A 67,039-nucleotide genomic window follows, 5' to 3' on the forward strand; every position below is an offset into this window, starting at 1 on the left:
CGTTTATTTCTCTTACAAACACCTTTTTCGTGAAATTTTAAATCTCGGTTATTTTAAAATAGACAACTAACAAATCATCATCATCATCATCATCATCATCGTACTCAGTATATCCCACCAATAGCAAAGCTATGGTAGGGTCTGAGGAGGGCCTTACCTCTACCCCGTAGGAAAAGAGAGGCTGCTTCCGGTGAGACCCCCGGCTCGATAGTAGTTTTGCATCAAGCCTTGGACTAAGGCACATAGCACTCAACCATCGGGACACCGGCTGATTGGTGCATGTACCCTTGTCTTTCGACTATCAACGCCACCATATGATGCCTGATTAACCTTCTGCCACTTTTAACGTTATTTTCACGAGATTAGTAAAATAACGTCAAAATTAGTGCAATTTCACTTTTGCCCATCCGAGGGTTCACACATATATTCATATATTCATATATTTCATAATACGAAGTATAATCAAGTTATGTTTCTCTAAATGAAATTTCATTTAAAATGGGTTATTATCAATACTATTATCATTATATTAATTAACACTACTATTGAAATTATTATTATTAACAATATTATTATTTTTACTTGTTATTATTGTTATTATTAATATTATTACCATTATTATTACTATTATCATTCTTATTAAATATTAATTCCAAAAAGATCTTCAAAATAAAATAAGATCTTTCTCTTTAAACAGGTCATAAGCCGTAAGACTATTATAACAGTTTTATGAACAAGTTATTTTATTTAACGATCCTCAATAATATTTTCATAGGGGGCCACCCAGTAGAAAATCTTTTACACTAAAAGTTTTATAAAGTTTCATAAACTTTAGCGCTAGCTAAGGACCTCTTTGCAAAATAATATTATTTTACTTTGAGCACCACGTTTTTACAATCGATGTCTCACACACTTGAACAACAAAAATTCCTTTTTCCTTCTTTGTCAACTCCAACGAGTTTCGATTAATCATGACGCCACTCCTATAATAACCTTCACACCGCAAAAAAATCATCTTCAAGAAGACAAGCATCGCAAGCCGTCTTTCGTTTTCCTCTCTTTCTTCTTCATACAGATATATTGTTATTCTGTTTGGATATTATCAAAACAATTTTATGTATCGTTTCCCTTCGAAGATTGTTTACGAAGTTAATACCGAGTTTGGTTATTCGTTAATTAGTAAACTATTTTTATTCGTAGTTGCATTTTAAATCAGTTTACTTTGTTATTTTAATGGTCTATGACCGATTTCCCATAAGCATAATGTAAGGCCCCGAACCCGGTAGCCTTACTTTAGCGTCGGATTTACTCATAAACACAGTTCTTACAAATCAGAGTTCATTAAAACTTTCGCGGAATATAAAAACTTCTATGAAACGTTACAGCAATCCAAAACTTTCTTTAATTAAACATTCTTGTCCTTCAAAATAAACGTCAATTACATTAAAACATCTTGAGTCTTCAGATGCCAGTCTCCTATTCGCCCACCATGTGCCCGCTCAAGCTAGCTGTCTCATTCTACTCACCTGCGTGCATACTAAAAGTCAGCTACGCTGAGTGAGTTCTAGTTAATCATACACTATACAATACATACACATACATACATATCCGAAGATACATATCCATACTTAACTAGTTACCCTTCTGTTCTACATACATACTTACTACCATACATACATACATACATATCTACAATCACTAACCTCAGTCTACCGAGAGTACGTTCATAGTCCGCCGTCTATACCTGTACTCAAGGTCGTGAACACGTAAAAGGTCCGCAGTCCTTACCTATGTTCACCATTCATGGTACGTGCAAGGTCCGCGGTCCTTCCCTATACCATCCCACTTCCACAACACGTACAAGGTCCACAGTCCTTCCCTATGTTGCAACCTAATTCATAGCACGTACGAGGTCCGCAGTCCTCCCCTATGCTACCACAGCACGTATAAGGTCCGCAGTCCTTTCCTATGCCATCCTACATCCACAACACGTACAAGGTCCACAGTCCTTCCCTATGTTGCAACCTAAACCATAGCACGTACGAGGTCCGCAGTCCTCCCCTATGCTACCACAATACAAATACAGCACGTATAAGGTCCACAGTCCTTTCCTATGCTGATGCCTATCTATAATACGTATAAGGTCCGCAGTCCTTAACTACGTTGTCGTCTATTATCTATAACACGTATAAGGCCCACAGTCCTTAACTACGCCATCACCAGCCGAGTCTATGTCCGACAGAAGCTAGAGGGATTTGCCATCCTAACTTACTATGTCGAACGTAGAACTCACATACCATTCGTGTACCTGTATACACATACTTCACATATACAATAATTACATTATAGCATAAGAACACTCTAGGCGTTCTTTACATCCTTCATTTAACAACCATACCCCTTGTCGTTACGTGCAATATCCGAAGATCGTTCACGCCCCGACAAGTATTCATTTGTAATATTCATACATCTTCGATATATAATATTCGTAGCTTTATTTTTAACCTGACAGTACGCGCAATATCCGAAGATCGTTCGCGTACCGACAAGCAATCATTCATATCCATCACATATATCACATATGGCATACACTTATCACTTAGGATAAATGTATTAACAACACATCGAGTATGCACACAGCCCCGAAAACATAACAAGGAATGGGGCTAGAAACTCACCTGAACTCTGCTTCTTCCTCCGATAGTTGTAAATCCCTTCTTTAACTGAGCTCGGCTGACTGTATAAGTACACGTATCAATACTCGCCTGATTTAATCTGGTGGCCTAGTATTAGCTTACTTTTACTTATCGTTTTTAATCTATTTTCTAATCGAACTTGACTTTAGGCGAAGTTAAACCTTAGGCGAACTTGGCTTTAGGCGAAGTTGTCATCAGGCGAACTTAGCTTTAGGCGAAGTTATCAGTTAGGCGAACTTGGCCGTAAGCGAAGTTATCAATTAGGCGAACTTGGCCTCAGGCGAAGTTATCGCTTTGAAGGCGAAGTTATCGCTTTGAAGGCGAAGTTGCCCAGTTCAGCCGCTGTTTGGTTTCTATCAAGCATTTTTGGCGATTTTAACACCCTTGTTATGGTTCGACATCACCCACTACGCTCCCCAACCGTTTTCGGTCGTATAAACACTATAAAGCTTGGATCTTTAAACTTCAAAGATCAAGAATCATACCTTTTTGTGCTTGTTTGGATCTCGTTTAACTTGTTTAATCACAACTAATCGCTCACTCTCTCTCGGATCACGCTCGTTCCTCTCCCTCGGCCGCCGGCGGTGTATGTGGTGTGTGTGTTTTGGGTGTGTGTAGAGATATGGATAAATGGATGGAATGGAAAGGATTGGGGTTTAAGGGGGTATTTATACTCCCTCAAGCCCATGGACCGAAGGCCCATATTTCCTTTTGGTCCATATCCAAACCCATCTAATTATCCTACTAAGTCTTCATATTATGCTGTTCCACTAACTCGTTTATTTCACCCGACAAAATAATATATTAAATATTACTTAGAAATTTCGGGATGTTACACATAACCGTTTGGCGGAAATTGGGACCATGCACATGTTGAGTTTATTATTTTTACACGAATCGTTTTGATTGTTTGATTAGTTCTATTTCCGCTCAATGTTTTATTCGAGTTATTTTGTTAGTCTTGATTTCAACGTGTCATCAATTTGATCAATGTTTTATTTTGATCTTGGAGTTTCAATTATTTATTCTTGATTTCAATGTTTAATCAATTTGAGACGAATGTTTCACTTTGATTATTTATTTTGTGATTCTTAATCTCAATGTGGCCTCTATTCATATTGATATTTTATTGGAAATTTTGATTTGTTTAACGAGTCAATTATTGACTCTAAGAAAATACTCTATTATGTTATTAAAATTTTGTTTATTTATCTTATTCTCGAACCCAATGCTTTACCTACATTCGTGTTTGTATTTGTTGGCTCAATGCCATAGTTAATTACTCTGTTATTCTCGAAACCAGTGTTTCGTTTAATTACAATGGTGTTTGTGACCTTGATATTTTAATTCATTATTCTTACTAAGTTACGCTTATTTCGTTTAACAATTCAATAACGTCGTTTATTTTGTTTAAATCACAATGGTTTCACTTATTTATTTGACCTAATGTCTTGCTTATCCTCGACCTCAAGGAGTTGTTTATAGATTTTTTCATGTCACTCCCAACCCTTATAGTTTATTTTTCTTAATTTAAAAGCTTTCAAATAAGAATTTATTTTATCTTAACCCACACAATGGGACGGATTATGTGGACCATCTGACGATAAAGGTAATTATGGGTCGACATGTAATTATCCAAGTCCTCACATGGAAAACATAATAAGTACGTTGTGTGCAATAACTCGAAACCTGGAATAACTTTAAAGGACAGAACAAATGCAGTATGATAAGGGCATGGTGGATATGCCGCTGGTACATTCTATATATAAGTGTCCTTGCCATATTCTCATTTGTGGCGTCTTTCGGGTCATTCAAAGATCGACGCTATTATTTTTTTAGTTAATTATTATTGTATATAAAAATTGTTAAAACTTTTAAACAACTTCATCTAGTAGTTGTTTTCTTTTAAAATTTTATTCTTATTTTAATTTTGGGATGAGATTTCTAAAAATTGTGACTTCTGTAACATTCGTTACTTTTTAAACCCGAAAACCCGACCCGTTTTGAATTTTCGGTTTTGTTTATATATATATACACATTGATAATATTCTCGAGGATTCATGTTTATCGATCGTTCGTTTTTATATTCGTTTGGTTAATTTACGAAATTCTGGGATTAACACTTTTGTTCAAAGTTTTATTAATCAATTCGTAAGCTATCGGGTATAATACGAAAACAATCCAAGAATGATAAATTACCTTAACTTTTATTTTATATGTTAACACTTCCTAAAGTTAAAGGGTTTGAACTGTAATTATACTTTACTTCTCAATTATAAGAACTATAAAACTTGAAGGGCTGATTTTGTAAATTGAGTTAAATTATATTAATATTATAATATAAAATATTAAACCATCTCCCCCCCCCCCGTTTGGAGTTTTTCCAGCCACCAGCAGTCCGGCGAGCGCTGGCGACGGCTCCGGCCTGTCCAACATCCCTTGAAAAGGCTTATTAACTTAATTAATTTATGTAATGGCATCGGACAATAATTGCGAACCCGTATACACCGTCTATAACGTTTAACTCCTCCTAATCTGCCCGTAACAGCCGCAAAAACCGCCGGATTGTATGTTAAATTACCTTAACGAGCTTTAAACGATTTACGCTACAATTACTAGTATAAATAGGTTCCTAATCCAAAACTATACTCGTCCATATCTTCAATTTCATCAAACAAACTTCCTGAAATCCATAATTGTTCGGATTAGTTTCAACTCTGGCGAGTCGCCGTTCGTCGTCAAACAAGATCAATCCAAGGTAATTTTTTTATGCTTTTGAATCGCCATAGACCGTAGAACGAAACCCCTAACGTTAGTTGAACAAACATGGAACGGATTTGTTGATTTGGTTTCTAGGGTTTTCAATGGAGAAGATGAACTTGGGTAATAATATAAATAAATATGTTTCTATTCTTAAACCAACAAACAATCTTGGTCCAATGGTTAAACTGTATGTGTGTTAGGGGTGTGCATGGGCCCGTTTGGGGTGGTTTTGAGCCAAACAAATAACCATAACCATTATGTCGGTTAATGGATAGCTATAACCATAACCGACCCGTTATGGCGGTTTTAGTTAATCGGTTTTGTCGGTTATAGTGAGTCAGTTATGAGTCGTTTAACCGTAACCAAAAAATGTTATTGAGCCTAAAAGTTTGGTACCAATTATTACTAAAAAACAACATGACATAATCTAACATGGTAGATAATCCATAATATTAATACCAAATATTCAAAAAAGAATGACATTATATAATCCAACAATGAAATTCAACTTAATATGATAAAAAACGTTGAACCAAAATCATTAAAATGATATAATCCAACAACATGTTTGGTGTAAGTTAATCCCATAACATATTAAACGTATTGTTGGTTAAATAAATGGGTCGGTTCGGTTATAGCAGTTTTGGAATTATCTTTAACCAAAACCGATCCGTATTTGGCGGTTTTTAAAAATTTATTAAACCGACCCACCGGTTATGTTGGTTATCGGTTAAAATCTGTTCGATTATGTTGTTTATGGTTCGGTTTAACGGTTATGGTGGTTAAGTTGTTCACCCCTAATTTGTGTAACCAGGAGGACCCGGGTTGGAATCCGGGTCACAGCAGTTATGATCTTTTATTTTTGTAAACCATTTTCTAAATCATATTAAATTAGTTAAAATCATTAAAAATCTAATAAAATCATTTTAAATCAAATAAGGTTAAGTATAATTTATTTTTTATCTTTGTAATCCAAAAACCAACTTTTCTTATCCGATAAAGTTTCTTGAAACTCGAAAATATTTTATTATTTAAGCTATTTTCATCCCGTTAATATTATATTTTTTTGGTTAATAATGTTAGTATGCAAAGCTAATGATATGAGTTAAAATTTCGTTAAAACGAACGTTCCATACACGTTAGAATTCTCATAAATAATAGTTAATTAGTATTAAAATAATTTAAAACCGTTAAAGTAAGCTTATGGTTCGTTAGCTTTATAATTCGTTAACATGACCTTTTTCGAGTTAAACAATGTTAAAATCCGTAATTCGTAAATATTATATTCCTCATTATAGTGTTAAATTATTATTCTAATGTAATTAAAATAATATTTAATTAAATTAAAAGTTTAAAATTATGTTAAAGTTTAAATATAATCTTACAATATTAAGATACCATAACATGCTTTATCATATTAAAAGGGACATTAAAATAATGCAATATTCCGTTAACCAAATTATTTAACTCTTATTATCCCGTTAGCTAGCCTTTACATTTTCGTATTTTCTTTTATTTATAGTTCGAGATGTTCGGTTGCTTTGGTTTCGTTATTGTGCTTTCGATTTATATTTCAAGTTATCTTCGATTTCGAGATGAGTTTCTCACAACCCCTGTTTAAACGTTTTCAAATTTTGGGGTGGCAAGTCTTTGTTACAAATTCAAGTATTATGATTTCGATTAAAGACTACAATTCACTATATGGACTTGTGTGTTACTTGATTACTTGCTCGAATTTACTTGCACGTGGTAGCCACAATAAGTATGATCATACGTTCCCTTTTGCACTCAGGTCCATTGTATCGAGTGGAAAAGGGTCTCATTATCAGAGTATGTTGGTTGCTATCAACTGGAAAGGACCTTACTTGCGCGATTGCCCGAGTACGTTGGTTGATACCAACTGGAAAGGACTTTACTTGCTCGTTTATCACTTGTCCATGAATTGTATGATTTTTATGTATTTATATAAAACTGTGGGAACTCACCAATTATGTAGATAGTTGATACTATTTTATACATATGCTACATGTAACGTGATTAGATGATGATACTTGGAGAAGACACTAGATTTAGGTTATTTAAACAAATGGATAAATGTTAGTTGTATTTATATTTCCTTGTATTCTTTGTTTGCAAACTTGTGTATATGATGTTTAAATCAATTAATGATAATATTGCCACTTAATAGTGTCACATGTGTTTTGAACAATCTGTACGTTACACCAGGGCGTTTCCGCTTTAGCCAGGGTGTTACATATCGCTTCCCGGGAGGCAACCTGGTAGTATGATTTGTCTTTACTTTTATTTTTATTATTGGGGGTTCTTGGTTTTTTTTTGTTTGTGCTGCTTGTTTCTTGGTTTGCTTTCAGGTTGCTGCTTCAAGGATGTTATTGGCTGGTTGAGATACATGGTTTGATTCAAGTGTGGGGATGCTGTTGCCGCTCACTTATGAATTACTGTTTTCGTTCGTGAGACATGATTCTATTGATATATGCTTTTGTTCACGATCGAATTGGAGGGCACGAGACATGACTCGCAAGACAATATCGTCATATTTACTAGGGGAGTCTGTTCCACTTTACTTATATTTGAATGTTTGCTTTATTTTTTGTCGTTTTCCTGTCAGATTAAGGACAATTTAACATTTAAATGTGGGGATGGGAAACTGACGTTTTTATCTAAAAGAAAAAAAAAGAAAAAAATTCGAAAATAAAAAAAATTATTTTGAAAAATGTCCCAAAAGTTTACAGAAAATTTTTGTATAAAATGGAAAATGATAGAAAAATTTGAGATTGGTTTTTAATACTACTAAGATTTAAGAGATTAAATAAAAAAGATAGACTACTAAGCTTGGGATGTGTCGGTAGGCCCAACTAGCTTTGAAAGTTTCCCTTGAATATTATTAATATACCTAATAGATCATAAACCTTGTGGGTTCTCATCTTATGGGGGATAGTGAAACTGAAAATTCAATAAGGCATAAGGAGTATTAACGTAATCTGATTACCTTGAGGTGGTGAGAATTAAAAGCACTTAAACTAGCACACCACTCCGTTTTATGAAAGTAAATAACGCGTGATGGCGCCCCGTCATGTCCACTTTTTATACGAGCTTAGAAAATAGTTATATATTTTAGGGTGAAAGATGCCTAAAAGCATAAAATATTGTTTGCACAAAACGTAAAAAAAGAGGGGTGCAGCTGTTAAAAAAATGAAAAAATTATATATAATGCAAAATGCCAAAGAAACATTCTCATTTAAAAAAAACAATAAAAGAAGAAAAAGAAGAAAAAAAAGAAAAAAAAATAGAAAAAGAGCCCAAAGTGCACATACTAGACGGGGCCGAGAGCTTACGTGTTACCAAGGGGATGGTGACTCTGAGGATACACTATTGGGGTTTGAGGTTTTTAGTCAATAAATATTTGTAGGAAATACTAAGGGTGGAGGCCTAGGACCGTCATATACTGGGTTGCAGCTCGGGTGAAACAATGCTGGGCCGAAATCCGATAATAAAGCTTTAGGTTTAGGCATTGCTCGTACGACCTCACATGACCTTTCATCCATTTAAATTCCACCTAAGTGCAAATTCTTCTTACCATTAAAGGGTTCTTAGCTTGCGGTGATAGGTTGAGTCTGTCTGCTTCAACCCGGTTTTAAATTGTCTTGACTATGCTAGAGATGGGGGTAAGTAGATCTGTAACTCTTTAGGTGTGAGACCCATAGGTTTATTGATATAACTTGAACTTAATCGTTAAATATGATGTGGGGCTTGATAGCATGGTGGTTGGGTTTAAGTGGACAATATCGGCAATCGCGATTTTTGCGTTTATCTGTGCTTAAAAGATAACCCATATGTTTTGAATATCAGTTTCGAATTATGATTCCATTGCAAAATGGGTTTTTCATGGACGAAAAAGATTTAAGTGTGGGGATATTTGATGTGGTCCAAATTATATATATCTTTATATAAATATTTCCCATATATTGATTACTTTTGGTTAGTTTTTACTAAGATACAAGTCAAAATTGGTTCACATTTTGATATTAAAGGTTTCGAGAGATGATGAGCTAAAATGATGTATTTTTACTAAACTTGAGACCAACAAATGAAGGGTCAACATATGTTATATAATACTAGTTATAATTATTGTATACATTGATTAAAAAAAGAAAAAGAAAAATATCTTGTATAATAAACGAAGTGTTCTATTTATGAATTTTAATTCTTAAATTATCAATTAAAATTATATAACCTCCATGTTTGTTTTATACAGGACTAGAATTAAAGAAAATGGAAGTTTGATCGGTTGTGGAGTCTTGTTCACAAAGTTCACCAGCAAAAAGAAAATAATAAATAAACAACAATTTATTGGGTTTGGAAACGAGCTGGGAACTACATTGGGTTGATTGATTTCGGTGGGTCGACAATAATGCTATGTTGATTTTGCAATAACAAACCCTACAGCTAGTAAATTATAAAAGGGGGACACCACGATTACGGTGGTGGTTGGCTCCTGTTAGGAGACCACAACAACAAACAAATTCACGAAAGTCAAAGGGTGGTCCACCCTTGTTCCTTTTAGCGTTAACTTGGATAAAAAAGAAAAGAATTAAGCAAGCAGGAAGGCGAGCAGGTCTCAAAAGTCATCGGCCGGAAAAAGAATTAAGAAATCAAGCACGCAGACGGGCAGGTGAATTAATAAGCAGACAGGCAGCCAGATTGCTCAATTAATTTAACCATGCTCACAGGCTAGTAGCTCAAATATATATATTTTCTTTTACGATGAACCGCAATATATACTTTATTTTTGTTTCATCAACTATTATGAGCGGCTAGTCTATTAAACTGCCTGAGTTTGGATGAATACTTTTTAACTCGTATTATTTCAGTTTTCGATTATTATTGATTGGTTTTGTTTTGGTAAAAGTTTTTATTGTCTTTGGTTATGATGTTTATGCGTATTTGGTATTAATTTATTATCAACTTATTGTTCCATATGCGTCTTTGTGAACGTCTCTCATGTATGGATGCGTATTTGGTATTAGTTTATAATCAACTTATTGTTCCCATATCTTCATTGAAGTACAATATCTTATGAAATTATGGATCACCGTATCAGGTAAAGCCTTCAAAATTACACCCATGGCTTTCTCCCCTGCATCAAACATATACCTTTCGAACTTTGCCACACTGAAATTTGATTTCACACGCGTTCTACCATCTACCTCCACTATAGGTGGAATATACCCATCAATCATGCATCTCCACATTTGGGATCTTGATTCTGAACAAAAGCCTGAAATTTTTATCTCCAAACAGCAAAATCTGCACATTTCACCAGCTTTGGTGGCTTATTTGGTGTTCCGGTTTTATTACCCATTTAGAATATGTCATTAATGCATCCCATTGAAGTCAATTTATACGCAGCTAGAAGATTTCAAGTAGATTTTGGTGTACCTGAAACAAAATCCAAGTCTATAGAGCCTTTGAATGCTCAAAAACTAAATAACCTGCTTGTCGAAAATGAACAAAATTTTCAGAAAACTACTGTCACTAAAATTTTCCGTGATGGTTATCCCTGTATTCAAAACACTCAGAAAAATTTCCGGTTAAGAAAATTTCCCGAAATGTACGTCACAAAGTAAGTTTGCCTAGGTTTAAGTTCGCACGTGTTAACTTCGCTCGGCTAACTTCACCAGAGTATAACTTCGTCAAAAATAAGTTCGTCTAAAGGTAACTTCGTCTAGTTAAGTTCTCCTGATCAACTTCTCTTGGTCAACTTCGCCTATCAACTTCACTTGAGCTTAACTTCGTCTGAAGTTAATTCGTTTGGTTACAAGTTCTCCTAACTCGTAACTTCGTCTGGTCTGTGAAAAACCCTAGCGACAACTTCCCCTAGACGGTTGTAACTTTCCAAAATCAGAATTTTTAGGGTTTGTGACAGCTGTTGGTGATGGGTATGAACTGATATGGTCGTTTTTTTGGTGAGTATAGGTTTTTGGACATGAAAACTTGATTAAACAACGCCTAAACACTCGTTAATCAATCCTGAACCAAACAATTTTGAGCTTAACGCTCTAGTACCAATTATAGGTCCCTGGAATGGACTGATACAGGATTGGCACGTACTATTAGAGGTACGGAATCCCTCTGATTTACGCTAACAAGATGTGGATGAGTATAACAAGATCAATTCACTTTAAACAATTCTTCTATTGATAGTAAACTGATTATAATCAACCTAAGAACATGAGACTATGAGCCAGTTGTTCGTTTTCTCTCTAGAACGGCTAGATACGGCTGGAAGTGTATGGAATCTCTCACTAATGTCTAACCCTAAACCTAGACCAAACATGTCCTTATATACTAGACAAGTTCACCTGGCCCATAGAGGCGAACTTAACAACTTCACTTGTGAAGTTCGCTGCCATTCCAAGACCGTTAATATAATATTCAAACACAAACATATTACATACTCAATACAAACATGTCCTATCTATTAAGCTATTGTCACATAGAAAATGCACCAACACTTAACTTTCCTCGCTTTCATAAATAGATAATTTATTTCCATGGAGATACCTTTAGCACTACCTTATCACCAACGTCGAATTTGATTGGCAATTGCCACTTATTGGCATCCGAGGTTATTTTAGTTTCTATTTCGGTTCCAAATCATTTTTTTCTATTTCAATCAGGCACATAGATCAAGAATCCACATTGTGTGTGTGGCTTGTAATCAACCACGAAAATTTACACGAAATTCTTAATACAGATCCCTAAATAATAAAAGTCTATTTTACTATAATAATGATGGTTTGTCCTAAACAATGAATATAATAATAAAGGTTTTTCTCACGTGACGAATATTTTGATGAAAGTTTGTTCACGTAGTAAGTGTAAAAGTGAAGTGTGTCCCACATAATAATTGTTGTTTTGTTTTTCTTTGAATTTACTACAATTTAAACCCACATGCTTTTTTAGTACACCCCCCAGTCTATACCAATCTATATACTACATGATTAAACCCACATGTTTAGGCTAAGCTTAATATCTACTCTCCATCATTTTAAACCATTAATTGCATCGGCGTTACTTTAGTATTTTCTTGTTTTATTATCTGATATGAAACGAAAAAAAATTGGAAACAATTACATTAACTAAAAAAGTGGAAACAGTTACATTAATTAACAAAACAAATCATAACCTAAAAAAAATAAACTAGATAATTAGGCCATATTTTTTTACGAATTTTCCCTTCAACAACAACTCCATTTCGAGGCCCGATCATGTAAAATGGTTTGATATTTCACATCATAATATCAAAATCTTTCCGCTCGGCCTCATCATTGCAATTTTTTTCCTTTAAACGAATCTTTTCCTCGTTCGATCTAGGTCACCTCATTGCTTAGCTTCTTCTTCAATTGCATCTTCTATATTTGCATATCTTGAAATTTGGCAACATATCGTTCGTTTGCTAACTTGTATACATTGGCCTCGCTAATACACTCTTACTTTTGTTGAGGGTGTTGTAAAAATCGTTACACCATGTTATTTTTCTATTCATCTACCTCAATTTTCCTTTTAGTGAATTATTTTTACGCTATGACGTTTTTGTAGAATTTGATGAAATTTTATTGTGATACTCTCTCAAACACATGTTTCGACTGTACGTTACCTTATAATAAGCAATTTTAAAATATAAATAGTTTTTTGTCCTATAACTAGTTTTGAAATATAAACAGTATTTAAGCTTACAAAACCTTTCTTTGTTCTCCGTCCAAGCTTGTGTCAAAGAGTTTTTCTAAATCGTTGTCCAACTTAGACTTTTGTCTTTGCGAGATGTTTGTATGTGTTCCTGATCGGCCCGCTTTGTCATCTTTTTCTTCATTACAGGTTTAGGTTGGGTTTTTGATACCACCTCATGGATATCATCTACCCGTAGAGGGGTTTATTGTGATTGAGAATCCGTTTGTTGTTTTTGTTGTAGGTATTGTTAGCAACGTAGATATTCTTGTTACACTATAATCACACCTTCAGTTACTTCCGGATTTATGAATGATGTATATAAAGTTATACATTATACATCATTTTAGCATCAAATAATCTCTAACTTATTATCTTATATTATTATTTTTAGTTCACATAGCTATTTATTATGCTATTTTCTATTTTAGGTTTATTCCGACCTCAAATGAATAAATGGGTGGATACACGAAGAAGAATGAAGAAAAACTGAATAATTGTGTATTAGAATGCAAAGCACATCCCCTAAGGTCACCTTTTCAAGTAAAGAAAAAATCAAATGAAGAAAACACGGGGTCGCGCTAGAGCATACACGCCCCTGTGGTCACCTTTTCAAGAAAAGAAAAAGTCTAATGAAGAAAACATGAGGGTATGGTTGTCCAAACACGGCCCCGTGGTCACGTTTCTCACATGAGACAAAAATATAAGAAATATGAACTCAATACACGACCGCGTGCCCCATCTACCACGCCCCCGCCCTTAGACCTCGCATGTAAGATATGACATGCATTAATTACGCATGCAAAATGATCCACAGGGCTGTGCTTCACAAAGCACGATCCGTGCCAGATGGCTTTGATTGCCTATAAATAGTATTCATGTCTCATTGCTTTGGGAGAGCTTGAGAAGAGTTCTGAACGGAATCCTTTCACTAAAACGCCCACTTTACAATCAATTTGAAGATTAATCAAAGTGTTTGAAGGCTTGGAAGTTGCTATCATCATCCAAGAGGAGAAGATAATCATCAATTGTGGTTAGATTGTTACAATTTGATCATGAATATTGTATCTTCGTCTTTTCTTGTATTTGCTACTAGGCTCATCATGAGCTAAACTTTCATGTACCATGTTAATTTATGATTAAAGGTAATTCCATTTGAAGATTATAGTGAATATATAATTTATTTTTTGTGAAGTAATGGTTACTTTGCAATTATCTTTTGTAGGTCCCGATACGGATCCAAATACACGATTTGATTCTACGTTATCACCGTAATGTGTGGAAAGGTGTTTACGGTGCTAATTGGTTAACGAAAACGACCAAGTACAAAGAAAAGATGTAAATAATAACATGTTGAAGCTCGTTTAAAATTTTGGTAGAGTAAGATTACAATCGTTGTCTCGTAAAAGTGTTCACTTCTCTATATGCTTACAAATGAAAATACATATAGTGTACACATACCCATACGCCTAAACCATCTACCATTCGCCTCCTAATATCATTTAGGCGTATGGTGTGCATATGGAAGACTTAATAAGCGTATGAGTCACCTATAAGCGTTTGGACCAGTATAACACACATTCTAACTATTACACTCATTATAGGAAACATATAAGACCTACTATAAAGACTAAACAACAAGTCGATTGACCTATCGGCACTTGCCATATTTGGTGTACTAACAAACTCCTCCTTGACAATTTCTCACGTTCATTAAGCTTTAGTCTTTGACACTTTGCTTTCAGTTGGTCTCTCAGTTGATCTTTATAGTTGTCTTATTACAAATAATGATACGTGGAAAGTGCACCAACAAACTCATCCTTGTCATTAGCTGTATGCCTTCAATCTTTTTCAGCTTCAATCTTGAACACATGATCGGAATCTTCACTCTCCCTTATCTCGAACTCTTTTCTCCATCTTCAGTTCACCATCTTGAGAAGATACAAGCATTGTGTAAATGATAAGTCTTTCAAAACTATAGTCAATCATTACATCAATAAACCGTCAAGTTTATAATCTTGATTTAGCTTTTGAATATCATAAATGTATGATTAGAATTGTGTAATGGTGAAACATCTTTTAACACGGCAAATCAATTTGAAAATGTATAGCAATTGTCGGAATATAAAAAATAAATTGGAAAGAAAATCTTTTTGGCTTTTACAAAGTTTAGGCTAAAACACACCCGAAATATTTTTTATTTTTAAAAGTTTATATCGAAATACACCTAAAATCTTTTAGAACTTTTCTAATATCGAAAGAAAATAAAGCAATAAAAGTAAACAACAAAAATAAATTATGTTTTTGGTGAGAAAGATCGTAACATTGGATCATATTGATTGGTAACGTCCTAAGCTACGCTTTCATTTCAACATTAATATGCATATAATCCAAAGATTAGTGCAGATATAAATTATTCACTTTAAACTCAGAAGAAATCATAAATTAGCTTTATGATATGCATTTAGGGTGTATTTAAGCATAAATCATATGTGGACCTGACCTATCATACATAATCTCTATCAAATATCATGCATTCACATGTATTCACTTTTTCATATAAATTGATTAGTTGTGTACCATGCAAAAATAACAAAGCAAAATAAAGTTGAAGGCAAATAAGATAGGTATGTTTGCAGATAACAGTCCATTTTAACAAAATAAGAAAGATAAAATAAGTTGAAATTGTATAAGGCCCTAGTCTTCATATCGATACATGACTTTTTCACGTTAATGCTTTTAGTGTACACAGAGAAGATCCAAGGCTTTATACGGAACACCAAAGCGAAATGGGAAAATAAGGCAAAATACTCAGGGTCTTAACTCTCAGGTCAGATAGTCTTATCACACATAGAGAATACAAGACTTGAACAAAAATAAAAGAAAAGATAAATTTGAATTTCGTAGGAATTTGAAATAAGAAAATAAGCTAAATTTCTTTGCAAAATGAATGCATGTACACACAACAATCTTTAAACTTTTGGAGCTCAAAAACGAATATTAACCATGAATCAAGGTATTGTACCACTAGATTTGGCAACTATTTAAGTTTATATCACACCAGCACTTAATTGATTTGTCAAGCCTATCATGCACATCATGCAAACGAGCTTATGGCACTTTTCAGTCTAATTTGTCTATGTGCTAGGTATGCTTAGTCAATGTACCATTATTTCCCACTTTGGTCGGATCAAATTTCTCAAAATTTATATTTTTCATATTTTTATATTTTTACATTTTTCATAAGAATAAAAACACACTCTTTTTGTACTTTTCTGATTTCTCCCACTAAAAATATAACCAAAAAGAGAAAATCCGTAGAAAAATAACAAAAAACTAAAAAACGATCTTCCAACATGAATAAAGTCTTTTTGAGATATTGTTCACCAAAAATAAATTTTTCATTAAAAAGTATTTATGGTGAACAAGTTTGTCAGTTGAAAATTTTTTTTTATGAATTTTAATCATTGTAATTATCATCATTTCAAAACACCCATCATATACCAAGATACTCCACTATCAATATTTTGATAACACCAATTGATTTGTTATTGATAGATCTTCTTAGAAATACCTCACAAAAGCTATATAATTAATGAGAAACGGGAGCCCAAACAATAGTCTTAGGTTGACTAGTATCCTCAACATGATCAGTATAAGCAAATGGGATTTTTGGTTTCCAAGCTGGCCAACGGTTTATCAGCTTGCTGTCTCAACAAATCAAAATCATAGAAACCATGATACCTTTAAGGAGATTTCAAAAAACTGGTAATATAATCTCTTTATTGTTTAGCTTTTGTTTAAGAGTCTCAAATTGCCCAAAAGTTAACTGTAGGTCCCTGGAATGGATCGATATAGGAATGACACATACTATTAGAGGTGCGGAATCCCTCTGATTAACGCTAACAAGATGTAAATGAATATAACAAGAAAAATTCTCTTTAAACGATTCTTCTATTAATAGTAAATTGATTACAATCAACCTAAGAACACGAGACTACGAAACAATTGTTTGTTTTTTCTCTAGAACGGCTGGATAGGGATGGAAGTGTATGGAATGTCTTACAATGTCTAACCCTAACCGAACATCTCTTTATATATTAGACAAGTTCGTCTGACCCATTAGAGGCGAACTTAACAACTTCGCTTGTTAAGTTTGCTGCCATTCCAAGACCGTTTACAAAACATTCAAACACAAACATATTACAGACTTGATTACAAACTTGTATGCAATTTTTAAGATTAAGAGTGTAACCACTTCCTATTAAAAAAGGAAAATGGTCACGTTTGATAACTTAAAGTAGTGGTTCGTATGACGTTTGGTGTGGTATGCTTTGGCCTAATAAGTTCCATCACCCTTTTCTAACCCTCCAGGTAAGCAACCAGGTCCCGCGGCTGATTAGGATATACGCATTGCTTATCCTTAAGTTTAATACCTTGGTGTCAAGGGTTCGAAAAACAAGTATGTCCGTCTTACAGTTACTACATACCCGTCATGTAAAACTATCTTTAAGGAGATCGAAATATCGAAACACGAGTTATTACATTAAACATCACAAATTCGTTGAAAAATATAAAAGATTACAAAATTGCTTAGGCATAAGCCTTAGAGTTTGTGTGTGAGTATGTGTGCATGCGACGTTATAAAATATTATAAATATAATTGAAGCATATGAACAATCTTAAAAGATGCGGACACATAGCACAAAGGCTATACATGCAGTTGGGCACTAAAAATAAATATAACTATACTAGGTCATTACCTCTAACCACCTATCTTATTGTCACGGCTCTTATACCAATCTATCTGTAACACCCCGGCTTTAAGCGGAATATGCTCGGGTGCAACGTACAGATCATTCATAAGCTCATAACACTATTAATAATGACCATATATTTATTTTATACCGTAAATTCACAAGTACACAAATAGTTTGATAATAAGACAAACAACATTACATCTAAATGAAACAAATATTATTCATTTAAATAATCCTAAGGTATAATTAGTTTTCCTATCCTATCACTTCATCGTATCAACCTGCAGCACGTTTAAAATAATATATTTTGTCAACAACACATGTTGGTGAGTTTTCATAAGTTTTTACGTATATAAGTATATATAAAATGCGCGATTCAATGATCGTCATGCAATAAATATTCAAACATAATGTAAATGAAATCAAATAGTGTCGTCTTTCCGTTAATTTAGCCGAATCAATAGAAGTCGGGGAAATGAGAACCACCTTACGTAAACAACCGAAGTCGTAACGTTAGACGGCGCAGGTACGTCCCGTCGTACCCTCCCACTATGTGTATGTGTTTGCGTTTGCATAACTTCCACCATAAAAATAGTAAACAAGTTGCACATAATTCACGTATAATCATAAACAAGATTTGAGAATAATATTAACATGAACGATATGTGTAAATCGGTTTGTAAACAATTTCATAACTAACGAGATAAAAAATTTGTGACATGATACATCCCAAAAATATTAAAAGCGTTAAAAGGGAGTTATGAAAAACTCACATGTTAAATAAGCAAGAATGAGTAAATAAGCGAAGATGTCTTTAAGTGAGTGAACCGACATGGTTTGGTTCAACAAGTGACCCTAGATAAATAAATAACTATGATCAAAATAACGTCGAGGAAAGATAAGGAATAGATAGCCGACATGTTCGTTTTATAATTCTTAAACGAAAAGTTTGTTAAAAATATATTTTTATTCCATTTTTATAAGTTAAATGAAATAGTTTAGTTACTTGATTTTTAATCAATTTATTAGTTTTAGAAAAAATAAAAAAATAAAGGTTATAATAATTATTAGTTAATTTCAATGAATTCGGTTCGTTTCCAAGCCGAATATTGTTTAATAAAACAAGTTTAACGAGTGGTTCATGTTTTTGGTCGGATATGAACTCGGTTTTGATTCAGATTTATGACATATATGCTTGAAATGATAAGATGGCGTGAAATGTTGGAAAATCTTAGTCTTGTTTATTAGTGTTACAAAAGTTAGTTTTTAACATTAAACTTTTTCTTAACCGAACATTAACGTGCCGACGAGCGATAGTGAAAACACAACCACAGTTGTTAATTTAGAGTGACAACATGATGATGATCACATGATATGTTGTACAGAAATAAGACAAAAATGACCCAAGAATGGAATATCAAAGAAGAAAGAAGAACTTGATCGGTTTGACTTTCTTGGTCAAACTTGGATTTTAGCACCAACTGAAAAGCAAGAAAACAATATAGAGTGTAAATGGTTGTGGTAAATAATTTGTAGAAGACTTCAACTCGTTAATAATAAGGATGAAGTGATTAATTGCATAAGCTAGTCATAAGGCTAGTCTTAAGCAATAGTAATCACCGATTCAATGAGTTTTGACCCAATTTGGTAAGGGTGGAAGTTAATTATCAACAAAAAAATAGTCTAGGTTCATCCAAGACTTGCAAAAACGAGTCAAATGGCGGGAATTTAAAGAGGATGAGAAGAAGGCAGTTGACCCTTTTTGAAGAACACCGATAATTATAAACAATTAAATAACACAATCAAATACTCAACAAATACGGAGATTTTATTAATAACTGATGATTCGAAAAGTATCAAAATTTTAAAATGGGTCTGGTTTTCAGCTTTTTAAAAATGACGAATGTCACAACAACAAGGTACACTACCAAAGAAGGGTGTTTCTATTCCTACTGATGTGGATAACAAATGTAACTGGGACAACAACCAGGGTAAAGGTTCAAGTTCACATCATCACCAGCAACATCAAACCAGGAAGTTTGACAACAATCGTTCATTCAAACAGAAATCTGCAGCGAACCAGAATTCGAGCTCGTATAATGGAAATCTACTGACATGAAACAAGTGTAGTTTTCATCACTGTGGTCAATGTGTGCGAAACGTGTGCCAATGGTGTGGAACGTTGGGACACGTAGCGAAGGATTTCAGAGTTCAACTTCAAAGCAAAGCAGCAAGCCAGCCTCAACAACAATCTCAACAACAAATGGGTTTTACTAAGGGTTGCTACCAGCGTGGTAGGGAGGGTCATATCAAGAGGGATTGCCCTTAGATGAACGATAATAGCAACAATGGTGAGAGCGGTGGCAGTAACAACAACAATGGGAATGCGGCCAAGGCTTACATGATAGGAAAAAGTGAGGTTCAAAATGATTCTAACGTTGTAACTGGTAATTTTCTTTTAAACGACCATTTTAATTATATCATTTTTGGCACCGGTGCCGACTGGACTTTTTTCTCCACCCGTTTTGGAGAACTACTTAATCTAACCCTAACTCGCTTAGAGTTTAAACATGTCGTAGAACTCGCCGATTGCAAGCTTATAAACGGTGTAAAATAAATCTCTCTAATCATGTTATTGGTATTGATCTCATGCTAGTTCCACTCGGAAGTTTTGATGTCATAGTTGATATGGACTGGTTATCTAAAAATCACACTCAAATTCTCTGTCAGGAGAAAATTGTTCGTTTCCCCTTTCTCATGGAGAAATTCTATTCGTTCATGGCGACAAGGGTGCTACTGCCATAGGCATCATCTCTTGCGTGAAGACCCATAAGTGTTTGCAAAAATTTATCTCGCTATTTTGTCACTCGTCACACATAAGCAAACCGAAGAGAGGAAAATCGAAGATAATCCTATCATTCACGACTTCACCGGCATTTTTCCTAAGGACTAGCCTGTTCTTTCTCCTCATAGACAGGTCGAATTCGAAATTGGCTTCTCCCCTGGAGTGGCGCCCATCGCCCGAGCACCGTACCGACTCGCTCCTAATGAACTACAAGAACTGTCTTCTCAGCTTCAAGAGATTTTGGATAAGGGATTTATCCAACCTAGCTCATCTCCTTCGGAAGCCCCGGTCCTATCCATTAAGAAGAAAGACAAGTCTTTCCGTTTATGCATAGACTACCTTGAACTCAACAAGGTTACTATTAACAATCGTTATCCCCTTCCTAGATTGACGATTTGTACAATCAACACAAAGGGTCTAATTTCTATTCCAAGATCGATCTAAGTTTAGGCTATCACCAGCTGAGATCCGTGACAAAGTCATTTCTAAGACAGCTTTTGGAACCTGGTATGGCGATTATGAGTTTCTAATCATGCCATTCGGATTAGCTAATGCTTCTGCGGTTTTCATTGATCTCATTAAACGAGTGTGTAACCCTTATCTTGATAAGTTGATCATCATGTTCACTAATGATATTCTTGTTTACTTAAGGAATAAGGAAGAACACGAAGAGCACCTGCATCTTATCCTATATCTCTTGAGGAAAGAGCAACTCAACATGAAATTCTCTAAATATGACTTCTAGATTCATGAAGTCAATTTTCTTGGACATGTGGTCAACAAGGCTGGCATACATATTAACCCGACTAAGTTCGAGTCTATCAAAAATTAGGTAACCCTGAAAACCCCCCACCGAAGTACATCAATTTCTTGGTCTTGCGGGTTACTACTGTAGATGTATTAAGGGATTCACAAAAATCGCTCAGCCCCTCACGGCTCTAACCCAAAAGGGTAATGTTTACAAAAGGGGTGAAACTCAAGGATATGATTTTCAATGATTTGTATTGCAATTAGTTTGCCATTATTGGATGGAATAGACGATTTCGTAGTATACTGCGGATGCTTCAATTCAAGGCCTTGGTTTTGTTTTGATGCAACGCGAGAAGGTTATTGCCTATACCGCTCGTCAACTCAATATTCATGATAAAAACTATACGAAACACGATTTAGAGTTGGGTGCCGTAGTGTTTGCTCTCAAGATTTTAAGAAATTACTTGTACGGTACTAAATGTACGATTTATACCGATCACAAGAGTCTCCAGCAAATCATGGAATAGAAGGAGTTGAACATGTGAAAACGTTGTTGGGTCGAGCTTCTGAATGACTACGAGTTTGCTATTAAGTGCCATCCGGTAAAGCTAACATTGTAGATGACGCCTTCAGCCGAAAAGAAACCAAACCTAGACGTGTTCGAGCTCTACAGCTCACTATCCATGCTAGTTTATCCCTCAACTTCGTCAAGCTCAATTTGAAGCCTTGAAGGTTGATAATGTAAAGTCTAAAATTCTCCATGGTGCAGCTAAGAATCTTGTTCAAAAATCAGATAATTTATACTATTTAATAAAGATTGTGTAACAGCCCAGCTACTGCCGCACCATAATATCGTCTACTTTGGCCGAGATGTACCACCATCTCCTCAAGGATTTGCTTTGGTTGCCCAGGTGGAGACTTCCCAGGAAGTTAACCATGCTGGTACCATTCCCACCTGATCACGCTTAACAATGGAGTTCTCCTCTCATCCATTACCATTAAGCACCCAAAGCACATTATGATGGGGAATGTATTCATCTCCTTATATAGAAGGATTTGTTCTCCTTCCCAACCGATGTGGGAAGTCATGATCCATCCCCCTTAGGGGGTCCAGCATCCTCTCGGGACCTAGAACCAATGGTTCTGACCTAGCTCTCTACTATCTGTTAAAGCCTAGCTACCCGTCGCATCATAATATTATCCGCTTTGGCCAGGACGAACCACTATCATCTCACAGATTTGCTTTTGGCCAGGACGAACCACTACCCATTCTAATACTCAGCCCACCTGAGCACGCTTAACTATGAAATTCTTCTCTCATCCACTACCATTAAGCCCCCAAAAGACGTTATGATGGGGAAGGTAACAACCTCCTTATAAAAAGGCTTTGTTCTCCTCCCAATAGATGTGGGATGTCACAATGGTATCTGTCGGGGCTTTTTCATTCTGATATATGATTAGACATTAATGTTACACACATATAACACACATGCCCAGCTACGGCCACACCATAATATTGTCTGTGCTTTGGCCTGGACGAAATACCATCACGTCATGGATTTGCTTTTGGTTTCCCGGGTGGAGACTTCCCAGGAGGTCACCCATCCTGATACTACTCCCACCCGAGCACGCTTAACTATGGAATTCTCCTCTCATCCACTACCATTAAGCGCCCAATACGCGTAATGATACGGAAGGTATCCACCTCCTTATAAAGAAGTTCCCCAACCGATGTGGAATGTCACACATAGTGCGAATTCCGTATTACGGAGGTTTGTGAGAACTCATTATGGATGAAGCACGGAGTTCTAGATAATCAATTCACACAAGCTCTGATAAGATGTATCATGATTTTAAGACCCTCTATTGGTGGCCAAACATGAAAATTGAAATTGCTGATCATGTGAGGAATTTCTTAACTTGCACCAAAGTCAAGGCTGAATACCAATAATATAACGTATAATATACTTAATTCCCGTGTACATTTTATTTAATGTTTTATTAGTTTACGTTCGGTTTTTGTTAAGATTTGTATACTACTAACATATTTGAATAATGCAGGTCTCGGAACTTGTTCGTGGTTAAAGAGGGCGAAAAACGATCAAAAACAAGCCGAACCGGAGAACCAAAGGATCAGGAAACGAACCAGACCAGACTAGGCCCCCCTAGGCCGGAGCGCCGCGCGACGGGGGAGAGAGTGCCCACCGCGCGGCGCGGCGGTATGATTTTCCAGAATGTTCGTTCGTTAACCGTCTTATCGTATTTTTGGACACCTGTTGCCTATATAAAGACCCCTAAACTCACCTTGAAGCTCCAGACAATTTTGGTGAGCTCCGCGGAGTTCGAGAGCAGATTTTGGCAGCTTTGGAGTCGAAAAATCAGCTGGTACTGCGCGTATTGGTTGAAGACGAAGAACATGGGTTTTATCTTTTGTTTCTTTCGTTTTCGTTTATTTTACGCCATGAATTCTTATTTGCTTGTTTTGTTTAAACCTAAGATGCTAGGCTAAATTGCATGAACTACTTAGGCTTAAGATGAACTTACTTTGATGTTTTGATTTGACTTTGGGATTGTTTATCGTTATGGTTTTTATGGTTTAGTAAAAGATTTATTTATATTTGATTGATGCGTATGAATGCTTAGGATTGTTTAATGAGTTTTATTCCATAGTTTTCCTTGATTATTGTCTTTCATATGATAGGATTGCTATTAGGATAATTACTTCATGTTTTTGATTATTTTATGATTGATGTCATGCTAAGGTCATAGGAATAATATTATCGAATAAACCTAAGTGTGCTGCTAACCTAAATCTATAAAGTGCTAGGTTATTGATAGGTCTTTACTATTTAATGTTGCTAGATTTAGTTCTTCGTTAGGAGTCCGTCTAGGGTTGATTATTTATTATTGTTGATCAAATCAATTAAATATAGTAAATTTCCTTTGATTTCCGCACTGTAAGGTAGGATTTCATTATAAAGGAACTAAATTATAAATAATTGGGTGATCGTAAGGGAACTTGATTTTTAAAACTGGTGTGTGTTAAAACTTGTTAGAAATCCATAGGTGTCTCTTGAGAAGGGTCAGGGGTCCTGTTCGGGTTTTCTTTTAAGTGTCTATTTTACGATCCCAGTTCCATAACTAAATAGTCTCCCGGTTAATTGATAACTGAAACTTAGGGGATTCTAGCCTAGGTGGATGTTCATCATCATCTGAATTAAGTCTAAGTTATAAGTTTAGTCGTCCTTAGTTTTCTTAATTAGTTAAAATTAGTTTAAAATTAGTTTATTAGTAAAACCCCCCTTAGGCAAATAATAAATAAATAGTCGTGTCTGTAGTTGAGTCTAATTTAGCTGGTTTACGTAATTTAAAGAGTCTCGTGGGTTCGATATCTGGACTTACTTAGCTATAATAGAGTCGATTGGTTCACTTGCTGGTTAGTAGTTTAGTTAAGTTTAAGAGTCTAGAATTTATTACTTAGTGTTTAGACTAGCGTTTATTTAGTTAATAAATTAATAACTACTTTTAGCACATCAACCAAAAACTATTTGGATTTCTTATGCAATCGGAAATTACATCATGGAAATGGAGCAAATATACATGGACATCAAACTAAGCTTCCTAGGGCGGTTGGTAGATGCGATATCATCTAGGTAATCGTGGGTCGGTTGACAAAATCCGCACTGTTCCTTGCAATCAAAGAATCAAACAAGCTGGAGAGGCTTGCCCATATCTACATCAAGGAAGTATTCTCTTCGCACAGAGTGCCAATCTCTATCATTTCGGATCGTAATACTCATTTCACTTCCCGCTTTTGGGTATGTCTGCACAAAGCTCTTGGCTCGCAGTTGGATATGAGCACCACATATCACCCACCAACCGACGATCAGAGTGAATGCACAATTCAAACCTTAGAGGATATGCTACGTGTATGCGTTATCAATTTTGGTAGTAAGTGGGAGAGTCACCTACCGTTGGTGGAATTCTCCAACAACAACAGCTATCATACACGTATTAAAGTTGCGCCATATGAAGCACTGTATGGGCCTATGTGTCGGTACCTATTTGCTGGTCAGAGGTGGGTGAGAGTAAGCTTAGTGGTCCTGAACTCGTGCTCGAAACTTAGAAAATGATTGTGCAAATCCGAATTCGAATGGCGGTTGCTCGTGATCATCAAAAGAGCTACGCCGATAATCTTCGTAAACCTTTAGAATTTAAAGAAAGAGAAAAGTTCTTCTAAAAGTCTCACCCTGGAAGGGTGTTATCCATTTCAGTAAACGAAGTAAGCTAAACCTGTGCTACGTTGGACCATTCGAAATCGTGGAGAAGATAGGCCCGGTAGCTTATGTCATAATTGTTTTGGTCAAAAATTAACAACATTGATTTTGTAACCAATTTAGTAAATTGGGACTAGGTGCTTGTAAAGATAGTATGAACACAGAGATTTGGTGCGAGGAAAAAACCTGTTATCCTTAGGATAACAAGTAAAAAACCCCGGGTGGTGAAAACTATCAGCACTGGTTTATTAATAATAAAGGTGATTACAAGTTTGGAACTCAAACTTGATTATGATTATAGAGAATGCGAGTACTAGTAAGTTCTCGAGTGCTAGAGTGTTTTTTGATCAAAGGTTGTAGCTCTATTTATATATGTAAATAGCTAACAATAAATCCTATAAATAAGGAAATAGTAGACTAAATCTTTATTCAGCCGCCAATCACTCCATTAAACACATTTCCCTTTTTCGTCACGTTCTATTAACGGAATGTCCGAGTCTTCAGCCAATTTTGATAATTACTTTGACCTGCTAAACAAGGAAAGCAGCGGACGACGTGTTAGTTATATAACATAATTATGATACCTGTTACCTTGGATGATACCGCATCTGGGAGTTGTTCTGAATATAATGTTTGCTGAGGATACTGAAAATCCGAGCCCCAACAATTGTCCCCAAATTTTAATAGTTGTAGATATGGTTTACAGCTGAAAAAATTTTTGAATTTTGAATTTTGAATTTTTGCATGTGTGGACGATCTTGGCTACACGTGTTCATCATCCGTGACTCCTAAACATCTATATTTATCCGAGATAAATATTCCTAATTCATTCCGCCGTCTTCATAGGTAATATAATCTTTTCTTATTTCTCTTGCTTTTCATCTTCTCAAATCATGAGTCCGAAGCTCCATAAGTCTAGTGTCGAAGATTTCATATCGCAAAATCTCCTTGCTAGTCCAGCGAGTGAGATATGCATTTTTTATGATGCCGATATCACTAATCTGCGGTCTCGAGGATGTTTTCCTCCTCGAACAGTTTTTAGACCTTTCGACACCGCCCTTTCTTCTGATCATGCTTCAAAAACCTGGACCTGTTTTCCGTTTTTGTCGTTTAAAATCGGCTTTTCGTACCCATTCCCTACCTTTACCACAGAGTTCTTTTCTAGAACGAGTCTTGGTTTCGCCCAAACCATGCCGATGGTTTGGAGGACCTTGCTCGTTCTGGAGAGATTGATCGCTGATCATGCTCTTGACTTTACCCTTTCTGAGCTTGCGTCCGTGTCTGATCTTTGCAGCTATGGATCTTCAAGATACCTTCTTAAAACTAAGTCTGGCCGAACCCCGCTTTTTCTGAAAAACACCCAAAACAACGACCAGTGGAAGAGACAATTCTTCTTTGTGAAAAGAGATTCCCTCCCTAATTCTAATAATCTTCCTTATCTTTGGGTTTCCAAAAGTAGGATACTTTATCTTGAAGATATACATTGACATCTTTGTAACTGATATTTCTGTTTTTTGCAGCTTTGAAGTTCTTTGAGATTGCCCCTCCCACCAGAGAAACCGAGGATAAGCTTGCATCTTTCTTTCTCAGTGACGAGGAAGAGAGAACGTTTTATTTTTAGTCAAGCTTTTAAGAACCATCTCCGTCCGCGAGTTCCGTTATGTATGGTAAGATATATTCGAGATGTTAGTAGGATTTTTAAGGACCAGAGATACTAACCTGTGTACTTGTAGGCAAGTCTGCTCCTGCTTTGCTCTTGAAGATATTGACAGCATGGCATCCACCCAAAGCACTATCAAGAAGGAACATGTTTCCAGCTCTATCCCTCGTCCAGAAGGCAGCCGAGCGAAAGGTTCTAAGAAACGGAAGAGTCATGAGACCAGCGAATCCATTCCTGTGCACGACGTTGATTTCCACGATACCGTGAATAAGACTCAGTAGGTATCTTTTCAGTTTGTCATGATTTCCTATATCTTGAGGATAATTTATATTGAGAATTCTTTATCCTTGTAGGGCCTTCAGTATCTTTCCTCCCGGTTTGCTGCCATGAGCCTTGAACTCCATGAAGCCCATACTCGTATCTCTGAACTGATGAAGATAGGGGTCACAAAGACTAGTCTTCTTGATAAGAAGACCAAAGAGCTGGACGACATGAAACTGGAGCTGTCACTGGCCAAGAAGGAACTGGTCCATCAAGAGGCTGAATGCTTGGTAAAGGTCTATAAGCCTATGGAGGGGGCGAAGAAGTCTGCTGCTGTTTCCGTATTCCAATCCCGGCTCAGGATGGCTAAAAAAGCGAAGGAAGCTGGTCTGGACACTCCCTTTTGGGATGTAGCTGGTTGGGAAAGGGTCTTGGCTGAGCTGAATGGGGAAGCGGTGGAGGAGGCTGGTCCGAGCGGAGCGGAGAAGGTTGCGGAGGAGGCAGTGGATGTGGCGATCAAGGGAGCGGTGAAGGCGGTTGGTGATGAGGTGCAATTGGGCAGTGATGGTGGTAAAGAAAAGGCTTGAGCCCAATTTTTATGTGTTTGTGGTTTGTTATGGGTTGTAATGGTTATTGAACAATTTTTATTCTCCTGTCTTGAACAAGTAAGCTTAGGATAATAGGATACATGGGTGGAGGGATCTTGACTTTCCAAGACGAAGCCCATGTTGTCTTTACTTTTAAACATATGACAATATTCGGGTGGAGGGATCTTGGGTTTTCAAGACGAAACTCGGGTGTTGCCTTTTAATTTCCTGCACTTATGATTAGTAATAATATAATCTTTTGGCTTTAAGCATTGTGTTTAGTAACTTATAAGTTTTGGTTGGAATATTACATGTCTTTAATTTTCTGAAATAAATTACTTCGAGGATAGTGTATCTTGAAAACATGTTTCTTGAATACTTATAGTTTCAGAAAAAGTATCTTTTAAGACTTTAAAATATCATGAGGATCATATATCCTGAACATAAAATACTTTTACGTTTTTAGAAAACATAATCAAAAGACTTATTAGGGATTGATATAAAATATCTTAAGGATAATATATCCTTGTGTCTTGTGTGAGCTATCACAACCAAACCAAAAGATCATACCTTGAAATATAAATTGAGTGATAGAACTAAGTGTAAGGAGTACCTTCATGGAGATCATTTATAAATCTAGTTAGCTTACATATGATGTCTCCAATTGTTGAGCTTTTTGAAGTATCATGTTTCTGGAATTTTTCTAAGTCAAAACAACTTTGTAATATCTCTCCATTTAGTGATTGTTCGATCTTCGATCTGTCAAAACAAAGTTAGATAATCATGGCGATGAAGCCTATCTACTGGCGATAAAGCCTTTTTACTAGCGATAAAGCCTTTTCACTGGCGACTAGGCCTTTACTTGAGAGACATAAAAATATCTAAGCTTGAGATAACACTAGGGAAAGTCCCAAACGTACGGGCATGTCAATGCCAAAACTTGAGATAACATGAAAGTTTTATAAACCTTAGATAACATGAAAATGTTATAAACTGTATGTGTGACACGTCTGCCACTTATCTTAAGGATTCGGTATATAGCCAACAACAAACGGATTATCAGTCGGTCTGGTCCGCCTGTCTTGAACTACATCCGAATCATCGTGCACTCCAGGTGATCGTTAGAAAGGTGAAGACCTTTAAACCTTAGGAGATATCCGAGATATCTTATTCGTGCGCTCCAGGCATTCATCGGAAAGGTGAAAACCTTTAAACCTTAGGAGATATCAGGGATATCTTATTCGTGTGTGAGGTGATCAGCCTCTGACCGTTGTGATGATAACATATCCTTGGGATAACTGCAAAACACTAAACTCTTGATGAGGGGTGGGTGTTAGCCTGGCTAACACCCCTCCGATGCTTAAGTCAGTAAACTTGATTTAGAGATAATAAAGTTCAAGGAGTACAAAAATAGATGAGGGAACTTACCTTTATCCTAAGGATATGAACATATCAGTCAAGGATACTAACAAAAATATGCTTTAAGGTGGATAGCATTCCAGGCTCTTGGTATAGGAACACCTTCCATAGTGATTAACCTGTAGGCCCCTTTTCCTGCTTCTGAATCGATCAAGTAAGGGCCTTCCCACTTTGGAGCTAACTTTCCATCTGCTGGGTTAGTGGTATTCTGAAATGCCTTTCTTAACACCATATCTCCTACTTGGAATCTTCGAATCCGAATATTCTTGTTGTAGGACTTGGCTATCCTTTGTTGGTATGCTGCCATTCTGATCTTGGCGAGATCTCTAAGTTCATCAATGGTATCTAGGTCTTCAGTAAGGCTTGGTTGTTGACTCAGTATCTCGGATGCTGGTTCTTGCTATGGGGATCACCATCTATGTAGGGATAACATCTTCGGCCCCAAACACCAAAGAGAAAGGTGTTTGTTCCGTTGCATCTTTTGAAGTGGTTCTATCAGCCTAAAGAACAAATGGTAGTTCTTCAGCCCATTTTCCCTTCTTGGATCCCAATTTCTTCTTTAAATTGTTGATGATGATCTTGTTACTTGACTCTGCTTGACCATTGGCTTGAGGATGTACTGGAGTTGAAGTCACCATCTTGATTCCCCAACTTTCACAAAAGTTGATTGTTCAACTACCGACAAATTGTGATCCATTGTCATAGACAATCTCTGCCGGGATACCAAATCTTGTCAGGATATTGCGTTTGATGAATGAGATCACATCCTTTTATTTAACTTGAACAAATGCCTCAGCTTTGATCCATTTGGAGAAGTAATATGTCATTACCAGCATAAAGACCTTTCCAGCAGGAGCTTTGGGTAGCTTTCCCACAATATCCATTCACCATTTCATAAATGGCCACGGGGATATGATAGGATATAATGGTTCAGCTGTTTGATGCAAGATGTTGCTGTGTCTTTGACAAGCATCACATTTTCTGGAGAAGTTCATTGCGTCCTTCTTCATTGTTGGCCAGAAGTAACCTATCCTCAGTATCTTGGATACTAAGGCTCTGCCCCCAGTGTGGTTTCCACAATCACCTTCCTGTATATCCTTGAGAACTTCTTGATATTCCAAGCATCTCAAGTATGGACCTGCAAGTGATTTTCTATACAAAGTATTATTTAGGATAATATACTGGGTTACCTTCATTCGGAAAGCTCTTGGATTTTCTCCTTCTGGAATCTCGTTATCCTAAAGATACCGCATTATGGGATGGGTCCAGGATATTGGATTATCTTCAGGATTCGAAGTCTCCAAGACTTCTTGGTTCTCCTTCGTTTCTGGAGTCAAGATATGCACGATGGGTATCTTAACATCATTTGGTATCTTGAGAGCTGATGCCAAATTTGCTAAGGCATCTGCTTAGGTGTTCTCTTCCCTTGGTACCTGTACTATATCAAATGTTTCGAAACACATAGCTAATTTCTTAACTATTTCTAAATATTTTACTAAGTTTTCTGCATTCACTGCATAAGAGCCATTAAAATGGTTACCTAATAACAAAGAATCAACATAAACTTAAAGATACCTGACCTTCATACCCTTAGCTAACTGCAAACCAGCTATTAAGACTTCATATTCAGCCTCATTATTAGTAGTTTGAAATTCACAAGATATAGATTGAGGTATTATGTCCCCCTGTGGTGATTTTAGCAGGATACCTAGACCTGTTCCTCTTATGTTGGAGGCACCATCGGTATGCAAAGTCCAACTTTCCTTGATCTCCAGTTTTTGAACTTCCTTTTCTACTTCCTCAAGTATATCCTGGCTAAAATCAGCCACAAAGTCGGCAAGTGCTTGAGATTTTATGGCTGTCCTTGGTTTATACAAGATATCGTATGCACTAAGCTTCACAGCCCACTTTGCCATCCTACCTGACATTTCTGGTTTTCTCAAAACAGCTTTAATAGGATAGTTAGTTTTTACATAAATAGCATGAGTTTCAAAATAATGCCTTAATTTAGTAGAGGCCATTATAAGTGCTAAAATCAACTTTTCAAGATAAGAATACCTGGATTCAGCATCTATTAGACTTTTACTTACATAATATACTGGATGCTGTTGACCTTCGTGATTTTTGACTAAGACAGCACTTATTGCACTTCTAGAAACAGCTAAGTATAAGGACAATGGTTCACCATCAATCGGTTTCATCAGGAGTGGTGCTGAGGATAAGTATTCCTTTAAAGATACCAATGCCCTTTCTTGCTTATCTCCCCATTCGAATTTTTGATTCTTCCTCAAGATATCATAGAAGTCTTTACACTTCTCTGAAAATCTTGAGATAAATTTATTGAGAGCTGCTATTCTACCTGTTAACCTTTGGACATCTTTGACATTTCTTGGCGATTTGATATCCAGGATAGCTTTGATCTGCTCAAGGCTTGCTTCTATTCTTCTCTTGGTAACCATATATCCAAGAAACTTTCCTGCTTTGACACCAAAATGACACTTCGCTGGGTTCAACTTCATGTTATACTCATCCAGGATGTCAAATGCTGTTGCCAATTCTTTGAGATGATCCTCCGCCTTTCTTGACTTTACCACTATGTCGTCTATGTATACTTCCATCGTGTCCCCCAGTTGGTCTTTGAACATCAAGTTAACTAGCCTCTGGTATGTTGCACCTGCATTTTTTAGTCCAAAATGCATTGCAGTATAACAGTATATACCTGTGTGAGTCATGAAGGCTGTATCTTCCTAATCTGAAGGCTCCATTTGAATTTGTTGAAATCCTGAGGATGCATCCATGAAGGTTAGCAGCTCGTGGCCAGCAGTTGCATCCACCATTGAGTCAATGTGTGGGAGTGGGAATGGGTCTTTTGGACAGGCGTTATTCAGGTCTATGAAGTCGACACACACTCTCCATTTTCCATTTTTCTTCTGGACAACAACTAGATTGGCCAACCATCTAGGATATTGGACCTCTCTTATCATCTTGGTTTTGAGCAGCTTCTGCACCTCTTCTTGTATGATAGCGTTTCTCTCAGGAGCAAACTTTCTTCACTTTTGATGTACCGGCCTGAAAGATTTATCTATACCAAGTTTATGAGTAATTATAGATTTAAAGATACCTGTCATATCTTCATGTTTCCAGGCGAAGTTAAAAGCTCTTTTCTTTAAGAAGGATATCAACTCCATCTCAATATCCTCAGGAATACTTGTCCCTAATATTACCTTGATTTCAGTATCCTAAAGATCCAAAGATACTTCCTTCACATCCTGCTCTCTTGCTTGCAGGACCTTCCCCGGTTGTTTCTGTAATTGCTATGCTTGAGTAGGTATTGTAGTCCACTTCATTGATGAAGCATAACATTCCTTGGCATCTTGTTGCTCGCTTTCAATCTTGATGACCCCCGGAGGACTTGGTAGTTTCACACATTGATGATAAGTTGAGGGAACTGCCTTCATGCTATGGATCCAGGGCCTGCCTAATATCACATTACAAAAAGATAAATGAGCCAATAAAACAAAATCTTTGTAGAGAGTTAGTTCCTTCAATATATATTGGAAGTTTGATTTCTCCCAAAGTGTTCTTGGTCTTGCCACTGAATCCTACTAGAACTGAGGATATTGGGATAATCTCTGTTTCAGGAATATCCATCTTCTTTAAGGCATCCATTTGGATAATATTCACAGAGCTTCCTCCATCAACGAGTATCCTGCGCACAAAACAATTAGCTATACATAAAGTGATTACCAAACCATCATGGTTGGGGTCTACAAGATCACATCGGTCCTCCTCGTCGAAGGATATGATCCTTTGAGTTGTTAGAGTGAAAGTGCGGAGAGGTCTTTCTCCGTTGTCCATCTTTGTTTCTTTTGAACGCTTCTTAGCTGTTGAATATGAGGTTCCACAGATGTCGGATCCTCCCGAGATAAAGGATACAACCTTAGCTCCGGGTGGAGGAGAAGGTGCCCTTTCAGGTATCTTGATAGGATCCTTACTCTTGTTCTTGTTTTTTTCCAAATAGTTCCTTTAGGTATCCTTTGCTGAGAAGATATCCTATTTTTTTCCGAAGTGCTATGCAATCTTCAGTGCAATGGCCGAAGTTTTCATGGAATGCACACCATTTGGACTTGTCTTTGATGGATCCGGGATTTTCATTCTTTTTAGGCCATATGGCCTTGTCACCTAGATCCTGCATTGCACAAATCACACCACTAATATCAATATTAAAACAATAGTCAGAGATTTTAGGATACTCTTCATCATCCTTATCTTCTTCCACAGCGTTTATCCTGGGATTATCCTTCTTGGAATAAGGTTTTGGCCTAGTGTACTTCTGTGGAGTGTCTGACTTTCTATTGGTAGATTCATACTTCGGGATAACCGAGCTTCCATGAGCTTTCTTATCGTCCTCTAGCCGAATATATCTTAATGCCCTGTTTCTGACTTCATCAAGGTTCCTGCATGGAGTCATGACAAGGTCATCATAGAAAGCAGAATCCTTCCTTAGTCCCATCTTGAAGGCTTCGACAACAGCTGCCATGTTAAGGTTGGGGATCTCCAAAGCTTCCCTGCTAAATCTGGTTATGTAATCCCTTAAGGATTCATTATTACACTGAACAATTCTATATAAGTCACCTTTCATTTTCTCAAAAGATCTACTACACGAAAATTGGTTATTGAACAAACTAATTAAATGAGAAAATGATGTAATAGTGTTGGAAGGAATACTCAATAACCATTTGAGGGCTGGCCCCATTAATGTTGAGCCAAATCCCTTGCATAGGCAAGCTTCTTTGATGTCAATGGGGATGGGGTTGATCTCCATCCTTTCTCTGTACTGAGCTACGTGTTCCTCAGGATCCGTAGTGCCGTCGTAGAGCTTCATGCTGGGTGTCTGCAACTTCTTGGGGATCTCCACGTCACATATAGGCCAGGTAAACCTAGATAACTTATGGCTACCTACAGGCACTTCAGCTATGGGACGTATTATCCCTGGGATACTGGAAATCATATCCTTTATTTTCTGCAGTTCCCTGGCTATCTCGGGAGTTATCCCCTTATCCTGCACATATCCATGGTTAGTGTAGAAATTAGCATTAAATAAACTGTTACCGAGGTCATAGTTAGGTCTCTGGTATCCTGAGCCTTGACAGCTAGTTCCTCTATTGAGGGTGTACTCAGGATAAGGTGACGCCTGCATTGGGATGTCATCTCCAATATGCACTTCAGAGGACACTATGGGGGGTCCTGACGAGAATATGCCGGCTGGCATGGTTGAACGAGGCTGCATGTTGATGAATTCTGGCCTTGTTGGTCTAGGTAATTCCGAGGATACCAGAAGATAAATTCCTCCGTATCCTGATTGCTGCTGAGACGAAGTCCTTGTTGATTGTGTCCCCAAGGATCCGGGATTCTAAAGGATGGTTGATCCTGGAGAATCAAAATCAAGAACCCTAGGCATTATTAGAGTAGCCTCCTGCCCTGGCTTCTTTTTTTATTCCTTCAATCTCCTTAAATAGCCTTGAGTTGGTCTTTTCCTGCTGCTCCATGTGTGTTTTGACCTGTTTCATCAAAGAAAAAATATCATTATTAGAAATGACCCGATCTACCCGTGTAGAGGATCCCGCGAATGGTGGAAGTTCTCCTCTAGGCTGAGTATTCTTCTTCGGCAGTGGTGGAGGTCCTGGGTTGATATTTGAAGCAGCAGTGACCACCGGAGCAAAAACTGAACTGGTTTTTGGTTGTGAGGCCATAAAGAAGGAATGAAAGTAAATGAGAGTGGAACAAACGAGTTTTGATGAATTAAAGCACCGATTGCCCCACGGTGGGCGCCAAATTGTTTTGGTCAAAAATTAACAATAGTGATTTTGTAACCAATTTAGTAAATCGGGACCAGGTGCTTGTAAAGATAGTATGAACACAAAGATTTGTTGTGAGGAAAAAACCTGTTATCCTTAGGATAACAAGAAAAAAACCCCGGGTGGTGAAAACTATCACCACCGGTTTATTAATATAAAGGTGATTACAAGTGTGGAGCTCAAACTTGATCGTGAATACAGAGAATGCGAGTACTAGTAAGTTCTTGAGTGCTAGAGTGTTTTTTGATCAAAGGTTGTAGCTCTATTTATATATGTAAATAGCTAACAATAAATCCTATAAATAAGGAAATAGTAGACTAAATCTTTATTCAGCCGTCAATCACTCCATTAAACACGTTTCCCTTTTTCGTCACGTTCTATTAATGGAATATCCGAGTCTTCAGCTAATTTTGATAATTACTTTGACCTGGTAAACAAGGAAAGTAGCGGATGACGTGTTAGTTATATAACATATTTAGGATACTTGTTACCTTGGAGGATACCGCATTTGGGAGTTGTTCTGAATATAATGTTTGCTGAGCATACTAAAAATCCGAGCCCCAATAATAAGCTTCCTGAAGAACTAAGGGGCATTCACAACCTCTTCAATGTGTCAAATTTGGAAAAGTGTGTATTCGATGATGTACTCATGGGTCAAGGTGTCAAACTCTCGGGTATTCTAAGGTGCCTATCATAAAAGTTCCTTGGAACCCAATATGTGGACCAAAGTTCACATGGGAACGTAAAGACCAGATTAAACAAACATATCCGCATTTATTTCCATCGCCTGAACCAAGACCTCATGAACCAAAAGAAACCAGTTGAATTTCGGGGAGAAATTTTTTCAACATAGGGATGATGTGAAAACCCAATTTTTTTACATGCATACACTAGCGACATCAACTTAATTTTTGGGATGAAAATTCCTTCAACAAGGGGACGATGTGACACCTCATATTTTTAGGTTAACTCCATTAACACAAACTCCATTATCTTACACGTCATGCTTAACATTTACACGAGTCACACACACAAGTTTATCTATGCGCGTTGGTGATTAATGTTAAACCAGACACATTAAATAACTTGAAGATATTCTCTATGTGCTAGATGATTATATGTGTTACATGCCTCAGTACAATATGCTCGCTTAAACATGTCATTAGTTATTATAATATTATTATATATATATATATATATCAAAACCCACCGCGCGTCGCGAAGGGCGTGGGCACTCCCTCGGCGACGCTAAGAGGAGTGTCAAACGCGGGATTTTCATATTAAAACGTCTTTCTTAAACCCTAAACACCCAAACACAATCAGCCATTTGGAGAAACACCCTAGGAGCTCTAGACGATTTTGGTTATCTTGTGGGCGTTTGGAGGTTTCTTCGATTGTTTCTTGCTCCCGTTAATCGTTAAACGTAAGTGTTATCGATTAATCTTTGTTTCTTACTTGTTTCTTGATAATTCTTGATGAAAGATCCTTTATAACATGAAAGCTACTATGTATTACGAATGTTACTTAATGTTGTGATGTTGTATGATCATTTTTTCATGCTTTAGGATGCTAGAGTTTATACATGATTATCACTGAGTTTTGTTGAAATTAGAATGCAAACAGAATTGTACTCACTTGTTTTTTATCTACAACTTGATGATATGTGCATGTTTTTAATTGATTCTTGATGCTAAATGATAATACTCTGAGTGTAGATTTCAAAATTTTAAGATTTGTAATTTTTGGACAAGTGCTTATTAGTTTTTCTAATTTTACAAAATTGTGTGTCTAAGTCTGTTATGGGAAGTTGTTTTCTGACATTACTACCCGATGGCATAACTTGTAATTAAAAAGGCTAAATGGGTTGGTTTCACTTCTGGAACTCAATATTTTAAGTCTAGAAAACAACCCAATTGTTCTTGCATGATTTGGATAAATGTGATGAAAGAAACATGAAGATACTTTTTCTTTTCGCAATGGTTGAACTAAGTTTACCTATCTATAGTGATGTAATTATTGTTACTATTGTACACATGGGAAAAATATAATAAATTGTTTTTACGAAATCTAACCAATATATCTTCTGTGGTGAAACTTATAGAATTTATTTCTATTTTTTCTTAGTGAAAAAATTATGTTTTATACGTACTAGAATCTGTGTCATGAACTACATGATCAGAATTTAAGTTGTGTGATAAATGCTTTTGTGATTTGTTAATGATAGGATGTTTGGATACATTAGAAATTTTTGTACAATTTAACATTAATTTTTATCATCAATTGGTCTTCGAGTCAAGTTTGTGTGTGAGTCTTTATATAAGTCTTAAGGTCATCTGTAGTCGAACACATTCTCATAGTTTAACACTTTAACATTGAACTAGATAACGGTTTGGCAGACATACTCTCTTCTTTTTAAGATTTTCGTGGAGCCTTTTTCACGAATCCTAAGGTGTGTTCATACTTTTCGTATCTTGTTTACGGGAAAAAAACACTGGCAACGTTTCAACTATATGTTTTCGGGAATGAAAACGCAACATTTTCAAACGCTTGGTTTCGGATGGAAACATAAGTGCATTGTTAGTTTAGTAAAAAATCTATTGGTTATATCACGTATGTACTAGAATTGCGATATCACTTAATTCCTTACATTTATAAATCGTTAGAGGTGGGGTTTTCTTCGGGGTAATTTGAAGTAGTACCACTGGATTTGACAAACCCCACCAGGGATAATCGCTCTAGAACGACTAGATGTGTAGAAATGGGTGTTTGGTTGACCTATCATTTCATACCAGTATTTGTGATAGACCTGGTCTTGAAGGCAAACTATATGTTCAAAAGTCAGCATCGGTTCAACTTTCTAGTGACATGTAAAAAGGCTAGCCACTTAGATATGACAAAAGGGTACGAATTAACACAGATACTTTACTTTACATGTACAACTTTTGAACTCACCATACTCGTGTTGAAACTTGGGTATTTATTACTTGGGAGGCCATTAGGTGCTTTTGGATAATGTCGCTTGCATGGGTTTTGGAGTCTTGTTTAGGTTTTTATAAAAAGATGTTTTCATATGGTCTTAAGATAGGTTGTGCATAGTTTGAGCACCTAGTTTTACAATTTTCTTTAAACTATTTTTCTAAACGCTTCCGCAACTTAAACTATTTTGGATTATTTTGTTCTCTCAAATTTGGATGAGAGTCGTTTAATGCCTTTATATTAATTGCATTGCTGTTTAGTATAATGAATGAGTTTGATCCTGGTATGTCAAGTGTCTCACGGTAAAACCTGTTAGTTGTGAATTTGAGGGTGTGGCATTTTAACTTCAAGATTTTTCTTTTTTTTGTTTTTTTTTTGGCTTCAATGGGCCGTTAGTTTGTTTTGTTTTTCAAAGTTTTATCTTAATTTTTCAAGAAATTTTCTTATGTATTTGATTTTAACCCACACAAAGGAACAATCCATTGAACTATGTGAGGAAATAAGTAATTGCTAGTTTTTTTAATTTCTTTTTGTATCTTATTAATTTTTACCTAAAACAATATATATATATAAGTGTGTGTGTGTGTTTCATGAAAATGCATATATGTACTACGCAAGATACATATATTTGCTTCCTCAGTTTACACATTTTTCTTAATTTTTTTGTGTTTAGCATAAATTAATAACATATTAAAGAATGAAAATTTTAAAAAAATAGTGTTTAAAAGTGATTTTCGTTGAAGCATTCCGCTCAATTTGTGTGTGTGTATACACACCATAAAGAAATACAAAACTTTTTAACGAAAATGATGGATGGATTACCGACTACGATTAATCTTTATCTGACAAGTGTTTAGATGCTTCATTTATTTTGTGTCTTTTTTTGTTCAAAAGAGTTGGAAACGACATATCACCTCTTTACGAATTGTGACGTAGCAAGGGAGGTTTGGAATTCAGTGTCACGACCCCCGACCCTATGCTCCTGGAGGGGAGCCATGAATGCTAACAGTGGTATCAGTGTTTATCAAAATATTTGGCAGTGGGAAATTCATCAGGACCATAGTTAGAAAAAATAATCATAGTTTAAAAACACTGTGATTCTTATTTCACAATTAAGGAATAAAACCCACATTTACAAAAACATAACTTTCATAGGATAAACCCTAATTTAGAAAAAATATTTCTTTATTCTGATCACAAGAATATTTCTTTATTCTTGTGTCTTTAACAAGTCACATGAAACATGTTTAAAAATATTTTGTTAGCATGAAATACGTATGAGTGCATTCATTTATAAATGACACACTTTTACAATTACAGCATTAAGATGCTTTTACATCTGCCTGCTTACAGATTACCGAAAGGTACTTGTCATTCGACCATATCTATGACTGTGTTTATATTACTTATTGACAAAACTTGTCCAATAAGTAATGTGTAATAATCAATTAAGGTAAGCCTTGTATACAAAAACCCCCCACAATACCAGTAGTAACCATCCTGTAAGTCTATAAAGACTTAATCACTAAGATGTAATAAAAACCTTTTGAAAACATCTGGACTATCTATCATGAGTTTAATAAGTTTAAAAAACTCAATGACATGTTTGAAAAAAACCAGGTGTCTCACACAAATGTGAGTTGTACAAAAACTCGAATGTCTCACTTTATAGGTTTATTGTTTATGAGCTTCTTAGGAATTAATCACCTATATTGACACAATGTAGTAAGCAGTAGTATAAATTAAAAGGTTATAACGATAATCACAATATTGAAAACTTTGCAAGATGGCACAAAGTCTCACCTTTCTCGGGCCGAGATTTGGATTCGTGTACTAGAGTCTCGATAAATCGGACAATGTATCGTTGCGAATACTCGAGGTCTTATACCAACACTTATTCTATAAGATAGATTGAGAGATTGCGAAGAAAACCGAACGAGGAATTCAGCCTTGTTAACTCCCCTTTTATAGCTGATTTTCGAATTAGTCGCGTATCGCGACGACCTCAAAGAAGGGTCACTACGTAGCGCGATGGCCTTATATGACTCAGCCCAAGCTATGCCACATGGCATGCAACGTGTCATGGCAGCGGAGCCAGCACGTCGCGTATCGCGATGGGTCATTTAAGTACCCGACGCATACTGCGATGAACACCAATATTTTCTGGATAACTATAAGGCTTCGCGTATCACGATGAGGCTTATAACCACCTGTTGCGTAGCGTGATGTGAAAAAATTTATTTGTTTTCCACAAAGTGTAAAGCGCCACATTACGGCCATCGCCCGAGCCCGTGTTCTTCGGGTGCTTCGCACCCTTGCTAAGGCCACTAAGTGTGTATTGTCAAATAAGAATAAAATCTTGTGAGCCCTTCTCCTTATAAGAAGTTTGCAAGTTTTTTATTTTGGCGACATGGGACAAGCCATTTTGTTATTTCTCCAATGTGGAATAAACCCACTTTTCGATAGTTTACTTGTTGGATTGTTACATTCGGTTTGAAGGTGGCTTCAACTATCAGATCCCCTAACAATGGAGCTGAATACGTTCTATTCATGGCTTAATCAGTTATGTAACTTGAGGAATAAGAAGATAGTTGAGACGATCCTATATATTAATAAATTTTAATATATATTAAGAGTGAATTGCGGTTTTCATCCCTATGGTTTGTCTAAATATGCGATTTCAATCCAATACTTTCAAATTTACGATTTTCGTCCCTGTGGTTTCATTAGCAAATTAACCCGACCCCACTAACCATGTTAAGTCTGGTCGTTAAACCCATCAACGTCTCCCTCACATGAGGTGTAGCTTTTTTCCTTTGTTTCCCCCAAATACACCTCAGCCCCTCACGTGAGGGGGGCTTGCGATTTACGGCCGAGGTTTATTTGGGGAGAAAAAAAAGATAAAGCCGCCCCTCACATGAAGGGCACACTGACAGATTTAACGACCAGACTTAACGCGGTTAGTGGTTCGGGTTTAATTGCAAGTGAAATGAAACCACGGGGACGAAAATCGCAAATATAAAACTATTGGACTAAACCCGCAGATTTAATTGAACAAACCACAGGGACGAAAACCGCAGTTTACTCATACATTAATTAAGTTCATCTTTTATTTGGTTTCCTCATTATACTCTAATTTTGTTTCCTTATTGTTTATCTTTTCCTATTTTTATGTTTTTCTTTTCCTATAAATTATAATCATTGTTTAAGAAAAAAAAATAAGAAAAATAATTAGAAAATTGTTTCAAGTTTGGTTTCTCTTCTTCTTGTTTCTGTAGCATAACCCACTCTACGGACCTATCGGAAGATTGACCATCTCGAATTGGGCAAATTGGTGCTTTCTCGAGTCGGTCTATCAAATTGGTTCTTTCTCGAATAGGTTCCTATCAATTTGGTGCTTTCATTAGCATACTCATGCCTCCTTCATCGCGTGACGACCTGGTCATGGCCTTGTTCAAGCGAATCGACTGGTTGCTCCACCAAAATGCTGGCATGGCCGCTCAACGAGCTGCACAAATCAAAACGCTACACACTTCCACGACATCCTTTGCGCCATCACTAAACTCACTGCTGTGTCAGATCAATCACAACCACCAACGCCAACTCCAACAACTATAATACGACCCCCAATAACTGTTGCAATGGTCGACCCTTTATTCTCATACCAACCGGTGTACCTAAGACAGCACAAACACCCCTACCAAAATATGTGAACTATGTTCGATAAAAAAAAAAGTGCATCGCCACCACCTCCAATATTTGTGCAATATCCACAACAGTTGATGCCTTACATGGACATGACTTCTCAACACTTGCTACCCATGTTCCCTATCAAAGATTTTACATGCAAATCGTGTCAATAACTCCAAGACCTAGCGCTTCTACGAAGCTACACCATGTTGCTAAGACGAATATTGTAACGTCCTAGTTTCAAAAAATAAATAAATAAATATTTGATTTTAATTCTAGTTATCGTATCGTTTGGCGTCGTTAGTTAGTTAAATAACATGTAGATAGTGGATAAGGTTAAGAGGGATTATTCGACTTAAGAATGATTTGGGCCACAAGCCTTTGGGCTTTAAACCCCTAAACCCTAGAATTTCCATCCTTATCATTCTATCATCATCATTCCAATCATTGTACACACAACCACAACATATATCTCCTGTACAAACATTCCCAAGATCTAATTTCCATTTATCCAAGATTTAGCTACCAATATTTAAGGTATGTCTACAATTAATATTAATATGCGTTTCCTTTGTCTTATCTCGTGTCTATCTTAGAATTTATAACAAATGAACCAATTCGAGCCATCTTAAGCAAACTTGTTATAAACAAAGCTAACGGGATCTGGTAATACAAATAATAGCTTCAGCAAAAACTCATACAAGTAACAAACTGATGAAAACGGGTCTTCAATGAGACCCGGGTTCCAATAGGTGCGGCCAAGATTCGAACCCGAAGCCAAATAACAAAAAAAAGAGAGCAAACAATATAGCATAAACAAATTCCGACGAGCACGAACCATCCAAACCCAGCTGACCAATGATAAACCAGATCTAAATCTGATAAACCCATTTCGCGCGAAATTCCGATGTGCGAAGAATCCTATGCGAAGAAAAACCTACGCGAAAATCCTTATGAGAATTCCATATGCGAAACCCGTAAATTTCGCATCCCTTGCGATGCGAACTCCGGCCGTGCGAAGCGAACTCCAGCCGTGCGAACGAAGTTCCGGCGTGCGAATTCTTGGTGTGCGAACAGATTTATGCGAACCTTCATGCGAAATTCTTGGATTTCGCACCCCATGCGAAGTTGCTTGGGTGGGAAACGTTGAAGCTTCTGAGCATGGAGGAATGGCCGGAAGGACGCAAGGTGGCAGCGGTGGTCACTGTTACAAGGGTGGAAGGAAGAAAGGAGAAGAAGCAAAGTGGTGGTGGTGGTGTAGCCATGGAGCAGCGTCGAAGGAGGGTTAGAACCCAAACCCGACCCGGAACCCGGTCGCCGAAAAGATAGAGAGTAGGGAGGGGGGGCAACAGTATTGTGAAAGGAGAAGGAAGGGTTGGGTGGGGGTGGGGTTGTATTTACACCTAGGGGGTGTTTGGTACAGAGAATGGAATTGTAGAGAAATGGAATTGCAGAGAAAGGGAATTGGTCTGGAGAATGAGAATTGACTGTTCTGTTTGGTAGTACAGAGATTTCAGTAGAGAAATATAGCTGAGAATCATTTCTCTTGTTTGGTACATAGAAAATAAACAGAGAATTATATCAACTTTATCATTAGCACAAGTATTTTATTCATAACAAATATTTATTAAAAAATAAAAAAACATATAAAAAGATGCATAAATTCCAACCAAAATATGCATTGATCAAACCAATTCACATACAAAACATAGTTTTTAAGAAAAAAACATCAACCATAGTTAAAACCAATTCACATACAAAACATACTTCAACCATACACAACAAAATCAAAGTCTTCAATATCAACAGGTGAGCTTTTTTGCGTCTCTTGAACAATTCCAATAATTTTATAAAAAATAGCAGCCTAAACCATTCCAATAATTTTATAAAAAATAGCAGCCTAAACCAGAAGTCCAAATCTCCAACTTCATAACCAAAAGAAAAATGGATGTCAATTGTCAACAGCAAAACTTTCATAAGTATGCAAACAACTAAAAGTCTGATGATCAAAAACACAATAATTGAAATCTGGAAATTAAAATTTAGAAACAATAACTTAGTTTCTAAATCCCCTGCTGTTCCTTCTACCTCTCGCCTTCTCAAACTTCCGTCCCTTTGACCTCACATAGGGCTTGGTGTGACTGTGTGGTACACCAGCACCAGGACCCATATGCTTAAGTGCTTCACGACTCTTTGGACCTCTTAGAAGAACCTGCATCACACAACCAATTTGTCAACATGAATTATCTTTCAGTCAATGAATCTTAATAAAGATTACAAAAATACAATTTGCCATTCTAAAACAATATAAATTAAAAAATAACACATACAGTGTTCTGGCTAAGAGGGGCACGAAGAGCCAGCTAGTCAAAGGTCAAACACTCTCCACCTGCCTTCTCGATCCTTGCCCTTGCAGTCTCGGTGAACCTCAGTGCGGCAACCTTGAAGCATGGGATTTCATGAACCCTAACATCATCTGTAACGGTTCCCACAACCACAGCAATCTTGTCATCCTAATTAAACAAAAAAAATCAGAATCATGCTACAAGAAGAAACAAACAGTTCAGATGACAAATTATATTCACAGCATTACTATTTGATGAAACTAAAATGTTGACCTACATTAAACTTCGAAGCAAGTGTTCCAACTATAATTTTATATGGCAGCAACACCAAATCATAGAAATCAAAAACCTCATACATTCACCATATTCAATATGTTCCAATAACAATCTAGCATACTTAGAAGATCATACAATTACTTTTCAACTATTATTAACAGCCAGAAATTAATTAACTCTGTATAGAATAAAACTCTTAAACAAAAACAAATCACACTCACATAATTCTGATTTGAAGAAACTAAAATGTCTATGATTAAAAATGAAAAGAAGCGTTGCAACCTATGGAATCAATTTCTGTGGTATCTCGATTATAGGTCATCATGTATAATATCAGTCAGAATATCGGTCAGAATTTACACCGATACTCCCAATATAAGTGTTTTAAGCCTAACTAGTCAACTTTTAGTGTTTAATGTTAACGTTTTGAGTTTTTATCAGCTCATGCGTGGTACAATTTTGCAAGTTGCAAAAGGATGATTTATTAATACAGGGAAAGTATACTGAATTGTTAGTGTTAAAAGGCTATATTTTCCCGCATTACCTTCATATGTTCCGACCCCAAAATTTTAGACATTTAACACCACATTATGAAGAGTGTTTCATATTTACAAATCTAATAAACAAAATATAATAAAACTGTTACAATAACTATTTACAATAAACTGTTAAAAACAAATACCTTTCCGGACATGTAACGAATGAGACGAGAAAGTGAAATCGGAGGCTTGTTAACTTTGCTCATGAACAGCCTCTTCAATATCACAGCGTTGAAGTTGCTTCCAGTCCTACTCACCAAAAACCGATAAAGCTGTTCATAATAAAAACAAAATATTAAAACAAATAGATGAGAATTGAGCTGTGTATTGATTGATACCTTGACGAGGAGTTTGAGGTAGATATCGTCGGATCTAGGGGCGGTTCTTTTGGTTCGCTTGCTCTTACCTCCGGCAACAAGATCGATACCCCTGGGATCATCAAACAAAAACTGGATTAGCAGTGTTATGTAACTCATATGGAAACTAGGTTCCGGTGAATGAACGATACCATGACAACGACGGCGGCGGCGGTGGCTAGTTAGTAAGAGGAAACAGAAAATCTACGAGGATAGGGAATAGGAATAGGGAAACAAAAATCATACCTGGTTCGGGCAGAAATCAAGCGAGGATGGTGGTGGTGTGCGTGGGTGGGTAATTAGATAGAGATTAGAGGATGGTGATAGAAGTGAAAAGGAAGAGAATGGAAGTGAGAAATGAAACCCTAGAGAAATGATTTCTCCGCCTTTTTTAGAGAAAAGAAATCAGGGAAATGGAAATGGTTTATTTCCATTTCTCACCTCTTTCTTTCGTAAACAAACAAGAGAATTGTTTCCATTTCCATTTCTCACCCCCCAATTCTCTGTACCAAACACCCCCCTAGGGTTTTTAAATAAATAAATAATAATAATAATATTCTTAAATTATAATAATAATAATAATAGTAATAATAAGTTATTAATAAATAATAATATAATAATAAAGCATAATACTAATAAATGAACAAAGGATTCCAAGAACTTAAACGAACCCAAACTCGAGACCCGGCTCGTCTAGAACCCCGTGACCCGCCTCAAACAAAGGAATGGAAGGTGAATATGAACCCACCCGTTAAAGAAGTGAAATCTTTAATAAAGTTAGGTGTAGACCCAACACGAACCCGAACTCGCTTAAGGAAACGTTAAATTGTAAATGCGTGAGAACTTGAATTAATAATAACGACGTGAATATAATATAAATGCATATATAATAATAATAATAATAATAATAATAATAATAATAATAGTAAGTTGTTAATAATAATGACCATAATAATGTTCAACGTGAAAGGTGAAAGTAAAGGTTACAAGATAAATGAAACCCGCACCCGTAACTCGCCTTATGCCAAACCAATGGTTTATGGGACCCGTTCAGAAACCCTTAAATGAAACAGCCCGTTGTAAATGGAGAAATTGAAAGGAACGTACGAGCGAAGGAGAACTTACGCAAGTATATAATTATATAATAACTAGATTTTATCCCTCGTATTACGGGGGTTGTTTTACATTATTCTTTTTTAATATTTATATATGTATATTTGGATTTTAATTTTATTTATTGTAAGAAAGTTAATAATTAATATACTTGAGGTTTGATGTTGAAATGGTTTCACAAAAAAATGATATGTTATAATCCGGTTTAAAAGTTATCTGGGTTTGGTGATACCCATTACACGTTTATTTTCTTTATTATAAAGTTGTTTTTTAATTATAAATAATATCTTTTTTAAATAAAATAGGATATTAATTTTTAGTATATTCCTGTTTTATAGGATTTGCATATCAAATATTTGATGAGATTATTTTTTAATATAATGAGATTTTATAACCCGTTTATGACCTATATGGGTTTGGTGAGACTTTTACCCGTGAATTCAGATCAAATGCGTGAGAAGCCTTCATTTACAAAAGCAATCTGATGGCTTGAGAGAATGGTCATTTTATATTTTTTATTTTTTAATATTTATTTTTTGGATTTTAATTTTCTTAATTGTAAGAAAGTTAATAATATACTTAGGGTTTGATGATGAAAGGGTTTCATAAATAAATGATATGTTATAACCCGTTTAAAAGGTATCTGGATCTGGTGACTCATGACCCGCTTATGTTTTTTACTATAAAATTGTTTATTAATTATAAATAATATCTTTTTCTTTTTAAATTGTATATTAAATTTTAGTATATCCCAATTTGATAGGATTTTCATATCAAATAATTGGTAAGATTAATTTTTAATTTAATGAGATGTTATAACCCGTTTAAGAGCTATCTGGTTTTGGTAAAATCCATACCCATTAATTTGGATTAAATCAATGAGAGACCTCCATTTAAAAATCAAGAAATCTGGTGGCTTCCATTAAAAAAGAGAGCGACCACATTGCGACACATAGGATTTTAGGGTTTTCGTTTACATATATTATAGATAATAAATATGATTAGTAATGAAATAATATAATAATAAACATAAAAGCGATAACAATAAATATCGTTAAGAATGCAAACTAATAAAGACGGTTCATTAATAAGATAAGGCCAAGTATAGTAAATAAATAAGATCGGTTTAGGAAGGATATATGTCACCTCGGTTAATTTAAAAGTTAACCCCGTTAACTTTAGAAATGAATGACAAGAGATTATAGAGGATTAATATGTGTACATTATTAACAGTTAGTCGGGCACATATTAAGAAACGAATTACTATTAACGGTGAACACAGCAGGATCCAGGTGAGTTCTAGCCCCTTTCTCTGTGACGTTTTCGGGGCTGTGTGCATACTCCTATGAGATAGTTGAAACGCTTATCCTAAGTGATAAGTGTAAGATACGTGTATGATTGTGCATTGAATGCTACTATTATATAATGTTTATATGATAGAATGTGTGCGTGTGTGTGAATATATATATATATATGTGTGTGTGTATGTATGTATGTATGTATATTATATATACATGAGACAGGTAAAGTATGCATGTACGATAATGAAAGTATGAAATGAACGTAGGGATAGTTGATGGGACATGTATGGACGTATGGTTAAACGAGACAAAGGGATCAGACCCTAATAATATCTGAGATTGTGATAGAAGGGACTAGGCCCAAATAATATATGAGATTGTGATAGAAGGGAACAGACCTTAATAATATCTGAGATAGTAGGGACCGGACCCTAATAATATCTGATATTAGAGGGACCGGACCCTATTAATATCTGCGATAGAAGGGACCAAACCCTTGCAAATATCTGAGATTGAAGGACCAGACCCTAATAATATCCGAGATAGTAGAAGTAGCATAGTTTACTGTATACCTTAGGAAAGTAGTAAAGAAGGTGTGTAAATATGTACGTATGTACGTAAAGTGTATATGAATGAGTTATAGCAAGTAAAGTACGAAATACGTATCTTCTAACGCGTATAAGTATGGACGTGAATGTATTGTATGTTAACTGATTAACTAGAACTCACTCAGCATAGTAGACTTTAGTATGCACGCGGGTGAGTAAGATAAGGCAGGTTGCTTAGAGTGGGGCACGTGACAAATAAAGGAAGACTGGCATCGAAGAAAAGAGAGACACGTGTTATTTATGTTTTATGTTTAAGACTTATGTTATTTCTGTTTAAGACAAGTACTTATGTTATGTAAGAATGATTGACGTTTATATTCCACAAAATGTTTTAATTAACTCTGATTTTCCGAATTATGTGAATGAGTAAAGCCAACCAACGAGAAAGTAGGGTTCCCGGGTCGGGGGCCTAACAGGTTGGTATTAGAGCATAAGTTCGAGAGAATAAGCATCCTACATGTTTAGACTCGAATAGGGAATGGGATGTAAAGAAGAAAAGAAAAAAGATGCCAGTCAGAGAATGCCATGTGTCACTCAAGCAAGTTTAATATGTGAATTTCCTTACATATAATGTATGGATAAGTAAGAAAGTTACATGAGTTGTTAGAGATAGAATTGCTTGCTTATATTTGAAATGTTTGACTGTTTAACTGCCTTAAGTAGAACCGAGCACAAGTAGACTCACGAAAGGAAGTGTATAGGACATGGTGAGTAACGGGAGCAACTAATCCCAGCTGGCACTGTTATTACCTACAGCCTTACTATCCTTGTACTAAATAGTCCCTAACATGACGATGTTTGTGTTTTCCCTTTAGGATTTAGATGGTTGGTACTAGGACTGATGGACAAGGAGGACGCAAAGGACGCCGTGGTATGCCACGTGTTAACCAAGTACCCTCTATGCAACTGAGTACTGAGCCTAGTGAAGAACGAAGCATGACTGTGAGAGAAGGAGAGTATCAGCTCGATCCTGCTATTCAAGCCGCGATTACTCAAGTTGTTGCTGCTGCAGTGAAGAATCTCTAGTCAGACAAGTCAACTGAAAGTCATACTAAGACCGTTGAAGAGACTGGGGAGGGTAGTAAGAAGGACACTGAAACTGAGAATGAGGCATCTAGCGAGGATCGTTTTGTGAAAATGAATGAGGGAAAGAGAGGCCGAGGTGGTTGCAACTACAGAACCTTCAAAGGTTGTGACCCACCCAAGCTAACTAGTACTGGTGACGCAATTGCTACCCTTCAGTGGATACCCGCAATGGATAAGGTTATCCGTATTAGCGAGTGTCGTCCCGACCAAGCTGTAGGCTTCGCTACACAGTCGTTTGGTGATGAAGCTATGTTCTGGTGGGAAACTGTTGAACAAATAAAGTCTGCTGCTGAGATTAAGGCTATGAGGTGGGATGATCTGAGAGAAATGGTAATGAAGAGGTTTTGTGCTGATGCTGAGGTTGAAAGAGCCGAGATGAGATTCCTGAACTTGAAAGCGGGAAACATGACACACCGTGAGTACACTACTGAGTTTAACCGAATGTCAAGGCTTGTGCCCGAAATGGTGAATACTGAAGCTTGGAGAATCAAGTGTTATGTCAAAGGACTACCACCGAACGCCCGCACATTGTTCAGGGCAAGTAGACCTGCTACTTTCAATTCCGCGGTCGAACTCGCGGAAGTGGTTTACGAGGACCTGACAGTGAATGAAGCGATGGATGAGGTGAAGAAAGACAAGAAGTGGGATACTTAAGGAAAGAGGCACGGTACTCAGCTGTTGAACCTGAGAGACAAGAAACGCAAGGTGTGGGAGAAGAGACCGTGTCAGACTTGCGGAAAATTGCACGGTGGTGAGTGCAAGTGGGGAAGAGGTACCGATGTCTGTCATAAGTTTGGAAAGGCCCAAGGCGAAGAGTGTACACTGGGATCGAATGTATGCTATAAGTGTGGGAAAATGGGACATTTTGCCCCAGAGTGCAATGCTAAACCCACGTGTTACAAGTGCGGGAAGACATGTCACTTTGTGAGAGAGTGTAATGAAGGTGAAGCTGGAGGTAGCGGAAAGAGAGATGCTGAGAAGAATAGGCCAAAGACAAGGGCTTACATGCTGACTCAAGAACAAGCCTAACAGATTCCCGATGAAGTGACAGGTACATTCCTAGTAAATGGTAATTCTGCTTCTGTTTTATTCGATTCAGGTGCTAATAGAAGTTTCGTAGATGCAGCATTCTGTAAGTTAGCTAAAATGGCATGTAGTCGTGTGCCTGGAACGTTTATGGTAGAAACGGCTAGTGATACCTCTGTTAGAATAATTAGAACGGTTAAGGACGGTAAGGTAGAATTAGAGGGACGTGAATTCCCTGTTACTCTTTTGTAATGACCTTAAGAAGATTCGATATGGAAACGAAAACACATCACCATGGATTTCATAACTAAGCTACCACGTATAGCTAAGAACCATGATACTATTTGGGTGACTGTTGACCGTTTAACTAAGAGTGCTCACTTTCTGCCTATACGAGAGGCCATCTCGTCAGAAACGTTAGCGAATGTGTTCATTAAAGAAGTCGTAACGAAGCATGGAGTGCCATTGTCAATCGTATTTGATAGAGATACCCGTTTCACTTCTCGATTCTAAAAGAGGTTCCATGACGCAATAGGAACGAGATTGAGCGTCAGAACGGCGTATCGTCCTCAAAAAGGTGGGCAGTCTGAGCGGACTATCCAAACGCTTGAGGATATGCTACGTGCATACGCGTAAGATCATGAAGGAAATGCGTAAGTTCTACCCGCAATTGTTTATGTAACAAGTAGGTTTCATGGACGAAACCTTTTTAAGAGGGAGAGACTTGTAACGACCTAGTTTCAAAAAATAAATAAATAAATGTTCCGAGTTTTATTCTAGTTATCGTATCGTTTGGAGTTGTTAGTTAGTTAAATAACATGTAGATAGTGGATAAGATTAAGAGGGATTATTGAACTTAAGAGTGATTTGGGCCACAAGCCTACGGCCTTTGCCTATTTAAACCCCTAAATCCTAGAATTTCCATCCTTATCATTCTATCATCATCATTCCAATCATTGTACACACAACCACAACATATATCTCCTGTACAAACATTCCCAATATCCAATTTCCATTTATCCAAGATCTAGCTACCAATATTTAAGGTATGTCTACAATTAACATTAATATTCATTTCCTTTGTCTTATCTCGTGTCTATCTTAGAATTTCTAACAAACGAACCAAGTCGAGCCATCTTAAGTAAACTTGTTATAAACAAAGCTAACGGGATCTGGTAATACAAATAATAGCTTCAGCTAAAACTCATACAAATAAAAAACTAATGAAAACGGGTCTTCAACGAGACTCGGGTTCCAATAGGTGCGGCCAAGATTCGAACCCGAAGCCAAATAACAAAAAAAAAAAAAGAACAAACAATATAGCATAAACAAATTCCGGCGGGCACAAACCATCCAAACCCAGCTGAACCCATGGCGGTTCGAGTACGGACCAATGATAAACCAGATCTAAATCTGATAAGCCCATTTCGCGCGAAATTCCGGTGTGCGAAGAATCCTATGCGAAGAAAAACCTATGCGAAAATCCTTATGCGAATTCCATATGCGAAACCTGTAAATTTCGCATCACGTGCGATGCGAACTCCGGTCGTGCGAAGCAAACTCCAGCCGTGCGAACGAAGTTTCGGCGTGCGAATTCTTGGTGTGCGAACAGATTTATGCGAACCTTCATGCGAAATTCTTGGATTTCGCACCCCATGCGAAGTTGCTTGGGTGCGAAACGTTGAAGCTTCTGAGCATGGAGGAATGGCCGAAAAGACGCAAGGTGGCGGCGGTGGTCACTGTTACGAGGGTGGAAGGAAGAAAGGGGAAGAAGCAAAGTGGTGGTGGTGGTGTAGCCATGGAGCAGCGGCGAAGGAGGGTCAGAACCCAAACCCGACCCGGAACCCGGTCGCCGGAAAGATAGAGAGCAGGGAGGAGGGCGGCAGTATTGTGAAAGGAGAAGGAAGGGTTGGGTGGGGGTGGGGTTGTATTTATACCTAGGGTTTTTAAATAATAAATAATAATAATAATAATAACAGTATTCTTAAATAATACTAATAATAATAATAGTAATAATAATAAGTTATTAATAAATAATAATATAATAATAAAGCATATACTAATAAATGAACAAAGGAGTCCAAGAACTTAAACGAACCCGAACTCGAGACCCAGCTCGTCTAGAACCCCGTGACCCGCCTCAAACAAAGGAATGTAAGGTGAATATAAACCCCAACCGTTAAAGAAGTGAAATCTTTAATAAAGTTAGGTGTAGACCCGACACTGTAAGACCCCAAATCCCGGGAATCCTACAGTTGGTATTCATACAAGAAACTTACAAACAGTTAGGCCATCATCAACAATAAGTAGTCATACTTATTTGTATACATCTATATAATTATATCCCTATAATTATCATCCAAGTAATAACATCAGGGTCGAGCATACGTACAACCCAAACACGTAACATCTCATCCAACGTATGCAAACACAAAGTAGGCATAGTAAACATCCTTAGTCGATAACGACTAATAAACATCGCCAATTATTGGCCATACAATAATACATGTATAAACATACATACAACATACAATAATATCATCCCAATGTCTACCCTATATAAGTAAGCCTGTGCAAAATAATTTAAACGGTTCATCAAGCAAAATCACTTAGGTGATGCTAGCCCAAAAACTTAAAAAGAGTAAAACGAGGCATCATGAGCTCACCTGACATAAGGCAGGATTTCACCACGAGCTAGAAAACACCTAAGTATTCCCAAAACTCAAACGCCTGTCGGTTTACATACAATCATTACTAACGACATCGAAAGGACTTGTTTATCCTACAAGACGTTATAACATGGTTTGAGTTACCTAATGCCTCGACCTCATCAAACTCAATCATAACAGCCCCCGGGGCCTTACATTCACCAACACGACCCTTAGATACTCCCGGGAATAAAGAATTCCCAAATTACCTCCGGAAGCACTAGGTGACACTTGCACGCGCGTTTAAGAGTTGTTTAGGAGATTAACCTCCAACTCAGCCCCGTGTGGACCCATTATGATAATTTCACTGCCAACGATTCCACACGACGCTACACGAGTCGAATGGGTTGGTAATTCGCAAGTACAACGCACTAACTATTTGAGTAACCGACAACCAATTCAGCCCCATTACTTATAAAAACAACTTTCCAACAGCCCGTACATCAAACCGAGGTCACCCGAACTGAATTGGTCGTTAATTACCTCAACTCTTGCGTTAAATGCAACAATCTACCATTCTAGCCAACCGAAAACTATCTTTCAAACTACAACTAGTTGACCAATCAAACGAACACCAATGTGCATAATTTTAAAGTATGTAATACTAGACATACCTAGGAAGATGTTGGTGCAAAAACCTCAACCAAAAATGTCCCGGAACCGCTCAATTGGACAGCCACCCGGTTAGCCTAAAACAAGCCATTTATCGATCAATACGCGCGTTATAATGACCAATTAAAGTGTAAAGACTTGTAGGGACGTAGTACTAACCTTGAATTATGGATTCACACCCGGAATCAAGCTGGAAAAAAGAAAATCGGTGGTGGGGGTGGGGCTGCTGGTTGCGGTCGCTGAAACAAGGAAGGGGGTTAGGGTTTTAGGTTTTATGTTATAAAATAAAATGTTTCATCCTAGCGCCTCCAAGTTGAAGGATATGGCAACTTGAAAGAAAATCTAAATGATTTAACGTACCGGGATGACGAGAAGGTTTCCGAGGAATGTCGGTTAAATCCCGAGAACTATACATACTTTACAAGCTTTAAATCTTTGAACCGAAAATTAACGGGCGTTACAGACACGAACCCGAACTCGCTTAAGGAAACGTTAACTTGTAAATGCATGAGAACTTGAATTAATAATAACAAAGTGAATATAATATATATGCATAATAATAATAATAATAATAATAATAGTAAGTTGTTAACAATAATGACCATAATAATGTTCGACATGAAAGGTGAAAGTAAAGGTTACAAGGTAAATGAAACCCGCACCCGTAACTCACCTTATGCCAAACCAATGGTTTATGGGACCCGTTCAGAAACCCTTAAATGAAAGAGCCCATTGTAAATGGAGAAATTGAAAGGAACGTACGAGCAAAGGAGAACTTACGCAAATATATAAGTATATAATAATAATAAATATGAATGGTAATGAAATAATATAATAATAAACAAAAATGCGATAACAATAAATATCTTTAAGAATGCAAACTAATAAAGACGGTTCAATAATAAGATAAGGCCAAGTATAGTAAATAAATAAGATCGGTTTAAGAAGGTTATATGTCGGCTCAATTAATTTAAAAGTTAACCCCGTTAACTTTAGAAATCAATGACAAGAGATTATAGAGGATTAATATGTGTACATTATTAACAGTTAGTCGGGCACAGTTGAAGAAAGGAATTACTATTAACGGTGAATGCAACAGGATCCAGGTGAGTTCTAGCCCCTTTCTCTGTGACGTTTTCGGAGTTGTGTGCATACTCCTATGTGATAATTGAAACGCTTATCCTAAGTGATAAGTGTAAGATACGTGTATGATTATGCATTGAATGCTATTATTATATAATGTTTATACGATAGAATGTGTGTATATATATATGTATATTATATATACATGAGACATGTAAAGTATGCACGTATGATAATGAAAGTATAAAAGGAACGTATGGATATATATGTGTGTGTGTATTATATATACATGAGACAAGTAAAGTATGCACGTACGATAATGAAAGTATGAAATGAACATATGGATAGTTGACGGGACATGTATGGACGTATGGTTAAATGAGACAAAGGGACCAGACCCTAATAATATCTGAGATTGTGATAGAAGGGACCAGACCCTAATAATATCTGAGATAGTAGGGACCAGACCCTAATAATATCTGAGATTAGAGGGACCGACCCTATTAATATCTGGGATAGAAGGGACCAGGCCCTTGCAAATATCTGAGATTGAGGGACCACACACTAATAATATCCGAGATAGTAAAAGTAGCATAGTTTACGGTATACCTTAGGAAAGTAGTAAAGAAGGCGTGTAAATATATACGTATGTATGTAAAGTGTATATGAATGAGTTATAGAAAGTAAAGTACGAAATACGTATCTTCGGACGCGTATAAGTATGGACGTGAATGTATTGTATGTTAACTGATTAACTAGAACTCACTCAGCGTAGCTGACTTTAGTATGTACGCAAGTGAGTAGAATGAGGCAGGTTGCTTAGAGTGGGGCACGTGGCAAATAAAGAAAGACTGGCATCGAAGAAAAGAAGAGACACGTGTTATTTATGTTTTATGTTTAAGACTTATGTTATTTCTGTTTAAGACAAGTACTTATGTTATGTAAGAATTATTGACGTTTACGTTCCGCGAAATGTTTTAATTAACTCTGATTTTCCGAATTACGTGAATGAGTAAAGCCAACCAACGAGAAAGTAGGGTTCCCGGGTTGGGGGCCTCACAAATATTGCATGTACCATGGTGAGACGCGAGTGGCGACCACCGTGATGTTCAATTGCAACCGCACCAAATGCTATAGGGCGTTTTGAATAGTGACCACCATGGCGGAATCTTCCTGTCCTTGAGGATAAGGATGACTTGAAGGGACGGGGAATTGATACGATCCTATGTTTTAATAAAGTTTAATATATATTAATTAAGTTTATATTTTATTTGGTTTCTTTATTATACTCTAATTGTGTTTCCTTATTGTTTATTTTTTCCTATTTTTATGTCTTTCTTTTCATATAAATTGTGATCATTGATGAGAAAAAGAATGAAAAAATAATTAGAAAATTATTTCAAGTTCGGTTTCTCTTCTTCTTCTTCTTGTTCTAGGAGCGAGCATAACTTACTCTACGGGTCTAACGGGAGATTGACCACCTCAAATAGGTCAAATTGGTGCTTTCTCGAATCGGTCTATCAAATTGGTGCTTTCTCGAATCGGTTCCTATCAATAGTTGTGGAGGAAATTATCTATACTACATGGTGGGTTATGTGGAATCACCGGAATTAAGCTATTTTCAATTCTAACGACAAGAATTCATGGCCAATTTTTGTTTCTATAGTTCATTTTCTGTTCTTATGGATAGTTACTAGAACAAAAAACTCAAAATTTCTCGGATTGTGTGGATTAAGAACCACTTCTCATTATGTAATTTGTTGTTAATGTTTGATTAGTTTTTTCTAACCATCATCCTTCATTAATGTATAATTTGTTGTTAATGTTCGGTTAGTTTTTTCTAACCATCATCTTTCATTAATGTATTTTCTCTGTCGTCAAAAAAGAGAACAAAAAAGAAGCACTAAGTAAAATGAACATGAAATAAATAAGTTAAAATTATAATGTCTTTTTAAGGAAAACTAATTAAAGACAAAATTATAACTTAATTAAAAAAAGTCTAATTAATGACGAATTTTTATTTATATAAAAACTAATTTATTTCCGGAAATAAAAATTGATGCATGTTGTCCGGATCCATGAATTAAAGTTTTCTTTTCAGAAATAAGTTATATAGTATGAAAAAGTGCTTGATGAAGTAGAGTTTTGAAATGTTTAAACGGGTTTAAAAATGAAAATAATATGTAGGGAAAAGTTATTGAAACAATTTTTAACTTTCTTAGAGAATGCATTTTTATAAGTTTTGTTATAAATTTAAAATGTTTTTTTCCTTTAGTTAAAATCTCATTTTTGTTTTTTTAAAACCTTTTTTTTTTCTAAAAGAAAATCGTTGGTGAAATATGAAATGTTTTTATTTGATTTTATAGGAGTTTTGGTATGACAGGTGTAAAAAAAGGGTACGTTTAGCCTAAATTTTTTTAGTTTAAAAAACACTTCCAATTAGTTTACAACTATAATTTACTTTTAATTGGAAACACCTCCAATTTAGTTTGTAACGGTTATTTCAACCAATCCAATAGCTATACAACAATGGTCACCCGTCTTTTCTCATGCCTTAGTCACTTGGCATGTGTCATGGTAGGATAGCTTGATGGTGGCGTGACCAAATGCCACTTTGGATAGTCACTTAGTGGTCAAGCTCATTATTAGAGATGAGCTTGGTATCAACCAAGAATTTCTTAAAAACTTGGTACCAGTACCAAAAATACTTGGTTCAGTACCGGTACGGTACAGTACGGGTACCGTAGGCAAAAATTCATTAAATACCGATGCCGTACCGCTTCCAGAACCTCATATACTTAGTACCGAATCTATACCGATGATACCATTTTGATAGCAATTCGGTACCGGCTGATACTGATTCTGTACCAGATACGTTTGCTCATCCTACCCATTACACATGGCCTACCCAAACATTTAAGCATACAAAACGTGACCTAAAACATGGGCATACACATCTCCAGTGGTGGCCCAAGGTTTTCGAAGGCCTCAAGCTAACTATTAAGTTGGGGGCCTTTCGAAAAAAATCCATATAAACCCTACTTCTTTACCCGTGCTAGGGACCGACGTTGATGAAGTTAAAAAATTTTGTTCGAAGCTATATATATCTTGTGTTTATAAAAAAACATGTTTTACTTTCTAGCTTTATTGATTCTAAGAGATTCTATATTAGGCCAAAATAAGGCAAAGTTTGTAGGATAAAAATTGATAGATATTAGTTTTTTCTGAAAATATAGGGGCCTTAATAATTTTGTGACCTTAAGCCCTTGCTTGAGTTAACAAAACAGTAGGGCCAGCGTTGCACATCTCATCCCCTCTATAAATACCACTTAAAACTCCTCCATACAAAGTATAAACCACTTCTTTATAGGGCATATATATAGCAGCAACACAAGAGAAGCTTATTCGCCCCATCGCGAATTTTCATCCAAGCCTTTGGGGAGAAAAATTTATTATCCATGATGAAGAAACACTAACCGGACCCCGGGCAGATTACTGGTAACCTGGGGGTTGGATAGCTGTTTCCCACGAGGGGTTAGACCCTTGGAAGATGGTTCTTCTGATAACCTGCAAAACAGACACCGTGAGCTCGTCACTGAGAAGGGGGGGGTTCCTCCTTGTGACCACCCTCCGGCGTGAGAATCAGACTAGATTGCTCTTTAAATATAAAAGTATATTAAGAGATTGCTAGAGCAGATATCAGGTATAATATGATGATAATGTAGTAAGATATGTTGTGTTTAGATGATCATACCATTTGGGGTATTTATAGCCGAAGGTAGGTTTCCAAGGAGGTATGGCCGGCTGCAACAGTGTTCCTGTTCATCAACAGTAGCCTACGCACATGCCATGCTGGTAGTTGGTGGGTAGGCAGCGGCTGATAGCGACCAGGCCTGCTGTATACTATTCCCTTTCCACCAACTGCCGGCTACGCACGTGGTATGACAGTAGTTGGTGAGTAGGCAGCGGCTTAATAGTGATACAGTACAGGAGCATGCTGCTCGCCATACTGTATCAGTGAGCTGTCGTATCCCTGATCAGATCTTTCGCCCATACCTCGTCAGGTACAGTAAAAGGTCCTTCAGTATACAGACTGGCTTATTTGGGCGGGAGTATTCCCCCTCCCGCCTCTGTGCGGGATTGCTCCCGGCTTTGCTCATTCCTTCAGGTGACACTGAATGATCGAGAGCTAAGTACCTAGTGCGTGTAGCCATGCTGCGCGGGTGGCCTTCCCTCATGGCTTGTATCCGAGGCTGCGGGAACAGGCGGAGTCCTTCACCATGGGAGGCATTTCCTGCGGGACCAGCTTGCATACTGCGCGTAAGGACGTCACGTCTCTGAGCATGGTTGGTCCTGCGGATCCAGTTGGTCTCTGCGCAGACGTCCCTGTTTAAGGTGAGTCTTGCGGGTCCAACTGGGCTCTGCTGGGACCTACCTCTTCAAGTCCCCCCAGTCCAATGTTCTTCTCATGCGTGTTTAATAAAGTGAGGTGAACTTTTGGACTTAAGCAAAGGGTTTTGAAAAGGGTTTTGTAAGGTTTTCCATGGGAAGTCCTTGTCACTTGCAGAAATGCCCGAGTTTCCTGCTTGGTCTTTGGGTATGATGCGGGTAGGTCTGTAACCTCCTCGCCAGTCAGGAGCATTGAGTCCCAGTTGTGTGGATTCTCCATGAGGTTTTGGTAGTTTTGAACATAGTGATCAATTATGTTGAAACCACCAATTCCATCCTGGAGCTTCAAACAACGTAGTTCTCAACGTTCCCGCTATGCGGGGATGTTATTTCCGTTTCCGCAAGCATTGCCCAGAAGATCCTTCCTGGTTTCAATTCCCAGCGGAGCGCTAGGTATGTGAAGGGTTTTGCCTTAACACTGTACCAGCGCTCGTCTTACGGTTACTTTACTTCCAAGGTATTCCTAGCGTCAATTCCCTGCAGGTGCTAGGTATGTGAAGGGTTTTGCCTTTACACTGTACCCGCACCTGTCTTATAGTTGGTTGCCGAGGAATATTTGGCTTCGATTCCCTGCGGGTGCTAGGTATGTGAAGGGTTTTGCCTTTACACTGTACCCGCATCCGTCTGACGGTTACTTGTTCGCCAAGGTTTACTTGGCTTCAATTCCCTGCGTGTGCTAGGTATGTGAAGGGTTTTGCCTTTACACTGTACCCGCATCCGTCTAACGGTTACTTGTTCGCCAAGGGGTAAGGGGTATTTTCCCGCTTACTTTTTAATATTTTTGAATTTTGAATTTTGAAATTCGAAGAGTTGGTGGAAAGATAAGAACAGCACCCAATAACGTGACAAACCCAATAACGTGAAGTCATTGCATGGGAAGGCGGTTTTACATTTATACTTTTCTGGACACTAATATGCCGGTTTTCACCGCATAATTACGTGAAGTCATTGCATGGGAAGGCGGTCCTACCCGCACGAACCCAATAACGTGACAAACCTTCACGCAGGTCAGTTGAAGGGGAAAAAGTTCAGCACCCAAAAATGAAAGTGCCGGTCTATCCGCATGAATCATTAACGAAACTGAATAATAACCTAACAACCGCGCGTCGAACGATTAAAACTATCCAACACTGGTGAAGGCATTCACATTGCGTGAAGTCGTTGCGTGGGAAGGCGGTCTTACCCGCACGAACCCAATAACGTGGCAAACCTTCACGCAGGTCAGTTGAAGGAGGAGTTCAATTATCCCATTAAATGAAAGTGTCGGTCTATCCGCATGAATCATGAAAGGAAAATGAACACTAACCTATCGACAACCGCGCGTCGAACGGTTCAAAACAAAATTCTTAAAAAGGATAAGGAAAACCTACACGCAGGTCAGGTATGGGTAAAGTTTTGCCATCCTACTAAGTGCAAGTGACGGTTCTACCCGCACAATCACGAAAGAGGAAGCAAAACTTCACACCTATTATCAACCACGTTCAAAGGGTAACTTATCCTCAAAAGGTAAGAAAAACCTACACGCAGGTCAGGTATGGGTAAAGTTTTGCCATCCTACTAAGTGCAAGTGACGGTTCTACCCGCACAATCACGAAAGAGGAAGTAAAACTTCACACCTATTATCAACCACGTTCAAAGGTTAACTTATCCTCAAAAGGTAAGAAAAACCTACACGCAGGTTAGATAAAAGTTAAAGTTTAGCCATCTCACCAAGTGCAAGTGACGGTTCTACCCGCACAATCACGAAGGAAGAAGCGAAACTTTAACCCACTATCAACCACGTTCAAAGGTTAACTTATCCTAAATACTTAGAAATGAGGAAAACCTGCACGCAGGTCAGATAAAGGTTAAAGTTTAGCCATCCTACCAAGTGCAAGTGACGGTTCTACCCGCACAATCACGAAAGAGGAAGCGAAACTTTAACCCATCATCAACCACGTTCAAGAGGTTAACTTATTCTAGAACACTTGGAAAATTGCTAACTTAAACTAAGTATGCAAGTCATGAGTTTATAAAGCAAGGAATCCAAAGAAGGAAATAACAATCTTATACGCAAAAAAGATTAATATTTCAATAATATATTACAAGAATGGCCGGGTTACTACCCGCCTAGAAGAGAATCTATACAAGTTTAAGCAATGGAAAGGGATCTTCGGGGTCAAGCTTCAGGGCCGCCTCCACTAGGACCCGCTCCGTCAGAAGAACGGGGTGGTTCGAGGAAAGCTTTGAGGACAGCTAACCCATCATCAGCAACAGCTACTTCATCCACCTTTTCCACCACTGGATGCGGGAAGGCGGCGTATTGGTTCAATGCTTGGTCGTAAATGGCTTCGGTATCCACATCGAACAAAGGGAAGTTGGAAGGCGGGACGCCTTTCTCAACAAACCCTAGACCAAGCATGAAGCCGGCCTTTTCCCCATCATCATGAGAAGCGTTGAGGGCTGCGGTCATAGCATCATCGTAGGAGGTCTCTGAAAAGACCCGACGCACAACCTACAGAAAAAAATACATTAGAACCTTTTCTTACAAAAGAAATGCGTGAAGATAAATCTAAACATACCTGAGGCAACGCTTCTCGAAGAAGCCATCGGAGGGCAGCTTGAGCTTCGGTATGGGCGCGTTCGGCTTCGCTCTTGTTAAGGTTGGCAAGTAAAACTTCCTTAGCGGCAGCCTCTTCGACGCCCTTAAGCTTCCGCTGGGTCTGGTCAAGCACCCCCCTTTGGTCCAGGATTTCCTGGAGTTTCTTGGCATCTTCCATTGCCAAGGCATCATGAGCGCGTTGGAGAGCCTCTAATTTGGCCTTGAGCTCCTCATTCTCCACACGCAAAGGCTCAGCAACGGCTTCAGCCTTGGCAGCCCTCTCGGTTGCGTTTCGCGCAGTCTCCCTGGCCAGCCGAAGCTGTTCATTCACAGCTTGGGCAGCCTTGGAGCGGGCCTCGAGTCGCGCCTGAACTTCAACCTCGAGGGCCTTGAAGGCCTTCTCCTTGTCGGCGGCAGCTGCCGCCAGCTGTTGGTTCTCCTCCCGAAGAGCACGCGCCTCAGATATGTCCTTGGCGTGAGCTGCTTTCAACTTGTCGTTTTCACGACAAAGCAGCTCGACGCGCGGCTGCATCCGGGCCTGGAGAACCCGAAGCTCATTAGTTAGCCTACCCTCCTGGTAGCTAACCATGGCTTCCCCCAACGCACCCCGGAGGAGCAGCGTGGCGAGCCCAGTCCACGCACTCCACGGGTGTGCGAAGGGTTGTTCCTCGGCGTATGTTCCATCGAGGAACATACACTTCATTGGAATCTGACACCTTGCAAAAGAAACAAAAGCAGTAAGGAAAAGATGATGAAAAACATAAGGGAAAAAGAAAGGAACCCTACGCACCTGTAGGGTCAATGACAGGCCGATAGCCGCCAAACCCATCACCTGAACCTAAAGGAAATCCATCCAACAGGTCAGGCAGACGGGAAGGTGGCAAAGATCGGCGTGAAGCCCTGCGCGTACCTGATGGTCCGGCCATCGGTGCCGGTGGCGCGGGCATGGTGGCAGCCGCCGTGGTCGCCGTCGTGGTCTCCGCCGCGGTCGCCGCCTCCTTAAAAGCAGCAGTAACCGCCGGTTCCGTGAAGGATGCTGTAAAAATCGCACTCACGGCCGGCGGTGACGTCATCTCGGCCGGAACAGTTGGCTCGACGGAACGAGCAACTGGACCAGCGGATGCAGGCGCAGGCGACTGGGTCGACGCCTCAGGAAGGCTGACCGAGCCTACCGTCATTGGCGAGGAGGTACTCCCCTGCGTTTCACCCAGGATTGCGTCAACATCCACGCCTGCACAAAGAAGAAAGTGTTAAAAGAAAATTATGAAGTGACAAATCTACAAAGGCATTATGATTATACTTACGGGTTTTCTTGACCCTGAACGTACGGACGGGCGGGGAGGAACCCGATGGAGCCGGCCTCTTGGTACCAGGTCACCGTCGTCTTCGTTGGTTCTCCGGAGGTAACGGTCGTAGCCTCCGGAGCAGTGGTCTTCTCACCACCGGGCTTCCCCGCCACCTCTTCACTATCTGACTCCGTGTCAGATAGAACCACTGGATCAGCTGTGGCCTTCTCCTTCCCCTTCACGCCGGCAGCAGTCTTCTTCTTCCGCACAAGGGGAGGACCATCTGCGGATTCCTCAGAAGACAGGATGTAAGGATTTTCAGCAACGGGTACAGCATTGAGGGGTTCAGGATAGATTATCTCCTTACCTGGCCGCCGGTGGCTCAGGATCTCTTGGCCCGGCGGATAGACCTCCACAAACCTATCCGCCGTTTGCTCCAGGATGGGCAACTCATTGTCATCCAGAGCACGAGTGCCCACCCGCACAGGACTGTCAGCTTCCCGCGGGAACAGGAGCGACTCCAAATTATTCCCCTCTGAAAGAAAAAGAAACAGTTAGAAAATTAACTAATATCAGCAAGAAAGACAAGACATACCATAAGGAATAGAGTTCAAACCATATTCAAGAAGGATGGGAAACCGGGACGCATCCTTCCATACCCGGCTCATCCCCAGCAGCACCATCCCGGACTCCGCAAACCGGTAAACCGGAGATTGGACCCGGGATATCTTCGCGAACCATTCCGCCTCCTGGTAGCTGGAAGCGTGAAGGCTCGGAAGCGCTTGACCCTTCTTGAACTTCATAGCAATGGGGATGGCGCGGGCAGAGATGTAGAAGAACTCCCGCTTCCACGATCGGAGACTGCGCTCGGTCACGCAGATCTTCAAACCCTTAATACGGGTTGTCAGGGTGTACCACCCCTGGACGCACCTCCAAGTATAGAAGGTCATCAGGCGGTCCACGTAGGGCTCAATACCCAGAATCCGGCACACCCACTCGAAGTGCCGGACCTTGGCAATCGCCATCGGATGCACCTCGGTCAGGTGCACACCGTGCCTCTCCAGGACACGATACATAAACTTTGTCAATGGAAACCTAAGGTTCCCATAAACAAAGAATGCAGCATATACCCCGATCTTGCCACTGGGGGCATCGTACACAGTCTGGTGGGATTCAGGAAACTCAGGCTCGAGAGACTCGAGCATGAACTTCCTGACTATGTACTGGTACTGATCGAGAGGTAGAGCACACTGGCACTCGCCAGCAGTACTCCTATCGTCGGCTACAGCTTCAGCATCATGAGAAGACATTTTTGCAGAAAGAAGAGTGATTTCGGGAAAATGCTTGCCTGAAAAAGGGGAGTATTTGCCGGAAATCACTAAGAAGAAGAGAGGTGAAAGTGTGGATTACAAAGGGGACTCTCCCCCTTTATATACTAATCGCAATTAATGCGGTGAATTTAATGCGGAGGAGAGAGAAATCGAAGGTGCAATGAAACTATGACACGTGGCAAAAAGCAGGCTGGCAACAGCTGTTGACAGGACGCGTGCCAGTAATTTCGCGGCCACGCGCCCGAAAAATCGTGCCCACGCGCCACGAAAAGCGTCTGGAATGACCATGTTCTGTCACGTCACCATAACTTCCTGCAAGTCCTGACACAGTCAGAAGAAACCGTCGCACGACGTTTCAGAGGTTGGGACTGTTCTTATCTTTCCACCAACTCTTCGAATTTCAAAATTCAAAATTCAAAAATATTAAAAAGTAAGCGGGAAAATACCCCTTACCCCTTGGCAAACAAGTAACCGTTAGACGGATGCGGGTACAGTGTAAAGGCAAAACCCTTCACATACCTAGCACACGCAGGGAATTGAAGCCAAGTAAACCTTGGCGAACAAGTAACCGTTAGACGGATGCGGGTACAGTGTAAAGGCAAAACCCTTCACATACCTAGCACACGCAGGGAATTGAAGCCAAGTAAACCTTGGCGAACAAGTAACCGTCAGACGGATGCGGGTACAGTGTAAAGGCAAAACCCTTCACATACCTAGCACCCGCAGGGAATCGAAGCCAAATATTCCTCGGCAACCAACTATAAGACAGGTGCGGGTACAGTGTAAAGGCAAAACCCTTCACATACCTAGCACCTGCAGGGAATTGACGCTAGGAATACCTTGGAAGTAAAGTAACCGTAAGACGAGCGCTGGTACAGTGTTAAGGCAAAACCCTTCACATACCTAGCGCTCCGCTGGGAATTGAAACCAGGAAGGATCTTCTGGGCAATGCTTGCGGAAACGGAAATAACATCCCCGCATAGCGGGAACGTTGAGAACTACGTTGTTTGAAGCTCCAGGATGGAATTGGTGGTTTCAACATAATTGATCACTATGTTCAAAACTACCAAAACCTCATGGAGAATCCACACAACTGGGACTCAATGCTCCTGACTGGCGAGGAGGTTACAGACCTACCCGCATCATACCCAAAGACCAAGCAGGAAACTCGGGCATTTCTGCAAGTGACAAGGACTTCCCATGGAAAACCTTACAAAACCCTTTTCAAAACCCTTTGCTTAAGTCCAAAAGTTCACCTCACTTTATTAAACACGCATGAGAAGAACATTGGACTGGGGGGACTTGAAGAGGTAGGTCCCAGCAGAGCCCAGTTGGACCCGCAAGACTCACCTTAAACAGGGACGTCTGCGCAGAGACCAACTGGATCCGCAGGACCAACCATGCTCAGAGACGTGACGTCCTTACGCGCAGTATGCAAGCTGGTCCCGCAGGAAATGCCTCCCATGGTGAAGGACTCCGCCTGTTCCCGCAGCCTCGGATACAAGCCATGAGGGAAGGCCACCCGCGCAGCATGGCTACACGCACTAGGTACTTAGCTCTCGATCATTCAGTGTCACCTGAAGGAATGAGCAAAGCCGGGAGCAATCCCGCACAGAGGCGGGAGGGGGAATACTCCCGCCCAAATAAGCCAGTCTGTATACTGAAGGACCTTTTACTGTACCTGACGAGGTATGGGCGAAAGATCTGATCAGGGATACGACAGCTCACTGATACAGTATGGCGAGCAGCATGCTCCTGTACTGTATCACTATTAAGCCGCTGCCTACTCACCAACTACTGTCATACCACGTGCGTAGCCGGCAGTTGGTGGAAAGGGAATAGTATACAGCAGGCCTGGTCGCTATCAGCCGCTGCCTACCCACCAACTACCAGCAGGGCACGTGCGTAGGCTACTGTTGATGAACAGGAACACTGTTGCAGCCGGCCATACCTCCTTGGAAACCTACCTTCGGCTATAAATACCCCAAATGGTATGATCATCTAAACACAACATATCTTACTACATTATCATCATATTATACCTGATATCT

At 38.1% G+C, this 67,039-nt stretch overlaps 1 pseudogene across 1 annotated transcript; it reads right to left on the minus strand.

Annotated features, from left to right (window-relative positions):
- Positions 1–44,239: 44,239 nt before the first annotated feature.
- LOC143601035 (large ribosomal subunit protein eL18x-like) lies at positions 44,240–45,924 on the minus strand (annotated as a pseudogene). Its single transcript, XR_013147583.1, has 5 exons — positions 45,787–45,924; positions 45,592–45,720; positions 44,619–44,801; positions 44,377–44,500; positions 44,240–44,316 (listed from the first exon to the last, which is right to left on the minus strand). The product of XR_013147583.1 is annotated as a large ribosomal subunit protein eL18x-like (transcript).
- Positions 45,925–67,039: the final 21,115 nt, after the last annotated feature.

This window comes from Bidens hawaiensis, unplaced genomic scaffold (assembly GCF_021521415.1).
Source record: "Bidens hawaiensis isolate Kalapana, Puna unplaced genomic scaffold, B.hawaiensis_p1.1 tig00055230_1, whole genome shotgun sequence".
NCBI lineage: Eukaryota > Viridiplantae > Streptophyta > Magnoliopsida > Asterales > Asteraceae > Bidens > Bidens hawaiensis.